The sequence below is a fragment of the Bactrocera oleae genome, chromosome 2, assembly GCF_042242935.1.
Source record: "Bactrocera oleae isolate idBacOlea1 chromosome 2, idBacOlea1, whole genome shotgun sequence".
Lineage (NCBI taxonomy): Eukaryota > Metazoa > Arthropoda > Insecta > Diptera > Tephritidae > Bactrocera > Bactrocera oleae.
In genome coordinates, this window is record NC_091536.1 from 50,040,654 (window position 1) to 50,112,742 (window position 72,089).

The 72,089-nt window shown below is 36.8% G+C and overlaps 1 protein-coding gene and 2 long non-coding RNA genes across 9 annotated transcripts; 2 read left to right on the forward strand and 1 right to left on the reverse strand.

Moving 5' to 3' along the window:
• Positions 1 to 273: 273 nt before the first annotated feature.
• On the forward strand, positions 274 to 37,225 carry Keap1 (kelch like ECH associated protein 1). Of its 6 annotated transcripts, XM_036365005.2 has the most exons (7): positions 412 to 542; positions 10,193 to 10,420; positions 20,406 to 20,746; positions 20,813 to 21,070; positions 26,046 to 26,728; positions 26,794 to 26,999; positions 36,247 to 37,225. In XM_036365005.2, the coding sequence occupies exons 2-7, from the start codon at positions 10,417 to 10,419 to the stop codon at positions 37,041 to 37,043; spliced, it is 2,289 nt and encodes a 762-aa protein (XP_036220898.2). In that variant the 5' UTR covers positions 412 to 542; positions 10,193 to 10,416; the 3' UTR covers positions 37,044 to 37,225. The 6 variants fall into 6 exon arrangements, with proteins under 6 accessions (XP_069969227.1, XP_036220903.1, XP_036220896.2 ...); XM_070113126.1 differs by lacking the exons at positions 10,193 to 10,420; positions 36,247 to 37,225 and adding an exon at positions 29,847 to 30,451 and having other exon boundaries at positions 274 to 412; XM_036365010.2 differs by lacking the exons at positions 10,193 to 10,420; positions 36,247 to 37,225 and adding an exon at positions 29,673 to 29,826 and having other exon boundaries at positions 275 to 412.
• Positions 21,203 to 24,310, reverse strand: LOC106624634 (uncharacterized). Of its 2 annotated transcripts, XR_011398042.1 has the most exons (4): positions 24,176 to 24,310; positions 23,576 to 23,874; positions 23,327 to 23,486; positions 21,203 to 23,268 (listed from the first exon to the last, which is right to left on the reverse strand). It is a non-coding gene; the product is annotated as an uncharacterized lncRNA (long non-coding RNA). The 2 variants fall into 2 exon arrangements; XR_001331042.3 differs by having other exon boundaries at positions 23,576 to 24,310.
• A 10,406-nt stretch (positions 37,226 to 47,631) lies between the features above and the next one.
• Positions 47,632 to 59,649, forward strand: LOC138859008 (uncharacterized). The gene is made up of 2 exons (XR_011398043.1): positions 47,632 to 48,024; positions 58,720 to 59,649. It is a non-coding gene; the product is annotated as an uncharacterized lncRNA (long non-coding RNA).
• The last annotated feature ends 12,440 nt before the right edge of the window (positions 59,650 to 72,089 follow it).

Below are 72,089 nucleotides of genomic sequence, written 5' to 3' on the forward strand. Positions count from 1 at the left end.
AAATCAAAATTTTACCGCTACAACAACATCTCGATAAATCGTCTATATTAAAGCTCTAGACTGAATTCAATCACTGAAATGTTAAATAAAAGTTAAAAATCAATAGCTATACATTTATTTTTATTTCTTATTCAAGCAACTTAGCGCTTTTTTATTATTCGAGTTTCCAGCTTTTTATTTATAAGTCATTTACTCTTAACTCGGCAGCACTCTACCTTGAACTGTGTTTGCTGTGTGGCAATGTTCTGCTATTCGAACATTTGGCCAAAAACAAATTTCGCTGTCTTGATTCTATTTTATTCTGGCGGGTTCACCACATTACCTTGTTCTATAACATCGGTTGGACATATTAATTGAATGTGCAACCGTCTAATAACACATCCAAACAAAAAGTGCAACATATGTATAGTATGTACGTACACCAGCTAACATATTCTAAAACGTAATTGCAGATTAAACATTCCAAAAAGATTTGCGTATTTTTAAGCTTTACTCAGTTTTGTGTCACTTATTTCGTTTTTGCGTTCATATTGACCATTTTAGTAAGTATTCTAACATAAGTATGTGAAGATGCGTGATATGTATGTACATAAGAATGTTGAATAAATTTTCAGGTATATAAAATATTTTGCTTCTAATAATGCTACATAACTATCTACTAACATATGAGAATCAGAAAGAAAAAGGGTTAATGTATAGTTTAGGTCCCCAACGAAGAAGACTCCAAAAATGAAATGGTAAATGTGTAGTTTAGGTCCCCCAACAAAGGAGGCCTCAAAAATTAAATTTTTTTTTAAATCGTCTTATTTTGACTCTAATATTACATGGGTCGGCTTAAGTATACCATCCCACGATTCCAGCATTAATGGTAGATAGAGGAGATTCTCCAGATCACGAATATATATAATTATAGCCGCCGCAAACTTATAGTTTTCGAGATGGGTGGGCTTTAGTTTAGCATCCCACGATTTCAGGGTTAAGAGGGGTATGGTTGGATAGAGGAGATTCTCTAGATCACGATTATATATAATAATAATAATTGCCGCCGCAAACTTATAGTTTTCGAGATATTTGCATTTTAAGTTGAAAATTTCACAAATTTTATTTTACAATTTCTCGATTTATGGTTATCTTTTCTTTTATATTATGCACTTATTATACACTAACTTTTCACTTCATTGTTTCTACATATTTATTTTATATTAAATATTTAAGTATTTGCTTTAAATAAGCATTAAATTCTTACACAATTTTCGTAATATGAACAATAACAAATGGGTTCCATGTTGACAGCTAACAAGTGTTGCCATATCTATTATATATATATATATATATATATATATATATATATATAGAGAGAGATATTATATTTTGAAAGCGAATTAAAATGAACAATAAAAGAGGATTATACCCCAAATACATGAACTATAATTTTGTTCATTCCCTTCTCTTGATAAATTATGGTATTGGATTGGCCAACTTTCGTTGTTGATTTACGTGAGTACTTGCCGGCGACGGCCTTACCTCACGGTGTTCCAAAACATAGCGTATCAGTAATGCGGTTATAAGCGCCCCAAACAATACGAGCTATTTGCAAGTATTTATTTGGATACCAGTGGCAGTGTGTCTGGGTCCACACTACCATCTTGGTATGATTCGAGGCCGACCTAAATCTCGTCCGTTTTCGGGTACGGAACCCAGTTGCTTTTTGCAACTTTATTTTAGAACAGAAAAAACAGTTAGGCTGAATTTTCAGTTCTTCCTGCATTTAGGTTTCAACCATAGCCACCACGAATCTCCCCCAAGGGGCCATAACCCAATGAGCAGACTGGTGACATTTGTCGCTTGAACTTCAAATGTCTTTTTATTTGCTTTTTCATTTAAAGTCTATAATATCAGTTCAAGCTGAGTATTATAGCACTATTTCTGACATACTATGCTGATATTACTGAGCAAGGTACATAATAACAGTCATAGTGCATTTGGCTTTTAGTCGCCTTTTACGACAGGCATGCCTTACCGCGGGTAAATTCTTACCCCTACCCGCAGGGGGAGGTATTGGATTGGCCAGTGCGGAAAGAAGTTTGACGCGATTACATTATGAATACCCCGGTGTTGGACTGACCACGGTTATTTTTTTGAAGCGCGACCGAAGGCCGCCAGTGCAGAAAGGAGTTTGACGCGATTGAAATATTAACACCCCGGTGTTGGAGCGACCAGGGTCATTTTTTTGAAGCGCGGCCGAAGGGTGCCCGTGCAAATAAGAAATCTTAACAAAAAAAAAAGTAATGTTAAATAAGGTATATCACTCTCAAAAAACTTCAATTTTTATTAAGGATAATTATAATAACAGTGAAGATTTTGAAAATTTGATGTATGAATACATATGGCGTAAAAATATAGCAAATCAGCATCATGATCCATTTGTGAAATTATCAGATGCAATAAAACATACGTTTAAGCCATAAAACCTTTTTCTTTTATATTTATTCTCTCTTATTTATTTTGATTGCTTTCATTCGTTTGGATATGGCAACACTTGTTATCTGACAACATGGAACGCATTTGTTATTGTTCATATTACGAAAATTGTGTAAAAATAAAATGCTTATTTAAAGCATAAACTTAAATATTTAATATAAAATAAATATGTAGAAACAATGAAGTGAAAAGTTAGTGTATAATAAGTGCATAATATAAAAGAAAAGATAACCATAAATCGAGAAATTGTAAAATAAAATTTGTGAAATTTTCAACTTAAAATGCAAATATCTCGAAAACTATAAGTTTGCGGAGGCAATTATTATTATTATATATATTCGTGATCTAGAGAATCTTCTCTATCCAACCATACTCCTCTAACCCTGAAATCGTGGGATGCTAAACTAAAGTTTTCCATTCGAGATATTTGCATTTTAAGTTGAAAATTTTACAAATTTTATCTTACAATTTCTCTATTTATAGTTATTTTTTCTTTTATATTATGCTCTTTTTATACACTTACTCTTCACTACAATGTTTCTACATAGTTATTTTATATTAATTATTTTTATATTTGCTTTAAATAAACATTTTATTTTTACACAATTTTTGTTGTATGCACAATAACAAATGGGTTCCATATTGACAAATAATAAGTGTTGCCAAATCTATTATACATATAAGTATATATATATATTTATATTTTGCAAACGAATTAAAATGAATAATAGAGGATTATATTCCAAATACATGAACCATAATTTGAATCGTTCCCTTATCTTGATCAACCGTGGTATTGGATTGGCTAATGTTATTACGTTGAAGCGCGGCCGATATCAGGTTTACAAGGGGTATGGTTGGATAAAAGAGATTCTCCAGATAAAGAATTATAGCAGCCGGAAAATTATAGTGTTCGAGATGTTTGCATTTTATGTTGAAAATTTGACAAATTTATCTTGCAATTTCTCGATATACTCTTTAACATTATTATTTTTTGGTTAGATTTTCTGATGCATTGGCGGCCTTCGGCCGCGCTTTAAAAAAATAACCCTGGCTGATCCAACACCGGGGTGGTTGTTATACCTTTCGCGTACTACTTTTTTCTGCATTGGCGGCCTTCGGCCAATCCAATATAATGGTTTATGAAGAGAATTGAACGAACAAAATTATGGTTCATGTATTTGGGGTATAATCAGAGAACGTATATCATAGAGAAGGTTCAATTGCGGACCAGCGTGTGAATTGTCAAATCCTTACAAGATTTTATTAGTGAATTTCACCAAATCTGGCTCGGAAGGAGAAATTTTAACAGTGGAGAGTGAACAGAGCTGAGAATTCAATGAAAATTATGCTCAGAGACTTGCTTTGATATTACAGCTGCATGTTAGCCTTTTGGCTTATATTTTTATACGTTTATATGCAATCATATTTATTGATATAAATATCATTTTGCGAATTTTTATGAATGCATGCAAAACTGATAAGATCTATTAAATTATGGAATTTCGAAATAATATTTATAGTCAATTTGGGCATTTAATAATATTATATAGTTTTTACATAATATGCATTCTTATATAATTTTATATCTTTTATCATATTAATCTTATATAGTCATATGTACATTTATCTGAACATGCGCATTTGAATGTACGCATTCAGAAATTCAAATCATAATTTATCACTTATCAATACACTATATGCAGAGAATGTTAATAAATATATAAATAGTCATATATTAACATTCTCTGCTATATGTGCGCACATTGATTTATATGTCAACATACATTGATTGATTAATTTTGAGGTATGCACCGCGACCTACGGTCTATTGTGCCCTCCCCTAAGTCATATCGTGTTATCTAGGCCCAGCATATTGATAAATTCCAAAATTCTGCTGGGTGCTAGAGAGGCGATACAATCCCTGTGTGGAAACATGGATCCCAGGGCCTTGATTCTGCGTCTGCAGACTGCTGTGCAGTTCATCAGCAGATGTTCGGGGGTTTCCGGCTCTATGTCGCAGAATCGGCAGTTTGCAGAAGAGGCTATGCCCATGTTAAAGAGATGCTTCTTGAGCCTGCAGTGGCCGGTGTAGAACGCTACCAGTAGCCGGAGAGATTAATTGTTCCTTGGGAGATTAATTATGGCATTGAACCACTTGAGGTCGTAACCCCCATTAGCAGTCTGGCATGGTGCATGCCCTGGAGTTGTTGCCAATGTATCTCCCTGTCTGCTCTTTCCTCCCTGCGGAGGAGCTCTTTGATGGTATGTGGACCAACCGCTAAGTATGGTTCGGGCCCTACCATTCTTATAGAGGCTGCAGAGCGAGCTAACTCGTCGGCTAGTTCGTTCCCAGCTATACCCCTATGGCACCCAAATAAGGTGCACTCGGTTGTGCTCAGATAGGCTGTTCAGCCGTTCTATACACTCCATCACTAGGAGAGATCTGACCTCATAGGCAGAGATCGCTCTTAGTGCCGACTGACTATCGCTGAGTATAGCGATATGCCATGGGAATGGAGAGTTTGGTGCTTGGCCCAGCGACCCCTGCACCAATCCCCTCCTCCGTTTTCGACCCGTTGGTGTTCCACTTGATGGTGCAACCCCTTAGCAGCAGGTCCAGTGAAGAGTCTTTCCACTCAGATTTGCTGCCTAGGGTTACTTGGAACTTCCTGCTGAAGTTTACTACTTTGGTAATGCTATCCCTTGGGAGAAGGGCTAGTGGTATTTCCTCACTTAGCTCTTTCATCTGCTGGGATGAGATTACCTTCCCTTTGCTAGCACCCTCTGCTGTCATTTGGAGCAGAGTTCGTTTGGCAGTCTGTTTGATTACCAGGTGTAGCGGTGAAAGTTCTAGCATGACCTCCAGTGCTGCGGTCGGACACGTTCGCATTGCTCCCGACGCGCAGATGCAGGCAAGTCTTTGCAGCTTCGACAGTTTAAGTCCTACCGAAGTCTGCGATGCTTTCGAACCCCACGATACCGCTCCATACGTGATAATCGGTCTCACAATCATGGTGTACATCCACCTGATAGTCCTTGGGGAGCACCCCCAGGATTTTCCAGCAAGTCGGTTGCACACCATGAGTGCTTTTGTAGCTTTGGTTAGGGTCTGGTCCACGTGCTGATTCCATCGCAGTGTGGAATCCAGCGTAAGTCCCAGATGCTTGACCGTGCTGGACATCTCAACCACTCTGCCGTCCAGGGATATATTCCTGAGGCCCGGCAGTGACCTCCGTCTGGTGAAGGGAATGATTGTATTTTTCGCGGGGTTGCTGTTTAAGCCAACCCCCCTACACCATCCCTTTGCCAGTCCCAATCCCCTCTGAACGATATCGCAGAGTGTGTCTTCAAATTTGCCCCTAGCTAAGATAACAATGTCATCCGCATATCCCTGACAGCGGATTCCATAGCTAGTCAGTCGCTCAAGGAGGTCGTCCACAACTAGGCTCCAAAGTAGGGGGGATAGCACTCCGCCCTGTGGGCAACCTCTTGTTGTTCCCAGACGAATTTTAGTTACTCCTACTGCGGCTTCCGCCACCCTAGTGCGCAGCATGGCTGCAATCCATCTGCGCACTGGTGCTGCCACACTTCTTTTCTCCAGTGCTCTTGACACGGATCTCTGAGGTTAGCTGGTACAGAGCAGTGTTAGTTGACCTACCTGCTCTGTAAGCATGTTGCTTCTCATGAAGCGGTGAAGCTTTCAGCACCTTCGATCGTAATTCGTGGTCTATGATCTTTTCCATACTTTTAAGTAGGAAGGAAGTAAGACTGATTGGCCTGAACGATTTCGCCAATGAGTAGTCTTTCCTCCCTACTTTGGGTATGAAGATCACCTTTGCGGTGCGCCATGGTTCTGGGATATATGCCAGCGTTAGGCTATCCCTCATCAGCCGAACAAGGTGGGGAGTAGCACCTGCTCCCCCTGTTGCAGAAAAGCTGGAAGGATACCATCCGCACCCGGTGACTTATATTTTTCAAAGGAGGCCAGAGCCCACTTGATGGAGTCTGCAGTGAAGAGCTGTTTTGCGACTGTCCAGTCCAAGCGTGACGGCCTTCGTTTGACCATAGGTCGAATCTGGTCTTCTTGAATCGTCTCCGGGAAATGCGCTAGTAGAAGAGCCGTAGCTCTTTCTTCTGCGCTGGACGTATAGGTCCCATCAGATCGTTTGATCGCTAGTACTGTGTCCGTCTTTCCTCTAGCCAGAGCCTTATGCAGTCTAGCTGCCAGAACTTCCTAAAGCTCTTCTGTTTCGCGGTCCTAATCTCCTTATTGTAAGCAGTTGGGCTGCATCTGTAATCCTCCCAGTTTCCGGTGCGCTTAGCCTTATTGAATAGCTTGCGCACCGTTTTTCTTAGTACTGAGAGTTTACTAGACCACCAGCAGCAGTTACTGCTCTTGGCGACTGTCTTTAGGGGGCAGCTGCTATGATAGGCTTCTGTGATGGATTCGTTTAGGGCAGACAGTCTGCTCTTCAATCCAGAAGCCGTTGCGCTTCTATCCAGCTGCTCCCTACTGCTAACATTTGTTTTAAGCGACTCCCTGAAAACGGCCCAGTCCGTGTTCCTAGGGATACGCTTGGGAGGGAGTTGCCCGACCCCCATCCCCAGCACGAATCTTATGATACGGTGATCCGACATTGAAGGTTCCGATGATACCCTCCATTGTGAGATCAGCCCCATCTCAGACTCGCTACTGAGAGTGATGTCAAGCACCTCCCTTCTGACACTAGTTACAAAGGTGGGTTCGCATCCCACGTTTGCTATACTTAAATTATTACTAACTATAAACTCGATAAGAGACTCACCCCGTGTGTTGCAGTCCGTGCTGCCCCATTCGATGTGGTGGGCATTCGCATCGCAGCCCATGATAAGGGGCAGTTTATTCCGCCTGCAGTGCTCTATCAGGTTGCCGATTGCCTCTGGGGGTGCTATCGGAGTCTCCCCCGGAAAATAGGCCGCTGCCACGACGAAGTCCGCTCCTTCGTCGTTCGTGGCTTGTACAGCGACCAGGTCCTGTGTTAGGAACTCTGAAATACTGAAAAAATCAATACCGTTCCTAAGTACTATGCAGGTTCTAGGTCTCTCACTTGAGAGGTCCCAAATTACCTTGTTTGACTCCATTTTGAGGCCCCTGACCTCTCCTTTTCTGACCCATGGCTCCTGGATCAGTAGTATGCCCAGACCATCGATCGTCAATCAATCAGTCAACATACATATATATGTATGTATGTATATATAACATTGCCAACAAATAATGCATACACAAACCAACCTACATACATATGAATATCCGTACACATGTATATATGTCACCTGCAAAAACTACAAACATTGTTCTACAAAAACAACAATCGTCACAAGTCAATATGTCAGCCAAATAGGCGAAGCCCAAATTTATAGTAAATTGCACAACAAAAACATTTTCATTCATGAACGCAGGCGTACTTTTAACAAGCAACCTCGCTTCATTCATAAAAACAGATACCCTCACATCCCCCCGAGCATGCTTTTGCCTACAAGCGTCTGTTCACGACGATGGCAAAAGCTAAAAATCATAAATTGAACAAATTTCTGATATTCCCTCTAGAAGGGAAAAGTGACAACCCCTCAAATATGAGTATTAAAATATTTTAGAATAAAAGTGACAACATAGTATATGCCGATTTACAATTCAAGAAACTTTTTAAAGAAAATATTCAATATTCCTCTGATTTATGTATACAGTAAGCCCCGGTTAAGTATCACTCCTTCAATCCCTCTTATCTGCCTGTGTCTTGCTGCATCTCACGTTTTTTTTTCTTAATTTTTTAAGGAAAACAGTAATTTTTTTTTAAATACATAGAAATTATTTTTTTGGTACCAGTCGCTTAAGTACCACAATCGCTTATGTACTACAAAGCACAAAAAATCTGCAACTTTGGTTTTGGCACTTAACCGGGTTTGACTGTATTTGTCAAAGAATGTGCGTATGTAAATATGCGAATTTTTTGTACACACATCTGCCCGTATATATGCACATGACTCGTTGACTTTGTTTCCATTTACGCATGCCACGTTGTATATGAAAAAGGGTTGATTTTGCAATTGCCATATCCGATGTATGTTTGTAAGAGTATGTATGGTTCTGATTTCCCATGAAACAATGAGTGTACATATTTACATACATACGTTGCATATAGACAAATTAACAATTATAACGGGTACTTTCATATATGTTTACATGCACACATAATTATACATATACTTACATATATATGTATAAGAATATTTGCGACCGCTTGGTCTTTTTTTATGAGGTTATGTCAAGCAAGAGGAGTACAAAATCAAACCCAGATATCTGACTGAACTGAAGCAGTTCATTAGATAGATATTTGAGGCAATCCCGATGAACCCTCCAGCCCGCATTAATTTTCTAATTAGGTGTCGCATATGCGTGGCTGAGCATGGAGGAATAATTAATTGTATAAAATAAAATAAGATTTTCTATACAATACAAAAAAAATTAAGGTAATGCATTGATTTAAAAGAAACTTATTACGGTTTATTTTTGTAGCACGATTCGTGAGCCGCCCTGTATATGCAGAATTTCTTAAAATTATGTGTAAATTCGTTTGCGCATTGTAAATATACGAATCTGTAAACGTACATTTCTTAACATTGAATTTAGCATTATTTTTCTCTTTTAACATTCAAAATTCTCAATTCTGCTATTTTGCGCTCCGCAGGGGTAAAATTCTGGTGAAATCAGCTTATAATTTGTTTGTGGTGAAATGCACTAATGTTGGCGAGTAACCCTCCGTCAAGAGGAACATTTTGACAATCGGCACACCATGAACCTTCTCTATGATATACGTTCTCTAGTATAATCCCCTTTTATTATTCATTTTAATTCGTTCGCAAAATATAAATATATATAATAGATATGGCAACACTTATTATCTGTCAACATGGAACCCATTTGTTATTTTGCATATAACGAAATTTGTGTACAAATAAAATACTTATTTAAAGCAAATAAAAAATAACCCTGGCCGATCCAACACCGGGGTGGTCGTTAAACCTTTCTAGTCCTATTTCTTTCGGCATTGGCGGCCTTCGGCCGCGCTTTAGAAAAATAACACTGGCAAATCCAATACCATTGTTTATCAAGAGAATTGAACGAACAAAACTATGGTTCATGTATTGGGGGTATAATCCTCTTTTATTACTCATTTTAATTCGTTTGAAAAATTTAAATATATATATGTATATATGTATGTAATAGATTTGGCAACACTTATTATCTGTCATTATGGAACATATTTGTTATTGTGCATATATGGGGAAGTGTTAGTGCATAATAAGTGCATAATATAAAAGAAAAATTAACTATAAATCGAGAAATTGTGAAATAAAATTTGTGAAATTTTTAATTTAAAATGCAAACATCTCGAAAACTATAAGTTTCCGGCGGCTATATATATATATTCTTTATCTGGAGAATCTCCTCTATCCAACCATACCCTTTTTAACCCTGAAATCGTGAGATGGTATACTAAAGCCGACCCCTTCACTACTTTGTTTCTACATATTTATTTTATATCAATTGTTTTCATATTTGCTTTAATTGTTTAAATTTTTTTCACAATTTTCGTTATATCCACAATAACAAATTAACAGCAAAAAAAAAAACTAAAGAAATGTAACAGTCACAATATTTTTTACACAGCTATCTGATCTGGTCCATCCAACAGCGGGGTTTCAATAATTCTTTTGTATCGGACTGCTTTCAGCACGCAAAAGAACTACGGACATCCTGGTGAAAAAACCGAATTTCCGCTCACGGATTATAATTTTCGCAGTATATTTGGGATTTAAAATAGTATCACCAAAATTCGGAGTTAAAATAAAAGGAAATCTTTAGTGTCGCATACCCCCGAATTCCGGGATAAAATGGGTATTTAATCATAAATAGTGTACACACAGCTTTAAATCGTAATAAATGTTTTCGTAAATTTTACTTATTTATCATAACAAAACGGTTACGTGCAAACAAATAAGTGTGGCTATACCTATATTTCGCAAATGAGCAAAAATAAATAAAATGGAAAAGATGAAACTGCAAATACATGAAAGAGTTAAAAGAAAGTTGTAAATTTTCAGAATAGCGGCTTTTCTGAAAAAATGGTCCAATTTTGTGTGAAAATATCTCAAACACTTACTTAAACAATAAATAGAGCGCATACGGTTGAAAACAATAATCTTTTTTTTTTTTTAAATGAAAAAACATATTTCTGCGAATTTTATTTTCAATCATTCACCTGCACTTTTTTTGATTTTTTTTTTAAAGTCTTGCAACATGTTGGCACAGAGAATAATAGTTATGTTTACCTAACGGTTGTTTGTATTACCTAACAAGTAAGAAAGCGCTAAGTTCGGATGTAACCGAACATTTTATACTCTCGCAAAGTCAAATGGAATACTCGTTTCAGATTTCTTTGTAGATCTTGCCGCCTTGTTCTATGTTGACCGATATTTTCGGTAAAAAGCTATAGGGACTGGGGTCCACATATTCAGTACCTAGGGGCTTGAACAGTTTTAATTCGATTTAGACAATTTTTGGTTACAAGGTGGCATACTTTAAACGTATTATTCACTCAAAGTTTTACGCCGATATAATCATTGCTGCTAGATTTGCATACTGGAAAGTGAAAACATCAGATAGAATTTAAAATGCTGTTATACGAGGGCTGCTATATATATTTATGGCCTAATAATGAAAATACGAATATTTATCAACGAGCATGGTTTTATTGTTTTTCAAAATATTCTCCATCAAGATTTATACACTTTTGCATGCGCTCAAACCAATTTTCGAAGCACTTTTTCCACTCCGATTGAAACACCTCCAAAACATGGTTTTTGAATGCTTTAACAGCATCTTCTGGCGACGAAAATCGTTGACCACGCATTATTTTCTTGATGTGTGGGAATAAAAAGAAGTCATTGGGTGCCAAGTCAGGGCTGTACGGCGGATGACCCATCAATTCGACGTTTTGGCCGGTCAAAAAGGCGCTGGTTTGAGGTGCACAATGATTCGTCTTCTCTTGTTCGTTTTTCGAATTTCTCCGAAGACTTCAGGCAAACAAATGGTGGTGTACCACTCAGAATTGACCGTCCTACGTTGCTCAAGCGGAACAGTTTTGCCGAAGAAACAGGCGACCATTTGCTTCGAAGTGCTTCTTCCACGAACAACTTTCGTTGGATTTGGCTCGTCTTGGAAGACAAACACGGTCGATTGCTGTTTTGTTTCGGGCTCATACGCATAGATCCATGATTCGTCACGTGTGACGATCTTATAAACGTCTTTTGAAGCACCGCGATCGTATTTTTTCAGCATTTCTTTACACCAATCCACACGAGCCTTTTTTTGAGCGATTGTCAAACTGTGCGGGATCCAACTAGAACAAACCTTTTTTACGGCCAGGTGTTCATGCAATATCGAATGTATGCTGGTGGGAGAAATGCATAGGCATGCCTCTATCTGAAGGTATGTTACATGACGGTCTTGCATTATCAGTTCACGTACGGCATCGATGTTTTCTGGCTGTTTTTGGACGACCTTCACGGAATTCGTCTTTGAGCGAGCGTCGGCCACGATTGAATTCGTTGTACCAGTTTTTCACAGTGCTATAGGATGGTGCTTCATAGCCATACAAAGATTTTAGTTCATCGATGCAAGATGCGATGCGAGATGAATTTTTTAATTCCCTGTAAATAAAACAATTCACGATTAAATGACTAAACGTTCTGAGTGATGTTATGCTAAAAAATGTCAAACTTTCCAATGGAAATGTCAGATTGCACCTGGCAACAGTTAGTGTTGCCTAGGCCAGAAATATATATAGCAGCCCTCGTATGGGAAATAGGCGCGGTTGTAATCCGATTTTCGTACTATAATATAGAAATATGAGAGGAATATTATGTACCGAATTTGGTTGAAATCGGTTAAACAGATCCCAAAATATGGGCTTTCACCTAAAACAGGGCGGTGCAAGGCCCACTGACTAATTTTGAACGTGGGTCCTATAAAGTCATCTCATATTATCCCAGAGATAAAAATTGAATGTTTCTGGCTTGTTTAGTGTTTGATTTATCGCGCTTTTAGTAGTTTTTAACAGTACCGTGGGCGGGGTTGTCACCCGATTGCACCCATTTTCACACCGTCGATAGAGATGCTAAAAACATTTCTTCTCAGTGATTTTTTTTATTGTAGCTTCAGGGGCTGGACCCCGCCCACTTTAAAAAATATTTTAACTGCAGATGCCCCTCCCTAATGTGATCCTGTATTCCAAATGAGAGTCTTATATCTTGTTTTGGAGCTTAGTTATGCCAATTTTCTTTGTTTTTGATTAATGGCGTTTTGTGGGCGTGGCAGTGGTCCGATTACGCCCATCTGCAACACCAACCGCCTTACGGTATCAAGAAACATATGTACAAAGTTTCATAAATGTACCAAGATATCTAAATTTCTACTCAAGATACAGCTTGCACAGATGGACAGACAGTCACCCGGATTTCAACTCGTCTCTTCATCCTGATCATTTATATATACATAACCCTATATCTAACTCGATTAGTTTTAGGTGGTACAAACAACCGTTAGGTGAACAAAACTATTATACTCTGTAGCAACAGGTTGTGAGAGTATAAAAAGTAAGGAAGGGCTAAGTTCGGATGCAACCGAACATTTTATACTCTCGCGTAGTCAAATGGTATACTCGTTTGGGATTTCTTTATATATTTTAATAATTAGAGCAATCGTTCTTGTGTTTTATTGTATACGCTTATAATTTATTTTATATAGAATGAATTACAACTGTATTGAGGAGTATGAAAATAAATCGTTTTTTGACAATGAATAAGATTTTTTATTTATTTTATCGGAATTATTATACATGTTTAGCTTTAAAAATTATATTATTATATCAATATAGTATATAATATTTACAATATTAAACATAAATTTTTATATAGATTCTTATACATATATCCAAATTATATTTCTTTTCTCCTTATACTATTTAATTTCTATCAAATATTTATACAATAATGTCTTATATAATAACAAATTATACATATAATTTAAATTTTCTTAATTATATTATTTACATATTTTTCTTAAAATTGTCTTAAAAACTACTGTCAAAATTTCTATACCATTTCTTAATATATATTTGAAAAAAAAATGAGCTATTGCAATAAGTCTAAAATGCATGTTTGAAAATGCCCAATCAATTGGTGTACTGGCAGGTGTAGTTGAATATTCTACACCAAGCAGGGAACTAAAGTTTTTTTCTTGGTGCAAATTTTCTATTGAATTCCCTGTAGACATTAAACAAATGTTGAAATCTCCAACAATTAGCACATTTTGATTGCATAACTCAGAAGTATGGACTTCCTGAAGTTCTACAATTAAATGTCTGACAGAGAAAGCTGAATTTCTGTATAGAACCAGAATATTAATACTGAAACATTTAAACAAAACCGTTTCTAAAACTTTGCGGCCTGAATAAATTTTCTTTACAGCCTTTGGTTCTATAGAGCTAGCAATACTATGCTTTGCATATAGTATAATGCCCTGTTTATTTCTGTTGGTTGTTTCCGTGGTAACTACCCTCAGCTCGTTAATTGGAGTAAATCCTGGTATATCAAAATTTTCGCACGGATAACTCCAAGTTTCTACAAAACATAAAATATCTGAAGGTAGCATCAAACAGTCGCTTTTTATATCATTAATGTGAGCGTGAAGACTCTGAACATTATGGAATAAAATTTGATGTTCTGATGTTCGGGAAATCATAAAATTGAAACTTGTTGTCAAAGCTTTATTTGTGTTCAATTCCTTCAGTTCCTTAAATACAGTCGAGTATGAACTACAACTTTATTATATGTGGCACCCTGACTTTTATGAATAGTTATTCCCTCAGCCGGAACAACTGGAAACTGATTTCCTTCAATTGAAATTTGTTCATTTCTTTTAAATTAAAAAGATTTTAAAACTTTTTCAATTGGTGTCCAAGAATTTTCTAGAGGATGAGGCTTTTTTGATCGTGCTATCAAACCAACAGAAGGTTCCAAAAATTTAATCCACAGAATTTTTGGAAAGGAACATTGGAAATCAATATGCATAAGTTGTCCAGCTGCCCCATTAACCAGGCCATCACACGTGTTTATATTCACTGTAATCATATATTTGGCGGAGGTTTTTAGTGTGAATTCATAGGGCAGTCCATGCGTTTCAGAAGTTTTGAAAAGTTTAACTCTTTCAAAAATATTCTCATTTTCACTTATACCAACTCCTTTAACTGAGTCTTTTGCAGTTGAAAGGATAGCTTGTTAGATAGTTGGGATTCGACTAAGCTTAAGGGCATTGAAATTATTTGTCTCTTCATTGGACCAAAATAAATGTATGGCATCATCGGGAACTTCTTCGAAATTAACTACTCGAGTTTCAATGAGTGATATGTCCTCATTTGTTATAGTACCAGATGCCATATGGTTTAATGCAATTGCAAAAGCCTGATTCTCTCGTTGTCTTATTATTTCTGTTAATTCAAAGTATTTAAATAACTCCCCGAAAGAGGAACCAACTACAGTGCTGTATGCATCATTGGGATTAGGAGAGAATATCAACCTATCTCCAACAGGTGAGATTTGCTTCAAATCACCAAACACGATGATCGGTATACCACCGAAGGGTCTGTTTTGAAAATTTGTTTTAATCTCGCATCAACAGAGCTAAACATACGAGCACCTACCATCGATATTTCATCAATTATGATTAATTTTAAATCGATAAGTCTGGGATACCATGAATTAACTGTGTCATTGCTAAGTGGCCTCAACTCTCTATTCAACTGATTAACAGGTAAAGAGAATATTGAATGAAGGGTCATTCCACCTATTCCGAATGCTGCTTTACCCATAGGTGCGCAAAGAAGAACTTTTAAGGAACTTGGATTTGATCCAGGTGTAGAATTGTAACGATGGTTAGGTGTTTCATATATTGCAGATATCAAACGACTCTTTCCTACACCTGCACCGCCGCCAATGAACTCATAAAATGGGCGATTTGTTTTTAGCTGGTGCGTCAAATGTGTCAAATAGGTTCTTTGCTTAGTATTTAGACTTTGAACTAAAGAAAATAATTTCTCAACTGGAATTAAAGGGGGTAGTTTAATAAGTCTAATATTGCAATCAGATTCAGTGCCATTATCTGTTGAATCTTCGCCATGTTGTTGATTCCGCCATGGATAGTAAAGCATTACCATTTCGCGGAAATACTCAACTCTGGCCAAATATGAGTTAAACCTTCTATACCGAATAATACAAGGTTTGGTATGTTTTTTAACAAAACCACTACCGTCTTTAAGAGGCATGACAACCCCGCTTTCTGGTAAATTATCGTTTTCCCTTTCTTCTTCTTCATGATCATTGTCTTGTGCTCTTCTACTACATTTAACATATTTATACATAGATGCAAAAGCAGCTAAACAAAGAGTTTCTAACTGATCGGATCTTTGAACATAACGGTCTAAAATACCGCATACCGAATATTTCAGTCGAACCTGAAGGAAGGTTCTGAAGTTCTGCTCTAGGTTTCACCATTCGAACACGTTCCTCAGGTCGAGAGGTATTTAAAAATATTTCTGCATTACCTGCTTCCGAAAGATGGAGCCCAACGCAGCAATATACTGCTTCTTGTGCAGATATTTCTGTGCCTGATATAAATTTGTGACCTATGTATATGTTTAATTTTTTGCTTAACAGTATAATTTCCAGCATTTACCGATGATATAGCTTCATTTAAGAGCCTAGAAACTTTCCTGTTCGACTTGTTAATATAATTAATTATATATGAACAGCAAGCATATGCAGCCAGTATATATTGGATATCCATATTTGCTCTATGGAGTTCCAAAATCAGAGGATTATAAGCGTTTATAAAACGATCCTGTAATTTAATTTTTAGAAAAATTTTGGGTTTTGTTAAACTTGATCTAAGGGCTAACAAATAGTCATCAAAAGACATACCTATTTGTTCTACTATCAGACAGGAAATGTTCAAAATCTCTTAAATTAGAAATTTGTCTTTCTGAGTTTTGACTTGTTTCTGTAAGAGGTAACAGTATTTGCGTTGAAGGCATTGGTGGATATGGTATACCAAAACGACAAAACTCCTGTCCTGTCCTGTCCTATACCTGTCCTCTTATTTCCCTAGTACAAGACCGACTGTGGTTATGCTTTTGATAACCCAAATAATTTTCTAACTGGCTAACCGAACCATCTGTAGAAATATAATTGTCAATAAAACTAATGACATCAGGGAATGTCTGAGGATCTTTAAGGTTGATCCTGGGAGCATTATTAAGCCAATACATGCCATGTACATGCGGGGAACCTCTCTGTTGAAACTCCACTCTCCAGTAGAAATTTGTGACAAAATGCGCTCCAAAAATGCCGGCATTATCTTTAAAAAGCTTAAGAATTTGTCGATAGCGGTAGTCAAAATATCTAGCACAAGTAACCGCGTCTGACCGAATTAAGCGATATCTATCTTGGGTTGTTAAACTGTTGACATCCTCTTCCGAAATATCTTTAGAATCAACAGTTTTAGAGAGGATGACCAAAAGCTCAACCCACTGAGATTCTGCAGCCGATAAAGTGATAAAGAAGGTTGGAAGCCCAAATTGGCGAATCATAGCGATTACCTTTTTCTTCTCAGCTTCCCAGTGCGCAGGAGAGGATCTAACGCCTTTCAAAACCTTGTAACCATCATCGTGTTGAATTAAGTTTTGAACAAAGTTTTCGTTTAATAGATTTTGGGCCGTAACTTGGTTGCAAGCTTGTGTGGAAAACGTCAACCAGAGAATCGGAATACATTATATGAAGGTGTGAGGTTTAGAATTAGTATATACTAATTTCATTCTAATTCAGCGTCAAACGACATAATTTTTAAGAAAACTTATCCACTTAATTACATTAAAATATCACATTTTGATCAACCAGAACGGTTTAAAGTCAAGAGGAAAGACAGAAATCATATATATATATTGGGGATAGAAAAAGATATTAATTTTTACATTGTTCAGCTATACTCGAGAACATATTTTGAAGCAATTTTATATATAAAAAAAATTTTAATACTCACTGACCGACATACGAGAAGTATTATTAGTAGAATATGGAAGTAGAGGGTAGCATTAACCCGATTTGATCAAGTTTTGCCAATACTACAGCTACTAACATGCCACAGACTAATAAAATGCTCCCACTGTTTCATTAAGGTACCTCACATACCATCACCAATCATATGGAGTAAAGTCAGACGAATGTTCGAAAATCTTGGTATTAGTTACATGGGGGCCAGGTAAAATTTTTACTCGATTTCATCCATTTTAGGCACAAAAATACCTTGTTATGTGTAAAACACGCTCTTTCATTGAGATAACTCACATATTGGCCGATATATGCGGTATAAAGTCACCCGGAAGTTCAAAAATCTTTATATTAGGTATATGAGGGCTATAGGAAGTATAGATTCGATTGAACCCATTTTTTGACACAAACACTATTAGCGAGAGTTTTATTTATTTATTTTATTATATGAATTTCAATTAAATGTCTTACACATTGACCGATATTTTCGGTAAAAAGGCAACTATAGGCACTGGGGTCAACAAATTCAGTACCTAGGGACTTGAATAGTTTTGGTTCGATTTAGACAATTTTTGGTCACAAAGTGGCATACTTCAAAAGCATTATTCACGCAAAGTTTTACCCCGATACAATCATTGTTGTTTGATTTGAATAGTGGAAAGTGAAAAAATCAGATGGAATTTAAAATGGTGTTATATGGGAAATAGGCGTGGTTGTAATCCTAAATGTGGGTTTTCACCTAAATGTGGGCGGTGCCACGCCCATTGTCTAATTTCGAACGCGGCTCCTATAAAGTCAGCTCATACGATCCCTGAGTTAAAATTTAATGACTCTGGCGTGTTTAGTGCTTGATTTATCGCGCTTTTAGTACTTTTTAACAGTACCGTTATATGGGGAGTGGGCGGGGCACGCCCACAAAACGCCATTAATCAAAAACAAATAAATTGCCATAACTAAGCTCCACAATAAGATACAAAACTGTTATTTGGTATACAGGATCACATTAGGGAGGGCATCTTCATATAATTTTTTTTTTAAGTGGGCGCGGTCCCTCCCCTAATAGGTTTAATGTGCATATCTCCTAAACCGCTAAAGCTATAATAACAAAATTCACTGAGTGCAAATGTTTATAGCACCTCTATCGACAGTGTGAAGATGGATGAATCAGGTGACAACCCCGCCCACTTCCCATATAACAGTACTGTTAAATACTACTAAAAGCGCGGTAAATCAAGCACTAAAAACGCCAGAGACATTCAATTTTATCTCTGGGATGGTATGAGATGACTTTATAGGATCCTCGTTCAAAATTAGACTGTGGACCTGGCACGGCCTACTTTTAGGTGAAAATCCATATCTTAAAATCTGCTTTACCGATTTCAATCAAACTCGGTATAGAACATTCTTCTTATATTTCTATGTTATAGTGCTAATATGGGCGAACTCGGTACAACCACGTCTATGTATTTTTTATATTATATAACACAATTTTAAATTCCATCTGATTCTTTCATTTTCCACTAATCAAGCAAGCAACAATGAGTGTATCCAGGTAAAACTTTGCGTGAATAATGCGTTTAAAGTATGCCACCGTGTTCAAGCCCCTTGGTACTGAATATGTGAACCCCTGTGCCTGAAAGTATGAGTTATGAATAAGTAAATGAAACTCTCGTTAATACAATAGTATATTTTTGTGTCAAATTGTATTCATTGTCAAAAAACGATTTCTTTTCATACTCCTCAATACAGTTGTAATGCGTTCTATTATATAAAATCAATTATAAGCGTATAAAACAAAACATAGGAACGATTTCTCATAATTTGAGTACATTTAGTTAACAAATTGCTCTAAGTAATTCCACTGTGAATGTAAATAACTGAGGCAACAGTTTCTACTTCTAATTATTAAAATATATAAAGAAATCTAAAACGAGTATACCATTTGACTTTGCGAGAGTATAAAATGTTCGGTTATATCAGAACTTAACCCTTCCTAACTTGTTCGTATATCGATTAGTGTTAAGGTGGGTTCAACGTGTCAATCATGACAGCAGTGTTGCAGAGAAGTTAAAGTATTGCGTTTTCCCTGAAAAATCGCAAATAATCGGCAACACTCGTAATCTCACAATAATACAAGATATATATCAGACGATATAGTGTTAATAGTATCAGGACTGTTTCCATCCACAATCAGTGAGATAGAGGAAAAAGCCTTACAAAGGTTGCAAGGGACTAGGGGTCAAACCTGGTAAGACGGAACTGATGCTATTCACTAATAAACCAAAATACCTAAATTTCATCTTCCAACACGGTGGTACTACAATTTCTCTATCCTACACGACATAATATGTAGGGGTCTAGATTGATACCACTGATACTGACTATATATATGTATATATTTGAGTAATGGAAAATGTTAATGCATCCAGTCTGGATCTTGCCCTATCCCCAATATACGCGATATAGGAATTTCCGAATATCCATTTTTCATGTTCCCTGTTTTCATAAAGATTCAGCGCTGAATCTAGACCTCATACCCACTATATTAAATTAAGCCTCTAATTGAGTTTATAATCCGTCCAGTTCTGGATGAGTTTGGAATACAGGTTTTTCTTTTGCAATTCTCAAGAAATATTTCATTGTTTAAATTTTTTTTAAAATGATAGTGATGAAAAAAGATATTTGTAAATAAGACTTAAGTGTATTGGTCTACTTTTCAGATTTTAATATGAGCAACTGTAGCAATTCTATAAGTAATTGTCCAAATTCTGACTTCATATTCCGAAAGCCTTGTTCATATAGTTCACCTGTAACGGAAACGGAAGATGTGGATGATCGGGATGATGATATGACTTTCTGCATGTCAAATTATGCCAAAGAAGTTTTAAAGATGATGTTTATGATGAGATCTCATAATATGCTTACAGATGTTGTATTGGAGGTAAAACAAGAATTATTTCCAGCACATAAAGTGGTTTTGTCGGCAGCATCACCTTATTTTAAAGCTATGTTTACAGGAGGTTTAAAAGAATCAGAAATGTCACGTGTTCAACTACAAGGAGTATGCGATTTTTTATATTATTAAAAAAATAATACTTCTAATTTAAAATGATCCTCTATGTACTAGGTGTGTCCCACCGCCATGGGTCGAATAATTTATTTTATGTATACGGGACATATACGTGTAACAGAAGTGACAGTCTGTCAGTTGCTACCTGCGGCAACAATGTTCCAAGTGCCCAACGTTATAAACGCATGTTGTGCTTTCTTAGAGAGGCAATTGGACCCAACCAATGCTATTGGTATCGCCAGTTTCGCAGAACAGCATGGGTGTTTAGATCTTCAGAAGAAAGCCAACTATTTCATAGAGAGACATTTTACACAGGTAAAGTTTCAAAACAATTTTTTTTGCTTTGTCATGCCCACTTTTTTCAACATATTAAATTTCCAGTCAGTTAGTTGGTTAGTAGTGTACTTCTGATTCCTCAGTTTTCCCTACAAACTTAGAAAATTGTCCTTAGATTATATTAGCTTATTTTATTATTGTTTGCTGTTATAATAGTTTTTAATTCAATAACATTTATCTTATACTACCGTTCTACGTACATATATGATACTCTGCACATGGTTTAAATACAATAATATTAAGTAAACACGGTATTTTAGACACAATATGATTTGATGTTAAATTAAAAAATTAGTCCATACTTCCTCTAACCCCCATATAACCGATGTACTTATTTCCGTCCTTCTGGTTGCCGAAGCAATGGGTTCTTGATTTGTCCATTGAAGTCCATATTATGGGCATTGTGTAAACAATACATCGCCAAGGAGTTCTCGGTCTATATATGCATCACCATGTGGCATCTATCTAGAATTATACATTCATAAAAAGCACTGATATTCCTTCATATTATGATTATGAATTTCGTAAGTTTCTTTTCTATTCGGTTACAATAGAGGTGAATTCTTTGTTTTGGAGTAAAAATCTTATATTAGTTCCATGACATTTCATTCATCCAATCGTTAAAATTATATAAAGAAGTGACGTTGCCACTGCTAGTTTTGTTTCATTACATTATTTTCTCATGGGAACGAACATATTTGTAGGTTGGCTTAATAAGTATTGCGGTAAATCTACTATAGCTTTTTCATCTTGAATTGTTGAATTTGGTCGTAAGCGTTTTTAATTTCGTTAGTAATTCTATTTACTTCCTCTACAGTGCCATGTTTGACACGTAACCCGAATTAATGCGATGGAATTTTATTATCTTCATGAAGGAAAGTAGGCAGCAACCTGCTTTTGTGTTAGGTGGTACTGCATTTTTTGTCCGAAAATAATTCATAATACTGTGACGAACACGGATGATAGAACAAAATCGAATCGACGATAAATTGCCAGAAGCAACTAGACAGCGAATTCGTAGTTGCCAGAATGTTCTAGTAGTAAAGTAGTTAGCGAATTCGTAGTGGCCAGAATGTTCTAGAAGCAATGTTTTGTTACAGATTTACTATATAAGGGCTGCCGGATTGTGCAGCAAACACAGTTCTAGTTAGAGTGTTGTCGTGATAAGAGCCATCAAGCTATAAGCAAGAAGTTGTTAGCTCGAATAACGAGCAATAAGTGTTAAGTTGTTGGAATTAGAAATAAAGATAAGTGTGTAGCCATTAAATTGGGACTTTTATTTAACAATCCAGTGATCGAACTCAAGAGTGAGTTACAGGTAGACGATTTATCGAGAAATCCGTTACAATACGAATACACAAAAAATGTATCGAACCTACCGTATTCTCCACATTATAGTTTTTTTTTTATTTCTCATCATTTCTGCTTTCATTCCTACGTTACTCTTAAAGTGATTTGTTCGATTGCAGAGCTGATTTGATATGTAGTCTTTTGAAGCGCGGATCAAGTATTGTGGCTTTAGATAGCAAATAATGTTTTTCCAACGGAACTCGTCGTTTGTTGACATTCGGTAAACAATCTACGAGCCAGCTGACCATATTCGGTACGGATATCCACATCGACTAAATGTCTCAACATATTAGTCAACGGTATGACAAGGCTTGCCGTAACGTATTTCTCCACGCTTATGTTTTTTGTGGCTTCCTTGAATGGCTTCAGTTATTCAATTAATTCGCAGATTAGTTTTCGCTCGTGATGACTTGTCATCTCATTCTCTTCAACAAAATAGGTCCAGTTATTGCTGCCAACGCTTTGAAGGCTTCTATTATGTCAAGATATGAGATCTATATCCTGTATGACTGTTTTCACCATGTCTTCTGGTACATTTTTTATTTGCGTAGCTCGCAATTCGTCCATTGCATTTACATAATGCTTAAAATATCGAACAATTTCTTTGATCCGAGTCAAAAGGGTTGAATATGCCGGCTTATCGGGGACAACAAGGTTTATAGTATGAGTTGTGCACGGAATGCACATATTTGTGCCTAATAATCCTTTCACAGCGGCTACAAGATTCGCTCTATTGTCTACAGTGATCGAAACTGCTTTCTGGATAGGTATTTAAAATTCATTTAATGCTTCCATGATAGAAGTGCTTATGTATTCCGATGTATGCGCTTGAAATAAAATCTACTTGTTATTAGGTTACAAGTTAAGTAAATGTAAAATTATTACCTCGTGCATCTGCACAGCCGTTAAGCAAACACTTACAAATAAAGAGGACCTTGTAGAATTTGTTATTGTAACAATGTAAATGCTATGTTATTATTTTCTTTGAATACATACTTAACAATGCGGGAGCTTCGGTATATTTGCTATCAGTGAGCTCTGTTATCTACAAAAAATACAAATAAAAAGATTAAGAAGGATAATATACTTGTAATAGAAATAACAAGTTGGTTAGAATATCTAAAAAAAACTAACTTTAAATCTGGAATCTCGGGGCATCAAACTTTTAAAAATCTCTGCCGGGCGAATTTCTCCACGGAAGTATTGGCATGTTATCTTAAGATATCATAAACACGACTGCAGCGGGTATTTGTTGCTCCTTAGTGCCACCTTCTGTTGCAATCGTTGCATATTTCCAAAAAAAATTTAAATTTACTTGCAAATTACATGACTTCGTCAAAGTTAGTTTTCAGGTTAGCGTTTCAGGGCATTTTCCCCATTTCTGCTAAAGATTGATTTGAACTTGTGCTGGTATTCTGGTCTCTGGTGTCCTGCTGAATATATATTTTTTATAATAATTATTTTTTAAAAAAGCTTAACAGCTATGTGATGATGATTTGCTTTAATATGCGTACGCATATTTGATGTGTTTCCACTCGTTTTCACCATTTTTGTGCACAATGTGCATATAATAGCGTTTTTTCCTTTGGTTTGAAATATTTCTTTAGTTTTGCCATTTTTCTTTCACGAAAAGTTACTTTTTTAGACGCCACAATCTTTTTGCACAATTGCAAAAAGTAAACTTACAAATACGGTACTTGTGATGCATGTGTGTAAGGACGCGTGCATACATACTTGTAATGTAGTCGATAATCGATGTAGCCACTTCACTTGTACCTCAATAATATTGTGACGAACACGGATGATAGAACAAAATCGAATCAACGATAAACTGCCAGAAGCAACTAGTTAGCGAATTCGTAGTTGCCAGAATGTTCTAGAAGCAATGTTTTGTTACAGATTTACTATATAATTGCTGCCGGATTGTGCAGCAAACACAGTTCTAGTTAGAGTGCCCTTATATAGTAAATCTGTAACAAAACATTGCTTCTAGAACATTGTGGCAACTACGAATTCGCTAACTTGTTGCTTCTGGCAGTTTATCGTTGATTCGATTTTGTTCTATTATCCGTGTTCGTCACAATATCAACAATCGTATACGATTGCTGCACACAGTGCCAAAAGACTGCGCGTGACTTACTTTCACCGATGAGAAGATTCAAGTTGTTATCAACCAAGGCGAAATCGTCAAAATCCATTTGACCAGATTGCATAAACATTTTGATGCTAAAGCATCTAGGCTCGACGGGAGTAAGATATCTTACCGAGGTCCTCAATCAGTCGCTAACCACTCTTGATAAGCCCAATGTGTGGAAAGAGGTGATGATGGTGGAAAGTCGGAAGCTACCCCTGACCTTAACTCACTATTTAAGTATATAGACTATGAACATTGCTTCCGTAAAGTGCACAGCACCAGTTCGTGGCTTAATTCAAAACCACCCTGTGACGGTACGATTTTATTATAGTGTCACAGTCAATTACACAACGCTACTAGAAGATATCGACACATCGGGGGTTCGGCAGGGGGCGTCTCCCTGCTACTGTTCAATATCTGTATCTCAACCACCAAAGAGAATTTCCATCACCTCATAGACAGACGGTTGTACGATATTGACGCCAGGAAATGGAATTGATGGCATGTGTTTAAAATAAACAGTTATCTCACCGGATTTTCTCGCTCCTTCTCTGCATATTCACAAACTGGACGAAGGAGCAGAGACTGGATCTTAATATCGCAGTTGATGACATTAAAATTCCATCTGTCAACAACCCTAAGATTTTAGGCGTTACTCTCGGCAGCCAGTGTACAAAATCGCACCAAAATCCTCAATTCGCTAACCGGCAGCACCTAGGGAAAAGACAACGAAACGTTATGGCAACATACAAGACAATCGGCCGGCCGGTCATTAACAGCTGAAATCATCCCTGCAATAATTTGCTTCAATCGGGGTCGCCTAGGAGTATCAAGAGGTTATTCCTTGATTACGTCGATAAAATAGATCAATACGCCGACCCCACTACGGAAGAAAATTCAGGAACGCACTGAATGCCACTCTCAGTGGCCCCATTAACACGGACCACCTTCCAGAATGGCGTCTTTGAAGTCAATTCACTACACATAGCAGAAAAAGAACTAGAGCCTCGCGAATCTATAGAGACCCTTACGCAATCGCGTTCTGGATATGTAGCAGAACGACTTTTCCAAAATCAACCCCGACAGCACGTATTATAGTGCTGCATGAAACGAGTCCCCGCAATCGTCTAACTATCTTTTTGTATGCCTGATGAAACCAACTTATCAACAATTTACTTACACCTTGCCCAAACAAAGTCTTGGTAACCATTACAACAACAATATATTTCGCAATAGCAAAACAGTAAATAGGCGGAATCGAATTGTACATAGCCAAAAAACTGTAATTTTCAAATACAGTTAAAATCGAATAATTTCGCAATTTCAAATTGAATTTGGCATAGGGGATTATTAGTGGCATATGTGGTTTTACTGTTATTGAAGAACTGCCAAAATATTAAAATTAATATCTAGTTAAGAATATTTATACTTATATATATATCCTAAAATGTTTAATAATCTTATTTATAGGTTTGTCAAGAAGAAGAGTTTTTACAGTTGTCCGCTTACCAACTGATTGCGCTAATTCGACGCGACGAGCTAAATGTTCAAGAAGAGAGGGAAGTATATAATGCCGTACTTAAATGGGTTAAATACGATGAAGAAAATCGTTATCCAAAAATGGAACATATACTTTATGCTGTTCGGTGTCAGTTTTTGACACCAAATTTCCTTAAGGAACAAATGAGAAATTGCGATGTGTTACGAAAAGTGCCCGCATGTAGGGAATATTTAGCAAAGATATTTAAAGATTTGACTTTACACAAACGACCAGTAGTAAAGGAGCGAACACCAAATACGACTCGAATGATTTTTGTAGCAGGAGGATTTTTCCGACAATCATTAGATATTCTAGAAGCATATAATGTTGATGATAAGACATGGACAACTTTGCCAAACTTACGGATTCCTCGATCTGGCCTTGGTGCTGCATTCTTGAAAGGCACTTTCTATGCTGTCGGCGGGCGTAACAATTCAATTGGGTCTTCTTACGATTCAGATTGGGTGGATCGATATAACACTTCGACAGAACAATGGCGTCCATGTGCTCCAATGACAGTGCCACGACACCGAGTAGGCGTGGCCGTAATGGACGAATTGATGTATGCAGTTGGTGGATCCGCAGGTTCGGAATATCACAGTTCAGTTGAATAGTATGTAGTTTATAGGATAGGAAAAAAAATTATTAAACGAACATATATATTTTTAATATGATTAGTTATGATCCGGATCAAGATCGCTGGACACTTGTGCAACCCATGCATGAAAAACGTTTAGGAGTTGGAGTGGTTGTTATTAATCGCTTATTGTATGCTATTGGAGGTTTTAACGGTTCCGACCGCCTTACAACTGTAGAATGCTATCATCCTGAGAATAACGAATGGACTTTGGTCCACCCAATGCAGTATGAACGAAGTGGTGCCGGTAAATTTCCATATATTCACTTAAAATATTATACTATAGTTGAAACGAAATTGGTTTATGTTATGGCACATAATATCGAAGTTTATTTGATAATAACGGTTAAATAGTTTACAATTTTTATTATTGTTAAAGCTGTGTGTGTGTTGGCATTGTGATAGAACACAGTTCCTCTCATATTGGTCACAGCTGACCGCTTCTGGGCAACAACTTCCTTCAGACGGTCCAATTGTTGCCAGTACAGGTCCGAATTAATAGTGTGGCCGTTAGAAGCAGCTAACAGTAGATGATTTCCTACCAATCTCACCAAAGACATAATAAAAACTTCCTGACTGACAGTTCTGGCTTGGCCACCAATTTCGCCGCCTCACCTTTCGACTGTGACCGTTTTCGCTTGCCGGTGTAGTAAATTACCAATTTTTATCATCAGTTAATGTTGTTGTAAATCTGCAGCGATTTGCAGAAGGAAATTCGGTCGATGACGTGTTTTGTGCATTATCTCATCAAGTATCTTCTTGTACCTAGCTTTTTTAAATGGGTTTTGGTGCAATGTTTATCTCCTGGGTAATCTAAGCAGGTCTTATACGGTATGATTCACTGATTTCCATTATTTAATCGATATTTTTGGCAATTTCCCTTACAGTGGTGCATTTTTGACATCAAAATTACCGGATATCGATGAAATCAAAATTACGCTTGATTGGTTGTAACAGTATTAGGACCATCACCTCTATCAAAAAAAAACTGAAAAATATGGCGTGTTTTCTCTTTTTTTAGGATAAAAGTTTTTAATAAACCTTTTTTTCACGCTTTTTTTGTTCACCTAACGGTTTATAAAAACCTAAAACTAATCGAGATAGACATAGAGTTATTATATACATATGAATGATCAAGATGACGATACTAGCTGATTTCCGGGTGACTCTCTGTTCGTCCGTCCGTCTATGCGAGCGGTAACTTGAGTAAAAATTGAGATATCTCGGTCAAACCTGGTACATGTGTTCATTGGCACCCCAAGGATGTTGATATTTCTCATCTTAACTATAATGTTTGTTAGCTGATTATGAATGTAATCGATCTAAACGCTATACCCCTAAAATAACGGTTCAGTTTTTTCACTTTTCCCACATATACATACCCAATATATTAAATTTCGTTGCCATGGTAAATCGCTAAAACTATTGTACTTTTTGCGACTTTTTAATAACCTAAGTTGTTATTAATATTTGGCTCAATTGATCCATAATTTGGTTTAAAAACGACTGTATATATTTCCGTTGCATCATTTTCTATTCTAACCTTTTTCTGTCCATTGCAAAAATTTCACATTAAAAGTTCGGTACCGTTCGAACTTAGCCCTGTCCCATCCATTTCCGTACTCCATATGTGAAATATTCGTAGGCTTTGAAAAATAAATATTGTTCTTTCAAGCACTTCACTACTATTTCGTATTTTTTGCTTTTTTTTTACTATTGTTTCACCCTGAAAAATAGTGTTGAAAAATAACATTTGTTTATGTAAAAGTGATAACTTCGTTAAAAGGTATTATGATGAAATTTACCACAAAGCTGAAATGCATGTGGGATTTTAAACTTTTTGAAAATATATATCTCGCAAAGTAGTCTTCCAAATATAACGAAATCACATTACAAGCCACACTACTTTCCTTAGTTCCCTTATTTAATGATATTGTATGTAATCAGAATTGTTAATAGAATCCATGAAGTTATAGAAACAAGGATTAACGCAAATAGCTACTCTGGGGATCCTGATAGTTGTCAGAATCAGAATTCAAACGAATAAAATTTGGTAGTAGATCACATAAATTCTGATATTATTAGTTTGTCGTTAGAGTCCGAGGTTTTATTGGTTATTTTCTTTTTATCAAGGAAACCGATTTCATCGGGTTTGCTTTTAAAAGCTATACAAGAGACTCAGCTTTTACAATTTTATATTACGCATCTATTATTGCGCGAATACAGCTGTCATTACATTACACAGAATACCAAATTGTACTTTACAAGGGAACATCGTATACCTACCGCAGACAATATTGTATACTATCGAATACTACCAACCCTGCCAACACTGTCTGACATTGCCAAAATCAGCCAAAGAGCAGTTATCTCCATAATTTTGCTAATTTTAGAGTTTGAATATATTATATTTAAAGAAAATCATTTAATTTAAAGAGACTTCACTTTTTATTTATTTTCGAATATTTCAAACTGAAAAATTTACCAAAATTGATCTTCAAAAAATCGGTCTGAAATTTTGGACCTGTTCTTTCCTTATTAAGAAGCTGCTTATTTTTCGGGACCGCTGAAATCGGATTACTATAGCATAAAGCTGCCATACAAACTGAACGATCGGAATAAAGTGCTTGCATGGACAACTTTTTTCTTTGAAGAGTTATCTTCACGAAATTAGGCACGAATTATTTTTTAAGACAACTATGTGTTCACCGCTGAAATTGTTCAGATCAGATCACTTCTACTTCTTGTAAGGAGCCTTTGTATTTGTGATGGGTATAATAGCTTCGGTGCAACCGAAGTTAACGTTTTTTCTTGTTCTAGTACCATTTTTTGTTGAAGTAATGAGTATTTAAAGATGATTTTTTTGTTTATAATTTATAAAACTCTGACATTTTCAAAAATGTAAACTTATGTTTTCAAGTATACTCGCCTCTCAGCAGCCAACCGCAAAGGAAAACCCTGTTATAGTAACCAGCCTTTTTCTTCCGACATATTCCAAAGTAAATCTAAGAGTGGTCGGCATCGGCTCATACATATATTTATATGTTTTAGTGTATGAATACTGTTTAAATGAGTTTAAACTCCCTCCTTCAAGTGCACCGCTCTACTCATGAAAAACTGACACACTCTAGTGAAACACACCACACCTGTGAACACTCAAGGAATTTCACCCCACACCAGATGACACCACACAAGACAACATAACATACCATTTCATTCTCTTATCGTCTACGGGCCTGAGCGCCACATCAACATCATTCGATACAGCATCCCACCGCACGCGTCTAACTAGAGCAGGCATCCGATACACCGGCCGCGTTTCCAGATACACCGGCGATTGGACCGACACGTCACATCGTTTCGTCAAAGCAATCCCGGATATTTTTCGACATCAGGTTTATAATAATTGTGTTACTGAATAATATTGTAATTATGCGAAAATACATATAAATAATAAATAAATACTTGGAGATTTTCCCTAACATATTCAGTGCGATAGTGAGTGGAATGTAACATTTGAAATATATTGAGAAGTTTTCCAATAAATTTGGTCCCCAATTATTTATTGGTCCTTCGAGCCATAGTGAGCAGCACTATGGAGTGAATAAAATAAAAAAAAAAAAACGATAAATTCGAGAAAAAAAAAAAGTGCTGTGAGAAACACAGTGTGGCTAAACGTTAAAATACACATGAAAAAAAAATACATAAGTGCTGTGCAGTGCAGTGAAAAAAAAACATATATACACATAGAAAAAAAAAAAAAAAAAAAAAAAAAAAGACATAAGTGCTGTGCAGTGCAGTGGCAAAAAACATATATACACATACAAAAAAAAATCAAAAACACAAAAAAAAAAGGTTCTACATAGATAGAAGTGCAGTGCAGTGGAGTACATATACACATAGAAAACAAAAAGAACAGAAGAAGGTGAGTGAAGTGATGTGGCACAAGCATATATACATAACAAAAAAAAAAGCAAGAAAAACCAACAACGTGCGCGAAATAATCAAAAAGACAGAACGGGCGCGAATTTCAACAAAAATACATACATAAAAGACAGAACTGGCGCGAACTAAATAAAAAGAAAACCGTACCAGCAAACAACAACAACCAAACCACTCCAGCTCACCAAAATCACCCACCGCAGCCAAGCAGCAAGGACTGGGCAACAACGAAAGGCACACGCACAGGCACATAGTTAAAATATTGTCCCCAAAACCCCTTGGCGGAAACCCCAAAGGGAGTCGTATCGATTCCATTTAGTATATGTATATATCCTCTTATTCTATGTATGTTGAAATTTATGCCTTTGCGGTTTATTTTTTACAAAAATCCGTCTTAGTAAAGGCAATTACGGGACCCACGCTCAACCAGATTTAATGCTACTAATTTTAAATTGGCGTATATTCAAATACGTATTTAACGGAGACGTCGAAAAAATGTATAGACAAATAGTCGTACATAAAGACGATCAAGATTTTCAGCGAATTATTTTCCGAAAATCTCCCAGTAGTCCACTCCGCGACTACAAATTGCGTTACCTTTGGCGTCAACTGTGCTCCATATTCAGCCATTCGAACACTGCACGAATTGGCAGAAAACACCAAGTCAGAATTTCCTCTGGCAACCCAGGTGTTAAAAACACAAACGTATGTAGACGATATCCTGTCCGGAAGTCACAGTCTTCCACAAGCATACGAGTCACTAGCACAAGTGACACAAGCCCTCAAAACCGCAGGGTTTCTGTTAAAAAAGATAACGGCGAACCACCCTGATATCCTAAAGGACATACCTAAAGAAAATCTGTTGGATACTAATTTCCTTGAATTCGAAAAGGAAAGTACAACAAAAACTCTGGGGATCCAATGGAATGCGATATCTGACCAGTTTTCATACACTACAGAGTCAATATCAGCATTATCCGCCATAACAAAACGCCAAATTTTATCCTCTGTGGCAAAACTTTTCGACCCCGCAGGATGGCTTTCGCCAATTATGATACAACCGAAAATCCTAATTCTTCTTCACTTAGAAAAATGGTCACAATCCTAAAACAATCTTAACGATATCCGAATCTACCGATTCTTGGCCACAATCGCCCACTTCCATACATACTTCTCTTACTATAGTGCCTCATAGTTGCCTAAATTTTCATAATCAAATACAATTCAAAATTAAAGTTAAGGAATCACCATACTTGCAATGTGATACAGTGACGCACCCAGACTTACAAAAAGCAAAGGTCGCACTTATCGCATCTATCTAAGCGCTCATCATACGGGTAGTTGATGGGAAACACTTGTAAAAGTTGTAAATCTCACTTCAAAAAAGTGAGCGAAAATCACAAATCTCACTCTCGCAAGATCCCTCTTCGAAGGTTTGAAAGGAGCACCCATTCTGGCCATATCTGAGCCAGGCGTGGAGTCGCTATCCTCATAAGCCGATAATAAAGAGATTGCAAATAATTGCTGATAATACAGAAAAGGCAAATCATAAACAATCCGCATAAAAAATTGATAAAAGAAAAAATCCTAAAATTCTCGCCCTCGGCTACTTCATCAACAGCACGCCGAAATGCATAATACAGCCCATATGTGTTATACTAGGCAAAATATTCACCTAGGGGGCCCAGGATGTTTGAATGAGTTTAAACTCCCTCCTTCAAGTGCACCACTCTACTCGGGAAAAACTGACACACCCTAGTGAAACACACCACACCTGTGAACACTCAAGGAATTTCACCCCACACCAGATGACACCACACAAGACAACACAACATACCATTTCATTCTCTTATCGTCTACGGGCCTGAGCGCCACATCAACATCATTCGATACAGCATCCCACCGCACGCGTCTAACTAGAGCAGGCATCCGATACACCGGCCGCGTTTCCAGATACACCGGCGATTGGACCGACACGTCACATCGTTTCGTCAAAGCAATCCCAGATATTTTTCGACATCAGGTTTATAATAATTGTGTTACTGAATAATATTGTAATTATGCGAAAATACATAATAAATAATAATATAAATACTTGGAGATTTTCCCTAACATATTCAGTGCGATAGTGAGTGTAATGTAACATTTGAAATATATTGAGAAGTTTTCCAATAAATTTGGTCCCCAATTATTCAAATACATTTCCGCTGAGAAATAAATTTGATTTGTTCACATTGATAAGGTAAATTAGCTGTAGGACCCTTAAACGATAAAACGCACATAATCAGCTATGTTCTGTATTTCGCTTTCACATCAAAGGAAGTGATTTGGTTTGAAATCGAATTTGCCGTTTCTGGAAACGGAAAAATTTTGATGTAAAATCGAAGTGACATGCTTTGTTCTGAAAACCGAATTCACATATTTAAATGTAGTTACAAAATGAAAAACTTGTAACGTGTGGTCTTTTCTCTGCGTACATGCCAACGAGTGATATGTGAACGAAGAAAGGTTCGAGGGGAAATTTTCTGTAAAGAGCTCGCCATTAACTTTAGCTTCAGGATGCCGAACCACTGTAGTATTTTTCAAGCAGAAGTGGGTGCAGTTAAGGTACCGGTAGAAGTGCAGCTTAATGGAGAGGTGTGCACGACCGCAGAGCGGCAATACTAGCATGACTGAGCGTTTTGGGTTAGTCAAGGTCTTAGAGTCTGATTTCACTACCAATAGGATCAAGTTACTTTGTTATCATACTGATTTGGATGCCTGGTCATAGCAGAATCGTTAGAAACTGCAAAGCTGATGGGCTGAGAAATTGGATCTTAGTCCAATCTCATCAGACTGGTTCGGTGCTCCCGCTGTCCTTTTACATTCCAGCACAAGGATCTGTGTGACAGCGAAATCTTTCTGGTTCAAAGAAGAGTCTAAAATGTCCTTTGAATTACGTGCTCTTAGCAAGGTTCATCTCACCGCAATGATAGAAGTTCTTATTGGACACTGTCCTATATTCGAGGTGTGTTCAAAGAAAAAGGTGAATTTAAAATTTTTTTGAAAAGAACTTATTTATTCAGCACTATTTATTTTGTCCCCTTAAAAGTAAACTCCCTCGGATATAATACACTTGTGCCAACGCTGTTCCCAATGCTCGAAACACTTCTAAAATGCGCTTTTCGGTATGGCCATCAGCTCTTTCTTCGATTCTGACTTGATCTCATCAATTGTGGCAAAACTCTTTCCTCTCATTCGTTTCTTCAGTTTTTGGAATAGGAAAAAGTCACAGGTTTTGCTCAAGATTTAGCACAAACTTCGCTGCCACACGTTTCATGCCCAAAACATCAAAACATTCGAGAAAATTGAATGACATGAGCCATTGCAGAGGATGTTGGCATATCAATCAACATCCTCTGCAGCTTCTCTAATAGTTATTCGATCATTTTCAAAAACAATTGATTTCACTGTTTCGATGTTTTCTTCGCTTGTTGACGTGGTCGCACTTCCAGGATGCTCATCGTCATCAACATCTTCTCGGCCGTCTGTAAATTTATAATCTGTACCATTTATAAACACTTTTATGAGACAAAGTGCACTTTATTCCATTTTTACGCAAAATTTAATACACATTCTTTGATCCATTTCTTTCAAAAGTCAAAGTTTGAAGAGCACACAAAAATGTGGCTAACCTTTGGTGTTGTCAAAAACCAACTACTATTTGAAATTGGCTTCTAATGCATGCATATGATAAACATATGTGCCCAATTATAACAAAAACAATATGTCGATAATCGAATGTACACAGCCCGCGAAAAATCAAAATTCACCTTTTCCTTGGAACACACCTCGTATACCTACGGTGAGGCTAAAGATTTTGGAGACCGCAAATTGTTTAAGCTGTATGGAGAAATGTGAGATAGAAACATCTAGACCCCTTATTTCCACTGTTCAACTTCCGCTAGACTAAGATTAAAGCATTTTGGTAGTCATACCTTCTACAAAAATGGCAAATTAGCTAGAATTGATATTAGCGACCACAAAAAACTTGTGATAGGCTCATGGCGCTTTGTCAATATGCGAAGGTCTTTTCATCACAACGGACCGGCATTTCTATCTGTAATAATGAAAGCTTTATAAATTTGCTGATATATTTTTGCATGATTTTGCTACTCTTTACGAGCAAACACAAAATTATTGAACAGAAGACAGTTTTACTCAATGGCTACTGCAATACTGTAGTAATAATCTGACCTGCCATCAATACAACCAAACACTCCAGGAATACCATATTTTCCACAAGAAAAGCGTTTAGATTTAGTTATATCATTGTCATTTCCAATTCAGTTCGCTCCCAATGCAATGTTCGCTCTATTTGTCAACTTTCGATACTGTGCTTCTTCCTAATGAAACGTGCGTTACTTTCCCAACGGTCATTTGGAAACGTCCTTTTGCTCCCTGTTGCAGATAAATTGGAATTCCTCGATAATGTGTTACAAAATTAAATTAGTCATAGGGGTATTTAAACAGTACATCAACAATTTCGAACTGATTTGACCTATCTTTGAAAATCCTTTTTTTTTTTAATCTTGTCCAACGTGAAGTCATTCTTTTGCAGAACTCTCACGGCAGCTCGCATGTTCGAAGCGAAAATCACAAATCTCACTCTCGCAAGATCCCTCTTCGAAGGTTTGAAAGGAGCACCCATTCTGGCCATATCTGAGCCAGGCGTTGAGTCGCTATCCTCATAAGCCGATAATAAAGAGATTGCAAATAATTGCTGATAATACAGAAAAGGCAAATCATAAACAATCCGCATAAAAAATTGATAAAAGAAAAAATCCTAAAATTCTCGCCCTCGGCTACTTCATCAACAGCACGCCGAAATGCGTAATACAGCCCATATATGTTATACTAGGCAAAATATTCGCCTAGGGGGCCCAGGATGTTTAAATGAGTTTAAACTCCCTCCTTCAAGTGCACCACTCTACTCGGGAAAAACTGACACACCCTAGTGAAACACACCACACCTGTGAACACTCAAAGAATTTCACCCCACACCAGATGACACCACACAAGACAACACAACATACCATTTCATTCTCTTATCGTCTACGGGCCTGAGCGCCACATCAACATCATTCGATACAGCATCCCACCGCACGCGTCTAACTAGAGCAGGCATCCGATACACCGGCCGCGTTTCCAGATACACCGGCGATTGGACCGACACGTCACATCGTTTCGTCAAAGCAATCCCGGATATTTTTCGACATCAGGTTTATAATAATTGTGTTACTGTTCGAGAAAATAAAATTTTTTGAAGAACGAAATATCAATTGAAAACAAATGTCATTTGCTTCAAACATATGTTTCTATGTGAAATAGTCTTCGAAATAAAAGAAATTATTCGGTTTGCAGAACACCTTAATTCAAATCATTCGGTTTGTAAAAACAATATCACATCAATTTTATTCGGTTTCTGCAACATGCTTGTATATTTAGAATGTATGAATTAACTTAGATATATATACATAGTTATATAATATAATTTTAAATAAAATTTGCAGGTGTTGCTGCTATAAACCAATATATTTATGTCGTTGGAGGATTTGACGGAACGCGTCAACTTGCTACGGTGGAACGGTATGACACTGAAAATCAAGTTTGGGAACTAGTAGCCCCAGTGCGAGTTGCTCGAAGTGCTCTTTCACTTACTTCTTTAGATGGAAAACTATATGCTATTGGGGGATTTGATGGTACAAACTTTCTTTCTATTGTCGAAGTTTATGATCCTAAGACAAACACTTGGGAACAAGGTACTCCTCTCAATTCTGGGCGTTCGGGTCACGCTTCCGCCGTGATATACCAACCATCTTGTGCTACAAATTTTATGGATTGTATAGACATTGGAACATCTAAGCGGGATGGCAGTGATTTTTGTCACGATCAAACACCAGGAAGTAGCAAAACTAGTCAAACAGGACATCAATTTGATAGTACAAATAATGTGGGCTCCTCTTTCCACTATCGTACATCTTTTGGTGGGAATAACTGCCGAAATTGTGACTGTGATTTAAAATCAAGAGAGGATATTAAAAATGAATGTTCTAATGAATATAAAACCAGATTATTAACTTTTTTTGAAAATTCTTTTTATGTGAGTTTATTAAAACAACATTTAAATTCGATATCTTTGTTGGGCCTTTCGGTGATTATTTCGGAAGAGAATTGGAAATGCAGTCAATATTATTATCGCTTACTTGTTATGCTAAGTTATTTGAAAAAAAGGATCAGTGGGTTTGAGTTTTATAGGTATTTTCAAGAACTGCGGGAAAGGAATTGTAAGCAAAATATTCTAAAATGATAGATTCATATATGTGGGATCAACTCTCTAGATTTTAAGTTTTATTTAGTTAGCGTAATAATTACGTTATGAATCTGTCGTTCAATTTAGTAGGTAAAACGTATTTAATTGTGATAATCCTGTTTTTTTCAGAATATGAGAATTGTGTGGTAAAATAATAAATAAGAAATTAAATAGAAAAACTTGTTCCTGTTTTTTATTTCAATCTATACTAAAACATAATAAGAAAAAAATTACTATCAGTCATGATCTGCGTATACTAGTTACATTAAAGGCACGTATAATCCAAACAACACACAATTTATTTGAGGGCAGTTGTAAATTTTTGATTTTAGTTGTAAAATTTAAAAGCAAGCTGAATACAATAGAACACTGCTCAATTACAATAGATGGTTGAACGCCCCATACCAATACAAATTTCATTACAGTGAAGTGTCACTTTATTGACGATTTAAAATTAAAATCTGCTGTACTGGCTTCACAGCCCCTTCTGAATGAAACGAATCACTGTAGTATAATATCGCTGCAACCATAATGAAAATTTGAAATGATTTGTCGTTTTTCATAAAATTGAAACGGTCGTTACTGACAATGCAGCTTCAAAGAAAAAGGGATGCGAATTGATGCAAAAAAAAAATACCTAGCTGGTCCCTGGCGTTAAAGAATGTTCAGGAGGTTTTAAAATGTGTTTAGAATATTGTCAGGTACTTCAAAAGCAGCTCGATTGCATATGCTAATTTAAAAAAGCACAAAATACTGATAAACCGAATGCAGGAAGTGCCGACGCTTGGGACAGCGCATTCCACATGCTTCAGCGGGTCATCCTTATTACAGAGGCGATTTGCTCAGTGCTACTCACAACTTCGAAGGCTCCATTGCTCTTAACAGAGGTGCATTTTCATTGATTGAAAATATTTTGGGCCATTCGAGACATCGATCTTGAACGCTTGTCTTATTAATAAAATTAGGTAACTTTAAGCGAAAAATTAAGACGATTGTGGGGGCTGACACTTATTCTTCTTCCTTACCTATAAAATTAAAGAGTAGACTCCTTGTGAAACCAGAACGGTTACACGGATGGCAACGATACTCGATCGGCGCTTTAAGAAGGAAAGCTTTCATAACCCAACTAATGCAAACCAAGCAGTGATAGCATTGGAAAATCACTTGACATCTGTCATTATTCGACGGAAGCGTGAAAGGATTACTAACATTTGGTATATTATTGACTTATATTATAGGTCATTCACTCACTTAGTTTTGTTATAACCTGTTACTGCATATGCAAGATATTTATATTAAAATCAAGCAAATTAACTCAAATGCAATATATGTGATATAAACCTCGTATATGAGGAAAACATGAACCATAGGACCGGAATTAGTATATTAGAGATATGAGGTTTACACTAAGATCTAGACTAATTTCACCATTAAGTCTACATTCAGCTTTAAAATTGGTTACAAAAGTATTAAAAATTATTAAGAAAAATTAAATTCAATATTTTGTTGGATAGCCGCGTTGTTTTAACACCTCGCTCAATCGCTGTAATCTGGGACCATTCTTCTTTCATAACACTTCGCAAAGCCTCTTTACTTATTATTGTATGCTGACGAATTCTTTTTTCCAACAGATCCCATAGATCCATTATCCATTGTGGATAAATTCAAGCTGACCCATATCACCAGCCGCCATGCAACCCCACACCATAATTCCGCCACCTCCGTGTTTAACTGTACCAACAAGATTTTGCTTTTCAAGGGCACTTCCTGACTTGCGCCACACAATTTGTCGACCTTTAATGCCAAAAATGCAAAATTTACTTTCGTCCGAAAATATTACTTGTCTCCAGAATTCCGGCGACTTATTTATATAATCATGAGCAAATTCAATGTGCTTTGGCCTGTTTACCAGTGAAATATATGGTTTCTTTCGAGCGACTCTACCATGATATCCAGCTTTTCGTAAAATTTTTCTAGCGGTTTCGGCACAAAATGTTTTTTTAATAGTTATATTGACGTTTCCAATAATCTTTCTGGACGTAATTCGAGTGTTAACTTTCACCATATTTATTATTTTCTGTTCTTACCGGGCTGATAATATTTTCGGACGGTCAGATCGCGGTTTAGACGTTAAAATTCTGGTTTTTTTTTAAATTGTTTACGACGCGCTGGACAGAAAAATACGTTCTTCCAATAGTTTGCCCAATTTTCTGAAACTTTCGCTATCTTTCCACAACTTAATGATAATTTTTCTTTCTGACAGACTAATTTCTTTTCTTTTAGTTTCCATTTTTTTAAATATTATATTACTAAAACGCGTCACGAGCTTTTTGAACAACTAATTATATTAAAAGACAATAGAATCTACGCAAAAAGAACTAACAAATTTATGAGAAGTAACGGTATTTCCAATTCAAGCCAACTGAACGCAGACTTAATGGTGCCTATGTTGTACTTGTTCTTACACTAAAATCCCGTTATCACAATAATTAAAATAGGAATATACATTTTTGTTTTTGCATTTTGAACTTAAGAATATAAAGAAGAAATACATGTAGAAAATTTGAACTGAATTACCTATTTACATTCTTTTTTTCCTTCACTTAAAAAATGGGTCGGGTGAACACAGACTTTATTGGCTATGTGTATATATTATATTAAATGGAAGCTGGAGTAATTCGGTGAGTGATTCCACATATTTAGGGCATTCAACTAATGTATAGGCTCTACCAATAAGAACGACGTAATGATAAAAAAAAATAAAACTCTCAAATTTGGTCAAAATGGGTTCTGTTATTTTTTTTTTTTTTTGTTATGCTTACGCTTACGCCAATTTCGCCAATGTTGTCTACGAGCGTTATGGATTGATTAGCGTAACCTTTAGTCTAACATAACCCCAGAGAAAATATTGAAAAAGCGTTAAATCGCATGATTTGATGGCAATTTCACTGGGCCATTTTTCGAAAGTAACGAGTCGCCAAACACCATGTGTTCATGTTTAAACGTAAAATATGAGGCGGCGCACCGTCTTGATTTCATCCAATTCCAGGAAAAAACTAGGTTACCACACGAGAATTTAAATCCCCTCAATAGCGACAATTTTATTTTTGGACAATTTACAATCGTTGTACCAAAATAATGTGTGACATGATGAAATGGCAAACCTTACTGAACATACTGACAAATTTTGACACAAAGCCGTAAACAAACATGTCCGCCACGAGCTGCCAAGAGCACGTCATCCCTATTAATGGACGCTATTTTTACATAAGCATAAAAATAGAGATTCATTAAATCTAGCTTATTGTAGTAAAAAAAGATAGATAATAGGTGTAAGGGTTGTTAAGCGAAATTGCAGCAAAACGACGTCGTAAAAAATCCAATTTGGAAGCAGCTTTTTGACGAAATGAACTAAGTATATATGCAGCTACACGGAATATAGTGTCTTTAAATAACTTCCCTAAAGGGGAAATAATTAAAATGCTGTATGCATCATTCGAATTAAAAAAGAATATCCACCTATCTCCAACATACTATAAACAAATGTCACACACAAGCCTGGAATATAACGAATTAACTGTGTCATTAATAACATGATTGAAGGGTCAGTTCACCTATTACAAATGCTGCTTAACCTGCAGGTGCGCAAAAAAGACTTTTCAAAGGACTTGGTCTAATATTCAGATTTTGAACTACAGATAAAAATGTTTCAACTGTAATTAACCCCCCTTAATTTATTAGTCAATGCTGAATCTGCACCTTGCAAGCCCTACAAATAGATATTTGGGTTTATTTCTAGAAGTACACACACTTTAAACTCATTTTCAACAATATCGTTCATTTTGTGCACCTTCTAAGTATATTTCATTACAAAGACTTTCTAAGTATCTTTTTCATGATTTTCATAAATTAGACTGCTATATGTTATGCAAGTTCGCTCCTTGTCGTCTTCAATAACATCTTGCTGTTACGCCATGAATAGTAAAGCGTTACTATTTCGCTGAAATACTCAACTCTAGCTACATCTGAGCTAACCTTCTATACTGATTATACATGGTTTGATACGTCTTTCAACAAAACCGCTACCGTTTCTACGGGGAATGGCAACCCTACAATCAGATAAGTTATCACATTCCCTCTTACATTCTTCATGATCTCTGTCTTGTACTCTTCCTTGATTCAAAAATAGTTTCTATCCGATTGGGTCACTACACCTGACGGTTCAAAATACCAACTACGAATATTTCAGTATATTCTAAAGAATGTTCACAATACCCCTAAAAAAATTCTGGTGCAGTCAAGTAAGATGACCTTGGGAGCCAGCGGAAAGTGGAGTTTTTGATATTAATTTGCTTTTATCTTGCTGAAACCAAACGCTATAAAGGGATGCGCACCCCACAGTGATTCGTTCCGGGTGAGGTTCTGTCTCATGGATTATTTCTGGATTTGATTCACTCCTTGTATGGCAATTTTCCATATTCCATTTTTATTTCCACATAAACAGGCAATTCCTTAAGTTATTGTCTTCTTCGGCCATTTCAATCATTTTGTGGCAAAATTCCAGGCGAATAGGCAAATATAGAGAGTTACCCGGCTTTGTGCGAAAACAAGTTTAAGCCATCATGAATTATCCTTTGTAATGACCGTGTTGCGAGTCGAAACTCTTGGATTTGCTCGAATTGACGATGCAACAGCCGCGATTGTTTCTTGAACACGAACATACGGATCTCGGTGGTATGGTCTTCTTGCGATTCCTCAACATTCGGCAAACATGTTTACCAACCTCATAATGGTCCATCTACTAAGGGGAGTGCCGCCAAAATCCTGTTGAATTCCCTTTGGACGGAAAAGACGGACTGCAAAGCATGGTACTGCTGCAATATTCAAACCCTCCTTTCGGTATCCCAAACATAATTTTTTAAAAACTTTAATAATAATCTGTCAAATAAAAAAAATTAAGTCGATTACTCACACAGAAAAAATATTATTACGGTTTCTTTTTGTCGCACGATTCGTGAGCCACCGTGTATATGTGGGGGACCTTTTTGTTGAAATTCTACTTTTCTGAAAAGTTTTTATAAAAAATGCTCATCAAAAAATCGTCATTATGTTTAAATAGTTTAAGACAAGTCCCCTCATCTGATCAAAATAGGCGATATCTATATTCTTATGTTGAAATATTGGTTATTTTCCGAACTATTTATTTTTAAAATCAACAGTCTTACACAGAACGCAGAAAGGTGTGGGATACCTTTCAAACCCACTCAATGAACAATCGTTTTGAACAAAGTTTTCGTTTAATAAATTTTGGGTCATAATTCAGATGCGACCTGGAAGCTTTTGATGCAACTAGATGTACTATTCTTAATTTGCAACAATTCTAATTTATTAAGATCGTAGAACAACTTTGGAATGGTCCACGAACGATTAAACCATCTAGCAAATGCAAGAAAAGAAACACTTTCTAGGTCATTAAATCCTGAAACTCAGTTTTCATCAATATACTCCATAAGCCTTCTCAAATGAATTTTTATCATATGGGCTTGATCAAAAGTCCGAGGAAGCGATGACACAATATTGCTAACAGAACACGAAGTACGCAAGCGCGAAAATATACTAAATCTAAAACAATTTCTTTTTTTAATTCTTAATTATATATTTGGAATTAAAAACAAACATTTTTTATAATAAACATTTTTTTATTTTTATTATTATAATCAACATAATATAATAAAATTTTTATTTTATTTTTAATATAACTTATGAATTGTTTTGACTTCTAAAATAATGGAGATAATAACTTTCCTATCTTTTAAGTTGGAACTCGACACAGTCTGCTAAATTTTACTATAATTCGATCAGTATTTTAGATAATACAGAAAAACGTAACGTGTAATTTTTATATATGTGTAAATAGGTGTATATGTATATACATGCATATATATATATAATATATTTTCCTTTATATTAATTTTCCTGCTCAGTTTGGTATCAATCTCTACCCCTAGGTATTGAGAATATTTATATATATATATAAGGAGCTATCGTAAGTATTGACCAGGTTTCACCTATTTTTAACACAAGAAGACACTGTAATGAGAAAAAACGCTTTCTGCTTCCTTAATTAATATATCTCACAGATTGATCACGATTTTTGGCCAAAGTCAACCCTATGCACAAAGGTCCATATCTTAGGTATCTGAGGCTTGAAAAGTTAGCGTACGATTTTGACAATTTCTCGATCTAAAATGACATATCCTAACACACTTCTTCTGACAGGTTTCATTTCAATGTCTTCATTGGTACTTGATTTATATTGTATATGCTGTAAAGTGCAAAAATCATACGAAAATTAAAATTGTGTGGTTTTAGTCCTATTGCGCCCATTTCCACAACGTAACATTAGATAAGTCAAGTAGCTCCTGAGATAAAGGTTTTCATCTATTCCTGTTAATACCCTAACACCATCTTAATTGTTGAATTGAATGCTGTCGCCTTTATTTAGTGCCAATCTCCCAAGAGTGCCGATAAACACGTGTTCATCTGCGTATCTCAATTTTAACTCAAGTTATAACCTGCACGGATTCCTATCATATCTCTATATCCAAAATATTTTACTCCGGAACCACACGGCAACAATATTGTAACGGATTTCTCGATAAATCGTCTACCTGTAACTCACTCTTGAGTTCGATCACTGGATTGATAAATAAAAGTCCCAATTTAGTGGCTACACACTTATCTTTATTTCTTATTCCAACAACTTAACACTTTTTGCTCGTTATTTGAGCTTACAACTTCTTGCTTATGTCTCAATTGTTCTTATCACGACAACATTCTAACTAGAACTGTGTGTGCTGCACGATCCGGCAGCCCTTATATAGTAAATCTGTAACAAAACATTGCTTCTAGAACATTCTGGCAACTACGAATTCGCTAACTAGTTGCTTCTGGCAGTTTATCGTTGATTCGATATTGTTCTATCATCTATGTTCGTCACACTGCCCTCCACCTAAGTCTGATCGTCCCGATTAGACATATTTGCGATAGCAAACACAAAGCTTTTATGTCCCCCATCTCGTCTTCTAGGCTGGTGCCGACATCGTTAGCCGTCCTTCTCTTCTTGGAGTTCATTCCATCCGTTTTCCGGATACTCAGTTTCTGGTACATCCCTTGACTTAAAGCTGACTCGAAATTCCATTCTTGATCAGAACGTAACTCCATTGGAACACCGAATCTCGTTACCCACTTGTTGATGAATGCCTCCGCCACTGGTTCAGTCTCTTGGTTAGGAATTGTGTATACTTGTGGCCATTCATTGAAATGGTCCTTGACTACCAAAACATGACTATTTCCTAATTTATTGGTGGGGAATGGACCATCTTCATACACGCCTATTTTCTCAACTGGCGCACGCGAATTGTGCTGTTTCATCTGCCCATGACACCTGGACCTTGATCCTTTAGCTACAATGTTCCCAGCATATTTCGCAATCCTTTCTATAGCTGATTGACAACCAGTCCAATAAAATCTTTGCTTCAAATGCTCCAAGCATTTCATGTCTCTCAAGTGCCCTCCTCTTGGACATTTGTACTGCACGTTAGGAACATCAGGAATTCCAACCCTTGGAACAACCATAAGTACTCGGAAGGTTTGCCCATTTTCGCTTTTCCATACTCGATGCAAGCAGCCATACACTAACTTTAAACTGCTCCGTTCTGCCCAATATGATTTTGTGACTGGCCTTCCTGTAGTTATTTCTCCAATCGTTGTACATTGGTTCAACTCCACCTTATGTAATGCACCTTCCAATTCTGGATCTTCTTGCACAGAGTCATCCGTTTCAGGTTCAACTTTATGCTGATCTTCCACCTGTGATGGTATACGCGCTTCTTGCTCTTCCAACTGTAAGGACACTTCTGCTGGTATCCAAGCTTTTTGCTCTTCTAACTGTGAGGAACCTTTTATTGGTTCACACGCTTCCTCCTCTTCCAACTGTGGGAACACCTGCCCTGACATACGCAGTTCCAGCTCTTTCGCTGTGAGGACCCTTGTACTGGTACACACGCTTCCTCCTCTTCCGACTGTGAGGACACCTGCGCTGGCATACGCCCGTTCAGTTCTTCCGACTGCGAAGACACTTTTGCTTGTATACAAGCTTTTTGCTCTTCATACTGTGAAGATCCTGGTTCACATGCTTCCTCCTCTTCCAACTGTGAGGATACCTGCGCTGACATATGTACGTCGAGCTCTTTCGGTGCTGACAACTGTGCTGAAAAACGTGCATGTTGCGCTGCGAACAGCTCTTCCAAATGCGTTGACAATCGCGTTTCTTGCTCTTTAAATTGTGTCGACATTTGCGTTGACATTTGCGATATTGCGGCAAAAACCATGTTTATGTCCACAATCTTTGACGAGCATTGAGCCTCTTTCTTCTATCTTTGTTGTCTCTTCTTCTAATTCCATGTGAAAGACATATTCCTCAACATTAATGTTTTCCGCCTCCATGGCCTCTCTCAACCGTGATTGTAATTCAGTTTTTAATCCATTTGTCGTCAAACCACGTTGCTGCAGCTCCTATTCAGTTGTGGAGTCTTCAGATCGTTAAACTTGGCCATTTTCAAATAATTATCTCCTTGGGAATTTATTTGACAATCCCACTTCTGACACCAATTGTAACGGATTTCTCGATAAAACGTCTACCTGTAACTCACTCTTGAGTTCGATCACTGGATAGATAAATAAAAGTCCCAATTTAATGGCTACACACTTATCTTTATTTCTTATTCCAACAACTTAACACTTATTGCTCGTTATTTGGCTTACAACTTATTGCTTATGTCTCAATTGTTCTTATCACGACAACATTCTAACTAGAACTGTGTGTGCTGCACGATCCGGCAGCCCTTATATAGTAAATCTGTAACAAAACATTGCTTCTAGAACATTCTGGCAACTACGAATTCGCTAACTAGTTGCTTCTGGCAGTTTATCGTTGATTCCATTTTGTTCTATCATCTATGTTCGTCACAATATTAACAAAATTACATTAGTCATCGATATTTTCCAAATGATAATTCACAGAAAATCGCGATATATAAGAGATGAGAGGACAACACAATTTATTCAATTCATTCTTTTTGTAATCCGCCATATGAACTTTTAGCAATCAACCACTTGTAGAAGCTCCCAAAAGTCAAGATAATGGCTTTCTATATGCAAAGATGAAAGGCATATATTTCCTTAGTTTCTACGCTGCCCCCCGTCTATCTCTTACACAATTTCAGGACAAGTTCCTCATGCCTACAACGCGCGAGTTAAGGAACGTTTCATTAAACAGAAATAACCAAAACCTCTCTTGTTTATGTACGCATAAACAAATAGTGATAAGCAATTCAAAGATCTGCTACACACATGGTGTGAAATAGAAATGGTATCACACATAACGAGTGTTAGATAGTGTGTCTATCTTAAAATAACAAAGCAGACAGCAAATAGAAACTAGTACCATAAAGTAGTATAAATAGCACTAAATTATCAAAATGTAGGCAGTCTTAGTTTTTGTATTAATAAAAGAACTTGCCCTGACGGTGCAAAAGCGACAATAACTTGATTCAATTGTAATTAACTGGGGGCTCAACCGGGATAGCAAATTTTTACTAGCTATCAAAAAAGGCCAGGAGACATCCTTGAAAAGACAGGAACTCCGCGATCCTAAAGAGGGATAAAATTAAAGTTCTACGGGAAGTAGAACTTCCAATACAAATTACTTGAAAAAGTAGCATACGATTCAAAGTAGATCCCGAAAAAGCGAACAGCGCCGAATCCAACCACAACGAAACAACAGTAATCTAAGAAAGAAGATTTACACCTCGACCAAACAGCAAGAAAGCAGCCTTTGACGACAACAAAAAAAAATTAAATATATTCCGATTGGAAGCAAAAGCTATTAAGATGACTGAAGCAGCAACACTCAAAGCACACATTGATGCCCTAACGGCTCAACTCAATTCGTTAAAAACCGACTTCGATGCATTAAGGACGCAATCACAGTTTTCGATGACCACAGTACCAACCACGCCTGCTCTAGAACCACAAATCACACAGGCAAGCCAAATAAATACAGAAATTTTTAAATGCCTACCAACATTTGACGGAGCAGAGAGCGAATATAACCCTTGTCGCACCCAGGTGTTGACACAGATGGAGAACATAAAATAATTTATATACAGCCCTGAGTATTACAATTGTGTATGCATAATCAGAGCAAAAATAACAGGAGCCGCTTTTAAAGTTCTATGAGTTAACGGAACTCAACCTGATTTCTATGCTATAATCAACCGCTTGGATTATACCTATTCGGATAAACGACCACTACATGTCCTGAAAGAAAGGTGAAGCATATGTGATTGCTTGCACCATCTAAAATGAAAATCAGGATCTACACTTCGAGAGCACTGTTCCCCGTCGACATGATTCGAGATATGAAGGTCAGACCACCTTTCATCACCAAAGGAATGATCGTCAAATGAGACCAGCGTATTGCGTTAATCCTCAACGGCAACCAAAATATGAAGAGAGAAGGCATTCTGGTAGCTACATCCAGCGAAATGGCCAACAGCAACCAAAACCTATACCTATGAAAGTGGACTTTTCACACCAATACGTGAAGCAAACGAATCAAAACTCACCAAGAAATCCATCTCACCAACAAAATCCATTAAAAACGAAGAGAAACGTATCAACCCAAAACTTTAACCGCAATAAAGTGCAGCGTATCAACCAAACCGAACAAGCTGACATAGAATCTGTGAACATCTCAAACTACGAGGAAAATTTTGAATCTGGCAATACTTTTCTAGGCGGATAAACGGGTTGGCATGCATCTAGACGAAATGCGGACTAACAGGCACACCCGTGACTTTACTAGTGGACACTGGATCCACAAATAACCACATTAGTAAGAACTGAAACATAGGTAAGTCAGTATCAATAAAACCATTTAGAACAAAAATTCTACATGGCTATTCGGTTATACATTCAAAAAAAGAGTTCACAATCTACGGGCATCACTTAGTATTCTTTGAAATAGGCGAATTAAATTAATTCGACATGATCTTAGGTGAACGTGGTCTCAGATTAATTAAGGGAGAGATTACCCGTTTTGATTATAGTTTAAAGTACTAGATGGAAGTATCAGAAAAAAAGGAACCTTTCATTAATTATACTGTAGATAATGCCAAGTATGAAGAGGAAATTCCAAAGAGAGGATTAGACGAAAATGGTAGGCCTAAACGGAGAATGGTGGTCGACTACAAAATATTAACGCACATACTACAAAAGACCGCTACCCTATACCTGATATTAATATGACAGTTCAATATTTAGGTAAAGCTAAAGTTTTTTCGACCATTGATTTAGAATCAGGATTCCATCAAATTTTAATAAAGGAATCCGATCGCGAAAAAACCGCATTTGCAGTGAATGGCGCAAAGTATGAGTTTGTTAGGATGCCGTTTGGACTTAAGAACGCACCCTCAATCTTTCAACGATGCGTATACGACATTTTGCGACATTATATCGGTACGCCTGAAGAAGACATAAACATATTCGAACTATAGTCAATGCACTACATGAAGCTAATAAAAAAATTTCGGACGAAAAGTTGCATTTCTTCCAGGACTCTGTTGAGTACTTTAGCCACATAATTAAACTTAACCGTGTAACGGTTGATCCAAGAAAGATTCGCAGAAATTACTAAACCACTAACAACAAGTATACACCTAAGAGGTGACTCAGGAATGATTTCAAAAAATCAAAGTGCGCGAGTAGAAGTAAAGCTCGATCAAGCGGTAATAACTACCATAAAAAAAAATTAAAGATGCTCTGCAGGAACAGGTAGAACTTTATCAGCCTGACTTTACCAAACCATTTGAACTAACTACCGATGCCAGTACCAAGCAATTTCAGCAGTTAAATTATTGCTTTTATTTCTTAAACGTTAACCGAATTTAAAAAAAATTACAGCACAAACGAAAAAGAACTTGCAATCGTGTGGGCGCTACAGAAGCCTCACAATTTTTTATACGGCGTCGCTGACCGTAACCATTTATACTGCCCACCAATCACTCATTCATTCTATTTCGAAAAAAAACCGACTACTAAACTAAAAAGGTGGAAGAACTTTATTGAGGAATTTAGTCCCAAACTTGTCTACAAACCTGGTCACCAAAATGTAGTAGCTGACGCAATCTCCCGTCAAGAATAAAGAATACAACAGATTGTTCTCAACATTCAGCACAGAGCTCTCCAACTGAAATACCCCAAAAAAATGGTGAAACAACCTTTGAAATCATTCAAAAGTCAAATAATACCTATTCTAGACCCCACAAAAGAGCCAAAAAAAAACACATTTCCAGGTAGGACGCGTCACACATTTTATTACAAAAATAAGTAAGATTTTTTAACAAAGCTACAACAAGTAGCTAAACCCAATGTATCTAACGCGCTAAAAATAGATGAAGAGTTAAAATTCCACTTTAAGGATGACATTCTTTCTCACTTTTCCAATTGTACCTTTGTGCCATTGTATAAATCTACACCTGATCGAATCGGCCACAGAGATGTAAATAAAATGAATATAGTTTAACAACTTGTTTGTGTTCATGTATTTGTAATTGAGAAGATTAATGAAAATTTTCAAGAATATATTTGAAAAAAAGGTTAATATATATTTATTGCTTCTCCTCACCACCTCTGAGGTTGTAATATAGGCACGTTACCGATCTTTTTTGGGTGTTCGGTTCCCCAGGAGGCCTATATTCGTCCATCTCATATATACAGTTCTAAAACAATCTACTTTTCGTAACATGTATAACTCGAAAAGATGTATACATAAAATCAGGTAAATGAATCAGGCTCAGGAATATTAATTACATTAACAATATAAAATGAAATTTTCAACTTGATTTAATCAAAAACGAAAATAATTATATAAAAATCAGGTAGAATTCAATTGTATTCAAGACAAATATAAGTGCAACCAATCTACTTGTATCAATTTTAACAGAAACAATAATAATAGAATAATAAATGAGGTACAATTTAGGAACAACAATAATAATAAGCAAAGGATTGTACCAATTAATAAATAATATTTACAAAATATTCTAAATCACCTACAGCGATATACATATTAAATTTAAATTTAATCTTTAAGAATCCTAATAATTGAAAACTATTGGAATATGTAATAAAAACATTTTTAAATTTATACATTTTAAAACAAAATAGGCAACCCACACCAAGTGGGCAATTTTTGCGTGTGTATTTGAATGAAAATATTAGGATTGATTACTTGTATATTTATTTTTATTTATACAATGCCTTTGTGATAGTACCAAACTTGCTAACTGACATTACCAACCAAAACGAACAATTAGAATTAGCAGGAAAAACTTAAACTTAAACTTATACCGAAATTATAAAAACAATGTGCAAGAAATATTGCTTAACCAGAGAACAACGAGAAGGTGCAAATTGAATTTTGTATGATGCTCGATTGGTTGGCTGAAAAATTGAGATCAAGGAGTTCACCATTTTCTGTAATATTTGCTGTTATTTAACAGAAATGAGAATTTATAACAACGTTCTCTGACAAAATACGTACCTCCCAACGTAAAGAGAAAAATTAAATACCTCAAACAAAAAATACAAATGCCACTTCACATATGCATGATTATTTTTTGCCATATAAACGATTTTTATGATGAAAAATTGATAAAATATGATTTATTTGCACAAATGCTACATTGATAAAATGTGAAAGATTATGCAAAAAATTATATTTTACTATTTTCATAATTTTCTAATTTCAATTGTTACAGAATTAATAATTTATATATGTACATATGTACATCAATATGTTATATTATATAATATAATAATATATTATCAATTATCAATAAATACATGTGAGCCCACTGCTCTATATGTAAGTATGTATGTACAAATATGCGTATGACCGCGCAAAATAAGTAAAGTACAAAAACAACAATTGTCTCAAATAGCATCAGCACCAGAAATCAATATGGCAGCCAAATTTACAAATCCTAAATTTGTAGTAAATCACACACCAACAACATTTTCATTCATGAACGCTGGCGCCCAAGCAATAAGCTAAGTCGTTTCATTCATAAAAGCAAACGCCTTACACATCTTCCCGAGCAGGCGTTTGCCAATAAGCGTCTTTTTGCGACGATGGCAAAAGCTAGAAATCATAAATGTAACATCTTTCTGATGTTCCTTATAGAAGGGAAAAGTGACAACCCTGCAACACAGAAACAATGACAAAAGTGGCAACAAAGCTTTTGTCGATTTAAAATATTTCAAAATTCTAAAATATTTTTCCGTGGCTGGCAAAAATCTTCGTCAATATGTATGCATGTTCATATAAAAACATATATACCTACAATGATTTGTTGGCAAAGCTGTTAGAGCGGCAAGGGAAGCGATGACAATCGGCGAGCATTCGTTTATTTTTCGGCACATCTCGGATTTTCTACCAACAACACAATGTTGTGTCTCTTTGTCGTAGCGTCAGTCCTTCGACAGAGTGACTCTTTGACATAAAAGCAAAAGACGTCTCAACGGAGATTTCACATGAAGAATTGAGTGTACATATATACATACAAATGTGCAAACGACATAATATATGTAAGTACATATTTACGTACATAATTACTTTTACACATGCATTTGAAAAGAAAAATTGAAGCATGAATGTGAAATGCCGACGGCAAAACACAATTCTGTACTTTTGTGACTCCATAATGGTGTCAAGTAAATAAATGATTTTAAGAAATATATCAAAATATTTTGAAATTATTATTAATAACTCACAATAAAGTAAAAATTAATAAACATAAAATAATTTAAAAATAATAATAAATAATAGTTCAATAAAAGGGAATATATTTCAAATGGCATATCAATATTCCCAGTTTTGCTTACATATTATATTCTCTTCAATTTTCGTCGGTTGGTTATGTTAAGAGAGCGTATGTTTACAGATTCACCGCTGTTATAAAAGCGATAAATGTTATTTGTTTCTCGTGCATGTGTGGTGAGCTCCTTGATAAATTCCTACAAATTGTTCGCTGTCGAACCTGCACCTTCTCGTTGTTTTAAGTTCTCTGGCTTAACTACTTTTTGCCTAACATCAGAAAAAAAAGCGATAGACTGTTGATGTTTGACAAACAAATACGAACGACAACCTATTGGAAAAACACCAAACCAACAAAAACTGGAGAATATATACAGATGGACATATTTTACATGAATAATTGTATGTATATAAGCACTACCGACATATATTCAAAGTATTGCTATCTCCGAAAAATGCATAGCAAAGAAAACTGTCATGAACATATTGTAACATATTTCTCGATAAATCGTCTACCTATAACTCACTCTTGAGTTCGATCACTGGATTGTTGAATAAAAGTCCCAATTTAATGGCTATAAACCTATCTCTATTTCTAATTCCAACAACTTAACACTTATTGCTCGATATTCGAGTTCACAACTTATTGCTTATAGCTTAATTGCTCTTTACACGGCAACACTCTAATTAAAACAGTCCCTGCTGCACAATCCGGCAGCCCTTATAGGTATAGTAAATTTTTAACACAAGTTTGCTACTAGAACATTTTGGCAACTACGAATTCGCTGTCTAGTTTCTTCTGGCAGTTTATCGTCGATTTTGATTTGTGCTGGTATTCGTGTTCCCCACACTTCCCTCTACCTAAATCTGATCGGCCCGATTAGACATATTTGCGGTACCAAACGCTGCAAGCGGTTCCAGATGAACCACCTTCATTTTATTCCTTGGTCTTCCAATGGTCTGTATGCGATACACTACATCATTGGTATGGTCCTTCCCAATTACACTGTAATTTGGGAGATAACCCTTTCTTTCATTGTGGGTTATATAGCAATACTTAATCACCTTCAATAAAACCCTCAGAGTTTATTGCCTTGTCGTATTTTGCTTTCATCTTATCGCTCATAATTTTGGTGCGCTGTCTCACCATAGCATGTATATCCCTCATCTCGTCTTCTCTGATGCTATTGAATTCCTTAGTATTCCTTCCTCCGTTGGCGTTAATTCCAAATTTGAAATCAATCGGTAGTCGAAGCTTATTACCAAAAATTACCCTTGCTGGAGTCTGCCCCGTTGTTTCATATACAGCAGACCGATAAGCCATCATTAACAAGGATATATGGGTATCCCAATCTTTTTGATACTTGTCCAAAACTTTCCTCAAATGTTCTTCCAAAGTTCGATTGAATCGTTCTCCCATGCTATCGGACTGCGGATGTAGTGCAGTTGTACAGGTTTTCCGGAAACCCAGCTTCTGGCATATCTCCTGTATTAGAGCTGATTCAAAATTTCTCCCTTGGTCGGAATGTAATTCTATTGGAACACCATATCTCGATACCCAATTGACCATGACTCCTGGACCGCGGCCCTTTAGCAGCAATGCACTCGACACAATTGGAGATACACTCCGTAACTGATTGACGACAACCAACCCAATAAAATCTTTGCTTTAATTTCTCCAAGGTTTTATTGATACCCATGTGTCCTCCACTTGGACCGTTGTGCAGCACGTTGAGAACTTCAGGAATTCTTACTTTTTGAACAATCATCAGAGCTCGTGAACTTTTCCCATCTTCGCTTTCCCATAAGCGATGCAAGCAGCCAGACACTAACTTCAAACTATTCCATTGTGCCCAATAAGCCTTTGCGACTGGGCTTTCTGCAGCAATTTCTTCTCTCGTTGGACGTTTATTCTTCTTCAATCCGTATATTACATTTTTCAAATCTGGATCCTCTTGCTGACATTTCCGTAGCTTCTCCGGATCCCAGTCTGATGTTATAGTCATTAATCGGACATCTATAATGTCTTCTTTGGCCTCAGCTTTTGAGCAATGTCTGCATTCCAGATTACAGGGACGGCGGGACATGGCATCAGCATTTCCATGACTACTACCTTTGCGATGTACTATAGAGAAGTCGTAACTTTGGAGTCTCTCAATCCACTGTGCCAACTGTCCTTCTGGGTTCCTGAATTGTAGAAGCCATTTTAATGCTGCATCGCTAATCGCTGGCCATAAAGGTACTTATGAAAATGTTTGATGCACTTCATTAACGCCAGTAATTCCCTCCGAGTAACACAATAATTTCTCTCTGGCTTGCTTATGGTCTGGCTGTAATACGCACCCACTTTCTCATGCCCATTAATCACTTGTGATAGAACGCCTCCTACTGCAAATCCACTAGCATCCGTATCCAAAATAAACGTTGATCCTTGGACCGGGTATGCTAACATTGGCGCAGTACTTAACCGTTTCTTCAGAGTTTGGAAAGCCACTTCCTGTTCTTTATTCCATTGAAAAACTCATTTCTTTTTCGTGAGTTCATGGAGGCTACTAGCTACGCTGGCAAATTTGAAACGAATCGTCTATAATAAGTACACAGTCCAAGGAAACTCCGCAATTCATGAAAGTTTTTAGGAGCGGGCCAATCTCTTACTGCCTCGATCTTTTCATTAGCTGTGCAAATGCCCTCCGTTGTCACTTTGTGTCCTAAGTAGCTTACTTCCTTTTTGAAAAGGGAGCACTTCTTTGGACTCAGCTTCAGACCAGCGCTAGCTATCCGTTGGAAAACCTCTTCCAAGTTCTTAAGGTGTTCATCGAAGCTTTTACCGAGCATGATGATATCGTCGAGGTATACCAAACAGGTCTTCCAGTGTAATCCTTTTAGTACCTGGTTCATAAGTCTATCAAGGGAGCAGAAGCGTTACATAATCCAAAGGGCATTAAGGTAAATTGCCATAGACCATCTCCAGCGCTGAAATCCGTCTTTTCTTTGTCTTCTTCGTTTACTATTTTGTGCCCGTTAACGAGTCCAGGTATCATCGATTCTAGATAGTGGATAACTGTCTTTCTACGTTACAACTTTCAACCTTCTATAGTCCACACAAAATCTCATGTTGCCATCTTTCTTCTTCACAAGTACTACAGGTGAGCTCCACGGACTCTGATGGTTCGATTACGCCGCTTTCGCTCATTTCACGTATGGTCTGGCTTACAACTTCACGTTTTGCTAAAGGAATGTTTCGAGGAGCCTGGCGGATTGGTCTTGCATCACCAGTGTTAATAAAATGTTTCACAACTTTGGTTCTTCCTGGTTTGGCATCGTCTTTATCAAATACGGATCAGTATCTGAGAAGAAGTTGTTTTAGCCATAGTTTGATAGTTTGCCTCTAGTTCCTCAGTCCATTCGTTAATTTCCATAGATATATCGTTTTCGTCCATGGAATCTTCCTCAAGACGTATTTCGCAATTTTTAACGGCCTCAATCTCTTGACACTGTCCTAATATAGCTCCTTTGGAGAGTTTGATTGGTAACTTGCACTCATTAAATACTCTTACTGGAACACTTTTATCTTGTCTTGTTATAGCCAGGGTTTTTCCTATAAGAAAGTTTGGTGTAGATTCTTTTGTGGCCTCAACAATCCACCACTTGTTTGGCCCATAGTCTCCATCTATTTCTGCCCAAATAACTGCTTCTGATGTTGGTGGAATCTGCTGGCACTCCGTTGTTATCACTCGTCTAACGTTGTACTTATTATCGTAACCGAACATAAGTAGCACTTCCATATTTCTATAGGACATAATCCTGTTTTTCATGTCAATTTTGATTCCTTGATTCGCTAGAAAGTCTACTCCAATTATGACTTCGTCAACGATATCTGCCACTATAAAATTGTGTAACACGGCTGCCTTTCCAATTACGATCTCGCACGTTACCTTTCCGAGAACTAGGGTATCTTCTCCAGTTGCAGTACGCAATTTTGCCCCAGCTAACGGTCTCACTTCTTTCTCAACCAGATCAGATCGAATTATGGAATGTGATGCGCCCGTATCCACAGTCAGTATGCGCTTTTTACATTCTACGCATCCACTAACGGTAACGTTACTCGTATTCCTGCTTATTTGTGAAATGGAGATTACAGGGCATTTGCTTGCGGGAGCCAGCCCGTGCCTTTTTCGACTGGCTCGCTTTAGTTTAACGATTGGTTTGATTTGACATTTGCTTGATCTTCCTCAGCTTTGCGTTCACGTCCAACTGGATTATTGGGCTGGTTACAGTTGCGTGCAATATGTCCACTTTTTCCGCAGTTGAAGCATTTAAGCACACCATCATTTTTCTTATGCGCTTCCGTAGATTTTTCCAGTGCTTTCTGTATGTTGTCAATTTTTTCCAGTAATTGGTTCACCCAAGTGTGTTCCTCTATTTCTACTTTGTGAGCTTTAAATATTTGATTGCAAAGCAGAGATGCAGTTTCCTGTGTCAGAGCATACGAAACGGTTTCTGCAAACGTTAATTTTTGCATAAGCTAGTGAGTTAAGCTCTCAATCTCTGTAGAAAACTCCTGCAGAGACTTATTGGCTTTCTGGTGGCGATTTCGCAACTTGATTTGAAAGATCTGCTTCCTGTGCTCACTACCATACCGTCTTTCTAATGCACCCATCAACGTTTCATAACTACTCGCCTCGCAGTTTGGAATGGTCTGTAATATCTCTGCTGCAGATCCTTTTAAGGCAACGAACAATGCAGCTAATTTATCTTCAGCGTTCCAATTATTTGAAGATGCCGTCTTTTCGAATTGAAGCTTAAAAACGTGGAATGGAACAGTGCCATCAAAGGATGGAGGTTTTACCTTGGCAGAAGCCGACGACATAATTGGCCGATTTAATTTTAGCTCACGGAGACGATCTCTCAATTCATCCACTTCAGTTTTAATTTCATCCCGCTCTTCCGAAATCAGTGAGAACACTTCTGCTATTTGGGAGGTCACCTGCGATATCCGTGTATCCTGCTCTTTCAACTGTGAGGACACCTGTGCTGATATTCGTGCATCTTGCGCTGCGAACTGCTTTTCCAAATGCGTTGACAACCGCGATTCTAACTGCGACATTTGTGTCGATATTTGCGTTGACATCTGAGACATACGTGCATGCTGCTTTTTCCCCATGTGCGATATTGCAGCAAAAATCATGATTATGTCAACCATATTTGACAAGCATTGAGCCTCTCCTTTTCTTCTATCTTTGTTGTCTCTACCTCTAATTCCATGTGAAAGAAATATTCCTCAACATTAATGTTTTCCGCCTCCATGGCCTCTCTCAACCGTGATTGTAATTCAGTTTTTAATCCATTTGTCGTCAAACCACGTTGCTGCAGCTCCTATTCAGTTGTGGAATCTTCAGATCGTTAAACTTGGCCATTTTCAAATAATTATCTCTTTGGGAATTTATTTGACAATCCCACTTCTGACACCAATTGTAACGGATTTCTCGATTAATAGTCTAACTATAACTCACTCTTGAGTTCGATCACTGGATTGTTGAATAAAATTCATATTCGAGTTCACAACTTATTTCTTATAGCTTAATTGCTCTTTACACGGCAACACTCTAATTAGAACAGTTCCTTCTGCACAATCCGGCAGCCCTTACACAGTAAATTTTTAACAAAAGTTCGCTACTAGAACATTCTGGCAACTACGAATTCGCTGTCTAGTTGCTTCTGGCAGTTTATCGTCGATTTTTATTTGTTCTGGGATTCGTCTTTCCACAATATGGAAGAAATACTAATACTATGTTCGCACCGAATTGAAATCCTCTTGAAAACACAATTTGTGGATTGTGGAACCAAAGTCGTTCTGACCGACATTGTGTGTTTTCGATGAGTTTTCATTGACAGTTCACACATCTATTTGTTTGCATTTGTTATGTACCCTACAAGAACAGTAATCTGATGGGTAATATGACAGTCATAGCTGAAAACATTTTGTCAGCGCGCAGAACAAAGTTTCTATCATATTCTTAAGATCCTTGTTTTCATTTTTTTGATTGTTTTGTTCTTTCTGAGTCATTGCTGACCATATATTCGTCACAGCTGAAAATTGTCAGTTATGACTGAAACGCTATCAGAAGTGAAAAATTCTTTTGCGCAGTAGACAGTATAATTTTTATTCCTTTAATAAATTTCAAAATTTTAATCAAAATTAGTTATAATAATATACTTAAATATAAAAAGGAATGCAACAAGATATGAAAATATAAAAATAAATTTTCACTTGGTGCCATCTCCTCCTCTCAATAGCTCTGCGTACGTCTTTCTCCAATCAATGGATAGTTCTGAATTTAAAAATGCAAATGTAAATATCATACATATCAAATGTGAGTGTATTGGTGAACCCATCAGCAGTTTCTTGTAGGGTACGTTTAGGCCAATTATGGAATGTAAGTAAATTGTCAACTGACATTTAGGGCTGGCAAAATATGTCTTCTAATAATATCGATTAAACTAGAGCAGGCACCGATTATAATGAGTGGAATGTAAGTTTTCAAGGGGTTTTCAGCGAAAACTGTGTTTTCGTTTGACAGATTTTGTATGGATGAAAACACAAGTTTTCGCGTGAAAACCTCTTTTGTCTATGAAAACACGAATTTTGTGTCGGTGCGAAAATAGTATTAAACAATTGTACCCAAATGCAAAACATTTTATGACTGATAATGAAAATGTATTTAACAGCAACATGGCAAAGATCGGTTATACTCCCCTGCATATACAACATACTGCCACACCATTACAAGTAAATCACTCGACAACTAACGCTCAAGTAGAAGGGTTGCACAGTACGTTGATTGAAATCAGTACGAGTTTAGCTAGTGAATACGACGCCAGGTGAAGAGCATTTTAACGCCATCCGACAGTATAATTCTACAGGACTCAACTCGTCTACAGGAATCTACTCATCCACAGGACTCAAACCTGAAGTAGTCTTCTTTAATCGCGAAAAGTATCCAGAGGTTAAAGAAATCCTTCAGAACAATCAAGCTACCGCCATACCACGAAAAAGGACGAAGAAACATCACATATATAAACCAGGAGATGTCATAAAATTGCTAAACGATATAATCAGCACAAAGTTAAGGAAGATCGCGGGGACACGAGCCTTACGGCGAGAGGGAAAACTATTCATAAATATAGCATCCGCAAACAAGCCACACAATGCGATCCGGCACGGTATTAATTAATCTATTTTTATTATTTGTTGTATCGCATTCCGATCTAATCACAGATCTTAAATTCAAGAAGTATGTCTTAACAGAGACTGATCCGGTCTACCTATTTGAAAATACGACTTATCTGTACCACGTAGCAAACTTGTCAACTATCCATACGTCCATTCAAGAATATCATGAAATCCAAATACGTTGCAAAAGAAAACAAAGAATAAGTAATTCTTATTAATAAAAGAGAGGCACTTAAGACACCTTCTAATCGTAGAATCCAATGCTCATTAAACTTTTTAGGTTATATTCTCAAGTTTGCCACCGGTACTCCTGACCATGATGACCTTATAGAGATCAAGACAGGACTCTCTCAGCTGATAGAAAACAATAATCAACAACGGAAGATCAACAATTTGAAAAAAATACTAGAAACACTAGACCCAAAGTCAATTACTGAAGAATTAATTATTACCGAAGTTTACAAGGAATTAGAAACAATCATGAATACCATTAATTTTGCTAAAACAGAAAACTTCTATTCTGGTACTCTAAACCTTAAATACATTCAAGAAATTGTCTAAATAACCGCTGTAAATTATATAACTTAATACCTTCAGCATACAAACACGGCAAAGTCCGATTGGATTCTCAAGTTGCAAAATGTGAATCGAATTTCAAAAGAACTTCCAAATGTAAAAATTATCTGGGATTAAATATTTGTAAACAGGAGTCTCATGATAACTGTACCATCCCATTACTTGAAAATAATAAGGCAAAATGTAATGTTATTCAAGAAAATAATGGACCACTTATTGAATTAGATCACGGAAATATAATTATTGATGGCGAACATTTGTGGTACGGACAACGTGTTAACGGCCCAAACCTGTTACAATTTAATCACAGTACTAATTTAGATAATTAAGTATATTTCAATCACGATCAGGAAATTAAAGTTCTGAAAATATTAACCTCCAATTCAGATTATGCATTTTCAAATATTCAAAAAATTTATATATACATGATTCCTATTGAAGAACAACCATAAAAGTTAATATTGTACCTAATACTTAATGTAATACCTTTAGCTTTCTTAATCTATGCTGCTGTAAAATTATGTGAATGCTATCGAGCACATCTAGAAGATAAAAAAAGAACGATTATTCCGCCAAACATACGAAATCGAACTTCATCGACTCCAAGCCTATATAACTTGAAATGAGGACATTTCATCTTAACACAGGGGAGAGTTAAGGAACGTTTCATTAAACAGAAATAACCAAGCATCTCTTGTTTATGCTGAACCACGCATAAACAAATAGTGATAAGCAATTCCAATATCTGCTGCACACATTATGTGAAACAGAAATGGTATCACACATAACTAGTGTTATCTCCTACACGCTATCCTCTCGGGACCGTTTGTAACGACAAACAATCGACCGTAGATAGTGTGTCTATCTTAAAATAGCATAGCAGACAGCAAATAGAAACTAGTACCATAAAGTAGTATAAATAGCACTTAATGATCAAAATGTAGGCAGTCTTAGTTTTTGTATTAATAAAAGAACTTACCCTGACGGTGCAAAAGTGAAAATAACTTGATTCAATTGTATATAACTCGCGCAAGGGGAAAAGTATTTTTAGTGGTAGCTGGCGATTTTAATGCATGGGCGGTCAAATGCGGTATTACAATTACAAATGCGAGGGATGCAGTGCTAATATCATCATTCACAAATCTCGATTTTGTACTTTTTAGCAACGGACGAAAATCAACTTTTGTTAAAGGCAGGGCGTCGTTCTATATTCACCTAACCTTTTCAAGCTCATCGTGCCAACTTCCGAAAAAAGTGGAAAGAACTACATAGAGCGATAGTCAAGGTTAAGTAAAAATGTTTCAACTTGCTTTCTTTTCACAAGTAGAAAATGATCCTTGGAGAAAAGCTTATAAGATAGTGAAGAAGAAACTGAGAAGATCAAGAGACCCCTTATATCTCGCGTCATCTTGCGAAAGGTAGTTCGTGCCCTGTTTACAAGATGTAAGCCGATGCCCGTGCCAGTTGTTTAAATAAACATAGAGAAAATCCCGGAGATGTCTCATGAAGAACCTCTTATATCTCGCGTCATCTTGCGAAAGGTAGTTCGTGCCCTGTTTACAAGATGTAAGCCGATGCCCGTGCCAGTTGTTTAAATAAACATAGAGAAAATCCCGGAGATGTCTCATGAAGAACTGAAACATGCTGTGGCAAAAATAAAGATCGGAAAAGCACTTGGCCTGGATGGAATACCCAACTTCGTTATCAAGCTTGTCATAAAAAGAAAACCCGAACTGTTTCGTCAAGTGTATACAAGTTGTTTGAGAGAAGGGATTTTTCCCCAAGACTGGAAGCGGCAACGGCTTGTTCTCCCCAAATGTGACAAAACTCCAAAAAAAAACCCTCATAGTATCGCACCCTCTCCATGCTCAATATGGCAGGAAAGGTTCTGGAAACTATAATATATAGACGGCTTGAAAAATAAATTGATGGAGACTGTGGATCGAACCCTATGCAGTTTGGTTTCCGGAAAAGACTAAGTACAGTGGATGTAAAAACACAGTCACAAAAATAGCCAAAAAAATATTGGAAGAGAGTAGATGGCGATGGAGTGAACTGACATTCAATAACTGTTTCACGGGCCAATTTGGCTACCAGCAACCAAATATAATTCTTATATGAGAGGAATGGTTTCAGCCCACAGACTAGCATCACTGAGAACGTGCTGTGCGTTGAGAACTCAGATGATGCAATAAGTGTTATCTCGGATAGACTTCCCATAGACACAGCAGCATTGCATTGTTCATTAGGGCGTGATATTCGACACGCCAAAACATCCAACCAGCATGCTCAAGAACTAGAAAAATCAACGAAAAGTGCCTCGATCATTGGCAGAAAAGGTGGAATGAGTCAAGGAAGGGAAGGTGGACCTAAAAAAATAAATAAATAAAAATTAAACAAGAATTTGATATTTATACATCCTAGTTATATTTTTTCTTTATATTTTTACAAATTTTTAGTAATTATATTAGATTAGCTTTCAAAAATTAGCATTTATATATACATACTTTCCTTATAAACTACATTTTGTTTTTTACAATCATTTTTAGGCTAAAGTTTATATACATAAATAGGTACTATATTATCATTATTTTTTTTTGTTAAAAAATTTAAATATGGTTTAATATTAATGGTTAAATTAGTTTACTATAACAGTTACATTAATATACTGAATAATTTTGTACTTAAACCTATTATTATTGTCTCAAATTGTGTAATTACAAACTAAAATGGTGATATTGAAGTTCAGCTTGAGAAAATGAAAAAAATAATTAAAATTTATTATAAAATAACTAAAAATTATTTTTTCTTTGTATTTCTTAAAGTATCTACATTTTATTTTAAAAAGGTAACCAAACCAAATGTTAAAACTTTAGCTAATTAAATTTTCTAACCAAACAATAAAGTTTAGGTTAAGATGAACAAATCTTCTACTTTTAATTTTGTGCTAAAATAAACCAGAAGAAACAATTCCAATGAATAGAGTATATATACATACTCAACATAGAAATATACAATATTGGCCAGTTGTGATTAAATTTTTCATTAATATATATTATTATAAAGCTCATACAATATATGTCCTGAATTATATATAACATCTAGAAGAGTTATATAATTTACGATAGTTCACGTACAAGTCGTAGATTTGCAACACATCATTAATTCCCTTGTTAACCGATTTACGTGTAGCCTCTATGCCCATCACTTGGAATATTTCAATACGATACGCAGCGACCGTGACGAAAAGCATTTTGGATTTAAATCTGGCATCTCATAGTAGACATTTACGTATTCTTGATCGTCCGAGAGGATCGTATAATAGCATAGCCGTTATCTGCCGCAAGGTGGTAGCACATTCTTAGCCTTTTCGGCGTCGCGCGCTGCACTGCCAGTAAGGAATACTGTTAAAGAGAGCGTTTTGGTTACTTGAAGATATTAATAATTTCCTTTAGACGGGGCATACCCAATATTACGTCGATTGACTGTACATCAGTGGAAAGTGTTAAGTGTCATTTAAAAACACTTAAAAAATATACAAAGTAAATGAATAAGTAGTTCATTTAAGCATTGTCATCTGTGTAACACGTTCACCCACCCAAACTCTGCGCGACCGAGCACCCACTGATTAGCCAGGGTTGGCCTGCCTGCTGAAAACAAATTTCAATATCTCAAATCAACATTTCAAACTTCTCGGCCGAAAGACGGAACTCCTCCGCTTCATGCAAAACGTGGCACCCACCAACCACGAAACAGCAGTGTTGCGTTCTCCTTGGCCTGTTTTGAGAGATGATTGTTGCCCACCACGATGGCACACCTCTGCAAGAGATCACGTACGCCATTAATTACGTAGAAAATGTAAGTAATTGGTCTTTCAAAAATTTACCTTCTTTATAAACGCCTTTTGAATCTATAAAACAAAACAAAATTTGATACATATTTAAGCTGTTTAGTTGCTGAAATACTGTCGTATTGTTTAGAATATTTCCTTATTAAAATATGAATAAAGTGAAAATTTTGTGAACCTATTAGACAGTAGCAATGTGGGTAATATTTATTTTCTATTGATGATTCGGTTGTGGATCCTAATATTAACATAAGTAATTGCGCTGCGCTTATCTCAGATTTATAAAGTGAGGTTGTAAGTATTAAACACATTTATTGGTTAATAATTATATTTATAAATTAAAGTTTAGAAAAATTCGGAAAGTATTGCAAACAAAGTGGAAAAGATGTGCTGATGGAATAACATACAAGAAATAGCAATTCTTTCATACGCAGTACTGGGACAAGGTTCCTATAACTAACGTAAGGGATACGATAATATTGCCCAAGACTTGAAGCATGTGGTATCAGTGAAGATTTGCGTGGAAAACTATCTTAAACTAACTATCCTATCTATCTTAGGCGAGAGAACAAGAAATTTTAGATTTAATAAAAAGTTTTTAAAAATGCATTTATGAACCTCTAATTTTACCTTACATGACTGTGCAACAAATCAAGCAATACGCTACATGTGGCATGAAGCAATAGCTGAAAGATGTGGAAACGAAATAGCTTCATGCTCATTTACCACAATTAAATGCTAGTGTAAATCATACCGTTTTCTACAGTGATTTCTGCCCGGGTCAAAACAAAAACTCTTTTATGGTAACTCGGTTTTGATTTTCATGCAATTAGAAAACAAAGTACGCTATATAGATCATAAATAAATGGTTCCTGGCAGCGGCAGAGAAAAAGAAATCTATATCTATATATATGTATAAAAATTGTCGTTCGTTAGTCTCGCTAAAACTCGAGAACGGCTGAACCAATTTGGCTAATTTTAGTCTTGAAATATTCGTAGAAGTCCGGGAAAGGTTTAAACGGTGGAAAAATTGTGAGGAAAATACTAAAAACAAAATCTTTATTTTCTCATACAAACTGATGTTCATCCAATTACTGTTCGTTTGTCTCATTTAAACTTGTGAAAAGCTGGACCGATATATGAGCACGTACAGCTGATTTTGGATTTGGAATGTTTATCGTAGTACAGGAAGGTTTAAAAAGTAGGAATATATGGTATAATTGCGAAGAAGATAATGATAAAATATTAGAGTTGACTACATAAATTTAAAAAAAAAACATAATAACAATACCTTAAAGGTATTCAATGTTGTCAAGACATTTTAGTATGGCATTGAAATATTTTGAGAATTGTAATTGATTAGAATATTCATTCAATTATGTAAGGTTGTGTCGATAGCACAAAAACAACAATTTGTTAAAAGTGTTCTAATTGCTAATGTCAAAATCAGCTATTTCGTTTAGTTTTTATCATTTAAAAACATAACATTCCAGCCAAAAAAAATTTTATATTTTAGTCATTTGCTGAACGCCACATGAAAAAATATAAAGTTAACTGTTATTTCTGGTTGTCGAAAATCCTCCGCTGAACCTCACGAGGGTGCCGACTGGGAATAATTAGCACAGTTTCACGACGTAGGCAAGCTTCCTATCTTGGTCTCCGTTACTCTTCAATAGTACAGCATCCAGATAGGAGGTCTTACTATGGTAGGAGGTGTTTAAAGGGCTGGATTAAGGTGTCGATCGACCCATGGCGAAGATCAACCTGGCTGGGGGCCCTTCAATAGCCCAGTATCGCACGAAGCTTACGTATACCTGGCGCCCTCTATAATAGGATAGGCTTACTTGCGTAGCGTAGGCTATGTGCAAGCGGACATATAATCCTCTGCTCTCGTGGGTCCAAAATATGAACCAAATAAACAAAAATAAAAATAATAAAAACAAACAGGAGTCCGGACCTCCTGTAAAAAGCCAGGGGAAAGCAAGTTGTTCCCAGAGGAGAGCAGCGTTTGGCACGAGCTTCACCACAGCCAAATCGAGGACAGGAGCGAAGGTTGGTCCTGGAGCAAAGGAAAACACCAAAGGAGCAGAAGCCAAGACTGGCGCCAGGAAAGCAACAGCAACCGAGGCAGCCCATGCCAGCCCCTGTAGCCAAGGCTTGGCTGCTAAGCTGGATTCCGGATGGTATCAGGGTCAGATAAAGATGATAGTGTGTGACGACGAGAGATCAGTCCACCTATATAAGGCCGCAATAGCTAAGGTGGGGGAGGTCTACCCCGGAGCCAGGCTAGTAGGGGTATACAAAGAAGATATCCCATCCCGACCGAGGGCAAGGGTATGGACACCAGCAACAACATCGCAGCCGGACCAGATAATGCAGCTCAGAGGAGCCTGTAACCCGAATTTGTCAATTGGGGGATGGATATTCGTCAGGGCCTTCGATGACTCCGCAGCGGAATCTGGTGTGGAGACAAAAGGAGTTACAATGCAGATTATGTTCCTCCTAACAAAGGAATCCGTAGAACCACTAGCGAAAAGTGGCGGAGAGATCAACTACGGATTCACAAAGGTGAAGATTATGACCTATAATTCAGTATCGGAATCGAGTGATGTGGAAAGCACTGAACAAGGTGAGTGTACTGAGGGGTCTGAGCTTGCAGTCAGACTCTCTAACTGTACACTGTGAATAAGCTTCTGAACGACTCTCAAGAAGACGCAGAGCAGACAGTAATTAATGCGTCTTCTCCAAATTAATCTACTCACACCACATGCCATATGACGAGGTAGCAGTACCATCGCAGCTGATGAAAGAGTTTGTACGAGACACTAAAGCATCCAAGTGCTCGATTATACTTAGGTGCGACTCCAACGCACACCGCACACTATGGGGCAGCACGGAAATCAATGAAAGGGGTGAGTTGCTCTTCAATTATTAAATAGGAAATAAGCTTTTGCTATGCAACAATGTTAATACCCAAACTTTTATAACCAGAAACCGACAAGAAGTATTAGATATAACACTTGTATCGGAAGAACTGGTGGATAAAATGACACATTGGAGGAACCCTCCTTCTCAGATTACCGCTACATTGAGTGTATAATTGAACAGAATGTAGGTAGGGAAGAGAAATTTAGGAATCATAGAAAAACGAACTGGCAGTTGCACATGCAGGAGCTAAAAAACCGTATTCTTATGATTCCACCATTTCAATCAGAGAACAAAGAGAATCTAGACATCCTCTTTAAACAGTTCACAGATTCTTGTCGTCAAGCACTAGAGCTGGCTTGTCCATTAACGAACAGTAGGGGAAGAATTAGGCCCCCTGGTGGTCTCCCATACTTAAGAACATGCAGAAAGATTGCAGGAAGCAATTCAATTTTTCCAAATTATCCCAAAGAGAAGAAGAGTGAGATAAATTCTATAACCTCCTAAGGTCATATAAAAGGGAGGTAAGGAAGGCAAAAAAAAATTCGTGGAAATCTTTTTGTAATAACATCGATAATACAGCAGAAGCGTCTCGACTTAGAAAAATAATGACACAGTCGAAACATAACATTGGATACATTCAAAAGCCAGAAAACAGTTGGACGGCAACCAGTGCAGAAACTCTAGGCCTGCTAATGATACTCACTTCCCAGACAGTTCCGAGAACCACACATTGGAGCATGCGCTAGAGAGTAAAGTGGCAGTAGAGTCCCCTCCGCTATACATAGCAGCAGATAGTAATGTTTATTGGGCGATAGGCAGTTTCAAGCCTCATAAATCGCCGGGACCCGACGGGTTATTCCCGGCTCAGTTACAGCAGTCCCAGAGCTACATATATTCCAAATGCTTGTAGATCTGGAAAAGAAGGGGTTACATTTTGTGGCCTACGCTGATGATGTTTTCGAATACCCTCGCTAGCCTTATGCAGACAATATTAAACGATATTAATCGATGGGCCGTATCATGACTGGACTGGTTTAAATACTAGCAAGACAGAACTAGTATTGTTCACTGAGAAACACAGTACTCCAAAAATCACATCGCCATCTTTAAGTGCTAACGATAGGAGATAAAGCAAGCTAAAGCAAACCGGGACTAATTTTGGACACGAAGCTTTCTTAGAAAAAAAACTTTGAAGCTAGTTTAAAGAAAGCGGCTACAGCGCTTTATACGTGTAAAAGAATGGTAGGGCCAGATGACTAACGCCTCGGGTAGCTTACTGGCTCTACATAGCATTTGTAAGGCCGATCATGACTTACGGTATATTGGTATGGTGGCCAATTACAGAAAAGAAATATCCCATTAGAAGCATGGAAAGTATACAAAGAGCAGCCAGTATTTGCATCAGTGGAGCTCTCAGAACATCGCCAAGCCAGGCACTAAACGTAATTTTAAACTTACAGCCAATAGATCCGTTTTGTACTAGTCGCCAGCAACAAGACGCATTCTATGATACCTAGGAAGTTCCCGTTTCTTTCCATAACCACGGATTCTTGTAATTCTGAACCTAAATCCGTGCCCCAATATTGCCTTCCCCTCCAGAAAGTGGGAAAGGGGCGTAGTGGACAAGGAAGCAGGGATCAGCTTCTATACGGATGGTTCCATACTGAATAACCGAGTAGGCGGCGGTGTCTTCTCAGCTTAACTAGATACCAAAATCGCCTTTCGGCTTCCAGACTACTGCAGTGTCTTCCAAGCGGAGGTCTGCGCAATTAACGAAAGTCTTCTTGCACTGACCAGAAGTGTGATCACAACAAGAAACATATTTATTATAGAGACCCGTCCCGGCTTCGCACGGTGCAATGCTGATACACTACAGAAAACCTGTGAACGTTATTTATAAAAATATAGCGGCCCACTCCGGCTTCACACGGGTTTAAAATATATAGCCTATGTCACTCACTGAAAAAATTATTAAAATTGATTCAGTGGTTTTGATTCATTACTACTTCTGGCCCGTAACGGTAAATTTGGAGTAAAACAATTCCCCTTTCCCTATATCATGAAGATTTCCTGCTATCTTTGGAATATCTAAATTCATACACTACATTTTTACTTATTTTTAAATTTTTACCTATTTATTTTATTTTTACAAGAACTAGTATATTACAGAATGTCTTCATATATAACGCTCACAGTTTTCTTGTCATTACACAATACAAACATGTTTTCTCTAGAAGTTACTCTTGTAAGAGCAACATACAGTTGGCGATGTGAAAAACAGTCAACGCTCTAATCTAAACCTGAAGGTTTGACCCTGCGATTTATTAATGGCCATTGCAAAAGATGTCTTTACCGGAAACTATAAACGTGTAAATTGTAAGGGTAAATCCGATGGTATCAGAGGGACTCGGGGAATCAATACATCATCCCGGTACCACATCCTGTGAGTATTGTGCAATCTGTTATGAAAGTTTTCTGTGACTTTACCAGCAAACACGTGCCATAGCAAAGTTTAGGTTGATTTAGGTTTCTTAATAAAATAACAGGACAACCTACTTTCAACACCATTTTGTGAGCAGGTAGTTCATACGGGTTCAAAGAGTTTAGAAATTCTGTAGGAAAATGAACAGTTTCTTCCAAATCGATAACAGTATCGACCGTTGTTGGGGACAGAATTGTTTTATAACTTATGTTATCAATGTCAGGATAGACATTGTTGACTAACTCTTGGATGTTGGCTATCAAAACACAAAGGTTTTCTAGGTTAATCCTTCACTCCCTTTGTATTAACTCTCCATTACCAACTTTTAGCTGCATCTTTGGAAATAGCCTGTACTCACATGAAGATGACGAAACCCTCATATTAGTTTTAAGCTCTAACTTATTGACATTTGGTCAAAGGTTGGATCATTTTAGGGAAGCATTTATAACGTCAGCCCATTTTCCCGTGTAAAAAGTAAATGACAAAAATATTTTATTGTGGGATATCCATAAGACATAGACATATACCCGAGTTTTCTGTAGACCTTTTCAATGTGCACAACACATGTACAACACTTAGTACATTATTTTGATAAATATGGTAGGGTTCAACCAGCGTTTGCATTGAAACGGAAAAAATGTAATTATTTACGACATCACATTAGAAACCTCAAAAAACAACAGTACTTCTACACTATTTAATGGATGTTATCATATTATAAGCCTTCCTCTTGAATCACTCTATCTATTAAAAAAAACCGCATTAAAATCCATTGCGTAGTTTTAAAGATTTAAGCATACGTAGGGATATAGGGACAGAGAAAGCGACTTTGTTTTATACTATGTATTGATTGATATACAGACAGCCAGGCAGCTTTGAAATCTCTCATGTCTCATAGGACTTCGTCAAAGACAACGAAAGAATGCATTGATATCCTAACGGATCTGACATCCTATTCCACGATAAGTCTGCCATGGGTTCCATTACACAGTGATATCCCCAGGAGCTGTGTAGCAGATGAACTAGCCGGAACAGACCTTACAACTAGGTTCTGATAAGGAGGACATATATATGCCTCTGGCTACTTGTAGATACTTAAACGAGAAACTTGTCATTAAGATTGCCGGTCTCAGTGGAATCAGTCCCTGACTTGCTTAACTAGCAGGCAAACGTGGCATAAATGGAATATGAGCCGCATATACCGACTGTTAAAATTCAAACAGAATGATATCAGAACTCTAGTAGGAGTACTAACAGGCCACAGTCTAATAGGCAGACATGCAAGTAGACTTAGTGCGCCATAGAACGACTATTGTAGAAGCTGTCAGGAAGTAGAAGAAGAGGAGACCATTAAACATCTTCTATGCGATTGCGCGGAATTATATAGGAAAAGAATCACAGCATACGGTCGAGGGTTTCTTGACGACGTCTCGGAGGTTGCACGGATAAAACTTGTCTCACTGATGAAGTTCATCAGAAGTACGGGGTGTTTCAGAGAGGAGCCAATAGAGTGAGGGAACCTTAGTCCCGGTAGTATCACAATAGACCTCCTAAAGGCGTAAGTGTCGAAAGACAGTCACTCCTCCCACCTACCTAACTGTTATTCCTCCTTCAGCGTTGGTCGCGTTGAATGGACTTAAGTAATTGCAATTACCAGCATCTTCTAAGCGGAACTAATAGGTATATAAAAGGCCTGTGAAGTTCGATTGTATAATATATACAGAAAGTACCCATATAGCCCCAACCAGACGGCAGTGCTTGCCTTGTCGACACCACATATTAATTCCAACAAAGCCAACAACTGCAGGAAGACTTTAAGTCCACTGGCAGGTCAATTCCACTTGTTCATAATTTGAATTCCCTATCGCAGCAAAGCAGACGAGTTAGTAAAGCTAAGAGCCCCTTTATACGAAACCGAGGCGGAGCCAATACCATACCCGCTAAGAACGATCAAAAGAGAGAATTTTATACATTTTAAACAAGATGGTCAGAGTAGATATAGCTCAAATATGATAGGAATAAAACTAAGGACCTGCTATCTAGGTCTAGAAATAGCATATACAGACTAACAGTTTTTATAACGGGACACTGGTTCAGCGCTAATTGAGCCCACGGTGGCAGCACTCCTACCTACCTTACTGTTATTCTGTAACAACTATTACGTTATTACACAACTAAGAACAGTTGTTGAACAACTGGGTCCGACACATCGTGAGGCATGTCTACTACTATAGTTGCTCCAGAACGATTTGCATTGAGATATTACGCCCAAAGATTTCGTTCTATCTTCATCGCCGCCTCAAATTCAAACATTGTTTGCAAATGTAACATCGACATGTTTCCCTCAAATCTGGAAGACTTGTGGATGACACGTCTAATGACGTGTTACATCGTGTGCATTTTCAAACTTTCTTACACTACATATTACTGCAGAAATAAATTTACAATGAGACATTGATTATGATAGAAGATATGTGTTTATTGATAGCAAATAAAGTATTGTCGTGTTTGGGCATGACAGCACCCAATCGTTTTATGCAAAATGCATTTAACCATGAGTTACAAAGAGAACAATAGTACGATTCAAAATATTGAGCGAAATTAACTGCACAAAAAAGGATAGCGTACGATAGTATGATACAAGCCGTAAACAATGGATCTGGTGGAATTTACTTCCTTGATGGGGTGGCTGGAAAACCGTTATTAACAAAGTGCACATTCTGCTTAAAAGTAGACAGGACTTTAAAAGATTTACGTGACAACCAAATATTTTTGGTGGAGCCAAGATTCTATTGTCAGGCGATTTAGGTCAGACTCTTCTATTTATTCCTCTATCAACTGATGCTGACGAACTAAACGCGTGCCTAATTTTCATCTCATTTGTATGGATCGCACTCATATTGGAATTAACGACTAATATGCTAATGTTTTTGCAACAAGATGCTAGTGTGTTTCTTTAAATAATATTACTTACTTTATCCATTACACACATGTACATATTTACTGTTGATAATTTTTGGAAATATCTATTG

What these genes read in the sequence shown, in the direction of transcription:
- Keap1 (XM_036365003.2), top strand. Translation starts at nt 358, where the DNA reads ATGTGCAACCGTCTAATAACACATCCAAACAAAAAGTGCAACATATGT. An exon ending in GTGCAACATATGTATAGTAT is followed by an intron (nt 413 to 20,405) that starts GTACGTACACCA and finishes TCTACTTTTCAG; the next exon opens with ATTTTAATATGAGCAACTGT. An exon ending in CACGTGTTCAACTACAAGGA is followed by an intron (nt 20,747 to 20,812) that starts GTATGCGATTTT and finishes TCTATGTACTAG; the next exon opens with GTGTGTCCCACCGCCATGGG.